Genomic DNA, 72,089 nt, shown 5'->3' on the forward strand with positions numbered 1-72,089 from the left:
AGGGTAATTACTACATTATCCCCAGTTTGGCTTATTCAAGCCCAAGGCCCAATCCGTAGGCCCAAAGTCAACTAGGAATCAAAGCCCAGCATATGGCCCAATTTTCCAAATTGGACCCAGGCCTATATGTGGTCTTATGACCCAACATAATACAATCATTAAGGCCCAACTATGGTCCATTTATGGCCCAATTTTCCAAATTGGGCCCAACCCCTTACATGGGACTTACCCTAGGCCCATTAATTTATTTTAGCCCATATAATTATTCTTGGATGGCCCATTAATAATCCAATCATTAAGGCCCAATAGAAAGGCCCAACAATAAACCCTAGTGAAGTTAGGGTTTCACATAAAATGCCGATTAGGGTTAAGTTTCATACTTAACCTATTACGGAATTATTCCTCTAAGGACTTAATCCATTAAGTCCATCATTCTTCAAAATAAGTCGTATGGTGTGATTCGGCTTAATCACACAATTCCATTCCAATGGCCCAAATGTGGATCTCGATAAGTCCAAGCCCATAATCCCAAATTAGAGTTTTCACATGAAATGATGATTAAGGTTCAGTGTTTCTTTCTTAACCAATTAAGGACTTAATCCATTAAGTCCATTATGCCTTACGCTAGTTTGCCAATGATTATTAATTATTATTTTAGATTTAATAAATAATTCTCGTGTGTGTCCTAAGCAATTTCCACAAATTAGGGTTTTATTGGCATTATGGCTTTTCCAACCCAAATATTAGTCCATTTATAAATTTTTTGGACTTTTAGGTCCATTAAGGCTTTATTGGGCCTATCAAGCCCATTTGAGTTTTATTGGGCCCATTAGGCTGACAAGACCCATTAGGGTTTCAAGCATCCCCAATCGAGTCAACTCACAAGACAAGCACACCGCCACCCGACACGGCAGCCGGTGGCGGCAGGAGGCGGCAGCCACAACCCTACGGTGGTGGTTTGAGTTTCTTTTCATTATTCCACCTTGTAATTACACTTTAAAATGCGAAATCTCAAATAAACACACACACGCACACACTATTACAATCATATATAAACAACAACATAATGGCGGTCGGCGGCGGCACATGGTGGTTATACTCGATTTTCCGGCCAAACAAACACCATACACAACACACATACATGCTTCAGATTGCGAGATGCACCCCAGCCACCCACCTGGTGGCTCACAGCGGCGACAGCAATAGCTTTTGGGATGGCAGCCACCACCTCACGGTGGTGGTGGTGGTCTCTTTTGTTTCTCAGTCAAGTAGACACGCAAACCACACGGATCTTGAAGCACAAACACGTCCCCACATCCTTTTGCTCGGACACATAAACCCAACACCCACCTGTGGTGGGTGGCGATGGCAACAACACAGAAAACAGGCGGCATACCGGTTGCCATGGTGGTTCTCCATGACCCAACTCGACAGGACTTCCCCCCACAGCACACCCATGTCGCACACGAACCTTGAACTAAACCATCACTCACCGGTGATAACACGAAATGCCATGAGTCCCTCCACCCAAGAGGCGGCCGGAGACAAGATGAATAGAAGAAGAAGAACAATAGCAACGATTTAGAACAATTACAACGGTTTCTTGGCAGTTGGCTCGCGACTCCGACCATGGCTACGAGGTAGTCGATCGGTCTTTGGCATGATTCGGGTTCGTCGGCACTCGTCAGGGGGGAAACATCTCCGGTAGCACACCATTCGGTTGACGGGAGGTGTAGCGGCGCCGGCTAAGGGGTCATAAGGACGACGGCTGTAAAGAAACGATTAGGTTTAGGGTTCAAGAATGGGTGACGGGTTTATATACCCGGTTCCCTTAGCTACTTTCCATAATACCATCTTTAGTCCCTCCATTCCCTTTTCTTTCAAAATAAACCCCCATAGTTACCATTTAAACCCTGAACTCGAAAACCCCTTTCAAATTAAGTCCCATCTTTTACCAAATAATCCCCATCTTCTAAAATCTTTACAATTAGCTCCTCGAGACCATCCTTTCATACATAATTATTTATTTTAGGACTACCATTTATTCATTAATTTATTTATTTAACTAATAAATAAACGGGTGTTACAATACCATATAAGTCATACATGTAACATATAGGGATGTTGTGGGCTCGTCCCTAGGGTCTTACTCCAGGATGCCATGGGCTCCCTACATGGTCTTACACCTAATTGCCATGGGCTCTCCCATGATCTTTTATAGGAAAGCCATGGGCTCTCCACATGGTCTTACATCCTGTTTCATGGACTCTCCACATGGTCTTACATCCTGTTTCCATGGACTCTCCACACGGTCTTTAGTAGGAACGCCATGGGCTCTCCACATGGTCTTACATCCAGGTGCCATGGGCTCTCCCATGGTCTTCCATATAAACATACAACTAGCATACTATGGAATCAACAATGCTCGTTCCCGAAACTTGGTGGTGATCTCTGCCACGGTCTCGGTGGTCTGTTGTAGGTCATGAAACTCTCTCACCGGTCGTTGTACCTCGATTAGTGGTGCAAACTCCAGATCAAATCACCGAACAAACTTGGCCCATGTCATGTCATCCACACTCGCTACTCCCACCTGTCTAGTCACCTCTCCTCACCAGTCTCGTGCTCTATTTCTCAGCATACACGAAGCAAAACCCACCTTGGCCGCCTCAGGGAAAGAACTCATGCACTAGGCATTTTCAATGTCTGCTACCCAGCGTCGGCTAACAATGGGGTCCCTAACCCCAAAGAACTCTAGTGCCCCACACTCCTTGAACTCCCGAAATGGGGGAGTTCTGGCCCGACCTGGCCCGTATTAATCTAAATGCCCTGAGCCTCTCCTCCATGATCTCTATCATGCCCTCCTTGACCGTACCAAAGATAACTGGGGTAGCATCAAGGATGCCCATCGTAACCTCAGCTGCGATGAGCTCTCACAACCTCTCGTCAATGGGCTCAATAGTGTCACCTGACCTAGACCCAGATCTTGACCCCGACCCTGATCCTCCTCCAAATCATGTAACCACCATGTTGTACTGCAATATCACATATATAATGATCAGGATATCAATAGAGGGGATCTTCCCACACTTTTCCTCCTTAGAGCTTCCAGGTCTAACCTCGGTTTGGCTACAGGTCATGTGCTTTGAGTAGTACAGGCCCAATACTACCTTCCACACCTACATATACCTTTCCCTAAAGCTATACCTGATAACTCAAATTCGTGCCGACACAAACCATATCTCATAGGCTACCGTATATCTCAAATCCTCGGTTGCCCTAAGATTTTCTGTACTCATACCAATCAATCGTAATAGGTTGCCTTATGCATGCAAATTATACATAGAAAAGGATCAAATAGACTTTTGAATAATAGATTCTACCCTAGGACCACAACTAAACAATGAATAGGAGGTAAGGCCAAATCAGTCATTATAAGGCTATAAGCTCCTAACCATATATAATTTTAAAAGCATACACATAGCAAGTTTCATATGGTTATCACAGCTCAATATCAGTATAACATGGCTAACATATTTGGGAAACACTTACTTGGCTCAATAAATTGTGCGTGTTGCACTCTCCCCTTTTCCATACTTTGAAAGTTCCAACTTTTATTTATTATTTTGAAAACAGGTCTTTACCATTTCCTCAGTTTGAGTCCTGACACGCCTGAGGGTGTGCCCGAATCCCTCATACCAAGGCTCTGATACCAGCTTGTAACGACCCAAATTTTCAAAAGAAATTTTCCATTTTTAATTACTCAAATTACATTTCCCAAAAACCACAAAATCCAGATACAATTGTGTTCAAAACCCATATCAATTATAACTTTATTTTAAAACATCAGAGTGTCCCATAAAATATCCGAGAGAGTGCATGATGCGCCATCAAGCCTTGCCCTTGTCGTTGGGCTCAGATGTACCTGAAACAAAACCACAAACTATAAGTTAATGCTTAGTGAGTTCCCAGAGCATACCACACACATAATACACATACACACATATCATATCAGCTATAAAGCCATGTATACCATATAAGTCATACATGTAACATATAGGGATTTCGTGGGCTCGTCCCCAGGGTATTACTCCAGGATGCCATGGGCTCCCTACATGGTCTTACACCTAAGTGTCATGGGCTCTCCCATGGTCTTTTATAGGAAAGCCATGGGCTCTCCACATGGTCTTACATCATCTTGCCATGGGCTCTCCACATGGTCTATAGGAATGCCATGGGAAAGACGTATTTTCAAAATAATAAAGACCTGTTGGGGAAACCCTCGGGCGTGTCAGGACTCAAACTGAGGAAATGGTAAAGACCTGTTTTCAAAATAATAAATAAAAGTTGGAACTTTTAAAGTATGGAAAAGAGGATAGTGCAACGCGCACAATTTGTCGAGCCAAGTAAGTGTTTCCCCAATATGTTAGACATGATAGCCGACCCATGGGCTCCCTACATGGTCTTACCCTAGCATGCAACCAACTATCATGTCTCGTAATATGAATTCAGATAAAGTATTACATATCATAAATGGGTCGGCCTTGGTGCCTTCAACCCATTGGTATGGTGAGGACACTCACCTCTCACGAATGCTGAACTGACAAGCTAGAATCAGATGTGTGGCACGTGTCGCTCCAACTCAACTGCCTGTAAGCATCATAAGATAGATTTCTCATAATCCTAGAATTACCCTCAAAGTAAATCGTGGTCAACCTTGGTCAAAGTCAAGGTCAACAGTCAAAGTCAACAGTCAATGCTAACTTCAACTCGTCGAGTGCATCTAGTGACTCGTTGAGTTCCTACCAAGTCTAGACAACCTGATCAGACCCTCGTCAACTCGGCGAATTCGCTTGATATTTAGAAAGGCGGGGAAACCAAATCTGACTCGTCGAGTTGCTAGGTCAACTTGTCGAGTCCCCCTCCCTGTTTGCTTATCATGAAGATTCAATGAATGCAGGGACTCCAGGGCTTAGATCCGAAACCCTAAGGTGTCCAGAGGGGTAAAGTTTCCAACTTTACCCTCTATAACCACTCCAAATTCTCTAACGTCCGTATCCAATGTTGGAAAGTTCAAGAATCTTGCCATGCATTCCCCAAACCTTAGAGATCTGGAATCCCTCCTTTCTAGAGGAGTTTCTAGTCCTTAAAAATGTTCCAAAGACGGAGGCTTTATGGACATGCATGTCCAATGCATGTCTTCAGGTCAAAATGGCCAAAAAGGGGAAATTATGCTCTAAAACTCTTGCATGGCCTCCTTGTTTGATCAAAATCTAGATCCAGCCCACCTTAGGACTATTTTGCCCTTGAGATTCATAAAGTTGCATACTTTATGAACCCCATGCATGCAATCAATGGAAATGAAATAAAATGAAGAGTAACTCAAGACCTAGCCATTTCCTAAGATAAAAATCAAATCTTGGGGGCTTACCACAGTCCACAAAGTGGTCAAGTTCAAGAATGAAGTCTTGGTTTGTTGTATCTTTGTAACATCCCAAAAATACAGGCCAAAAATTTTACTTTTAAATACGTCATTATAAAACCAACAGTGTAATAAAACATTTGTAATGTCATGTAATGTCAAAACCAAAGTAGAACTAATTAAACATGTTATCATAAAACAATATCAGAGCGTAATCCCAAAGATCTCATGTGCGGAAAATCATAGTGTGATGCGCTGCGATCAAGCCGACTCCTTTCCTTTAAACACGAAGTACCTGAAACCAAAACTGAAAACCGTAAGCACAAAGCTTAGTGAGTTCCCCCATCATACCACATACCATACAATCACATAGCATACATATTGTCGGGCAATTCTGGGGTGCCCGACCTACCCGGTACGGCCATTCTGGGGTGCCGACCTACCCGTGTCAAGCCATTCTGGGGTGCTGACCTACCCGTGTCAAGCCATTCTGGGGCGCTGACCTACCCATGTCAAGCCATTCTGGGGCGCTGACCTACCCATGTCAAGCCATTATGGGGTGCTGACCTACCCGTCGGTCCTAACAACCGACCCTCGGGGACTATTCCACCCCCTACTGCTACTATCACATATATCATAACATAAACATACTATCAGACATATCTGGGATGTTCGAACTACCCTTCGGTCCTAACAACCGAACTTGGGGGACTATTCCCCTCCTACTACCACTATCACATATAACATATCACGCCAGCATATAACATATCATCACATACCGTCAAACATATCTGGGGTGTTTGGCCTACCCTTCGGTCCTAACCACCGAACTCCACTTCTATCACATATAACATATCATGCCAGCATATAACGTATCAGGTAGTAGCAAACCTAAATGATATCACAAAGACAATCATCTAACATACAACTCCTACTGGTGGGCCGACATTGTGGCCGTAGACCCACCGCTACTGGAAGGTAACTCACCTCACATTGCTGAAGTCCCGTAGACACAATCCCACACTGCTGAAGTCCCGCATACTCGACCCCAACAGCTGGCTGACAGATTCCCGAACTGTCAACACCAAAATAACACCCAATTAATAATTGAGTCGCAACACATAACCATATTACATACTTGGTTAATTGCTACATTACCCCAGGCTTGGCTTATTTAAGTCCAAGGCCCAATCCATAGGCCCAAGTCAATTAAAAATCAAAGCCCAACACATGGCCCAATTTTCCAAATTGGGCCTAAGCCTAAACATGGTCTCATTCCAAGGCCCAACACCATATAATCATTAAGGCCCAAACTATGTCCCATCTAAGGCCCAATTTTCCAAATTGGGCCCAAGCCCTTACATGGGCCTTACCCTAAGCCCATTAAATTAGTCTAGTTCAATTGCTTGCTCTTGGATGGTCCATTATTATCTCAATCATTTAGGCCCAACATAAAGGCCCAATTATATACTCAAGTGAAATTAGGGTTTCACATAAAATGTCGATTAGGGTTAAGTTTCCTACTCAACCCATTAAGGAATTATTCCTCTAAGGACTTAATCCATTAAGGACTTAATCCATTAAGTCCAATATTACTTAGATTAATTTCTTGACGACGATTATTATTTAATATCTCCAGTTATTAAATAATTCCCATGTGTCCCGATTAATTCCTCAAATTAGGGTTTTATTAGCATTGCAGTTCTTCCGTCCCAAATGTTAGCCCATTTATCAATTTATTGGGCTTTTAGGTCCAATAGGGCTTTATTGGGCCTACTAAGCCCACTAGAATGTCCTTAAGCCCACTAAGGTTTTATTGGGTCAATTAGAGTCCATTAGACTCATTAGGGTTTTTACTAAGCCCATTTGGCTACATTGGGCCCATTAGCCTAACAAAGGCCCATTAGGGTTTCAAGCACCCCAAACGAATCACACTTGACGAGGCAAGACACACCGCCACCCGACACGGCGGCCGGTGGCGACTGGAGGCGGCAGCCACCAACCTAAGGTGGTGGTTTTCAATTCCTTTTATTATTCAAATTTCAGATTACATTTTACAAGGCTAATAATCGAAATAAACACACAAAATCACTATGATACTTGGTGTTTCAAGGCGGCAGCCACCACCTCACGGTGGTGGCGGTGGTTGTTCTTAATATTCCGGCCAAACCAGCCACTCACGATGCACACACACACGCACATTGAAGAGTGGCTCACGCACTAGCCACCCACCTGGTGGCTCTCGGCGGCGGAAATAGCGAATCTGAGATGGCAGCCACAATTAATCGACCTGTGGACGATAGTAGCCACCATGGCCGGCTGCCATGGTGGTTCTTCACAACCCTACTCGACCGACAGTCCACACACACGAACACAACGACATTTCGAGATGGAAAATGGTGACCAGAGCAACAAAATGTGCCAAACGGCGGTGACAGCGGTGCTCACGGCGGCATTTGCGATCGCTAGAGCAGCGAATCGAGCCACGCTTGCAGCGGTAACAGCGACGAAGCCACCAGTGGTGTTTAGTGACGGTGTCACAGCCCAACGGGGATCGAATCAAAAGAAAGAGAAGAAGAGAAAGAGCAGCATTCGGGAAATAGCAACAGCAGCCACAGTCTCGTCCTTCATGCTTGTTGCCGGAGTCATTCGCTCGGTGGTTAGCTATATCGACGGAGGAGGGAACGGCCGCTGGAGATGAGGGAGGTATAAGGTGGTAGAGGGTTGGCGGCTGCAATGCGTTTCCAGCGTTAGGGCAATCGGAGATGTGGGTTCATATATCTCGCTCCTAACAAACTTCCATCCATATTAACAACATTAGTCCCTCCTTTCCTCATTTCTTTCAAAATAGGGCCGATATTTACCATGTAAACCCTCATAATCATAATAATTACCCTTTGAACCCTCACCATTAAAATCCCTAACAACTTAGGTACACAATTTACCAAACAGTGCCCCAATGTCTCAATTATAACATATTCAGCCCTTCCACCTCATTTCTTTTTAAATTAATTCCCGATAATTACCACGGAGCCCATGTCTTCATAATTATTTATAAATGAGTCCCGAACTCACACTTTTAACCCCCAACTTCTAAAAATGTGCAATTAACTCCTCGAACCCAACACCCTGCATATATAATTATTTATTTTAGGCTACCATTCGTTCATTCATTTATTTATTTAACTAATAAATAAACGGGTGTTACAACTCTCCCCCACTTAAATTAGATTTCGTCCTCGAAATCATTCCTTACCATTCCTTACTTGCCCAACCACTCTAGTAGCATGGTCACCAACTTGGGCACACCCTAGCCTTCCCAAGGTAGCCATGACCAATCCTCTTAAAGCCCTAAAATCCACATGTGAACGAATTCCTCGCAATAAGATCTCATTTACCCCGTCTGAAACCTGCTGCCAAGTGATAGTCTGATTCCCTGACAGACTACTCATAATGCATCATTATTGTTGAATCTAGTCTGATCATCCCTCAACAGGCTACTCAACTTCTGATCACTCGCGGTTCCCACTATAAAACAGGGTCACAGACCCAACTATCCTTCAATAATACTTAGACTCGGCCAAAGCTCAACTAATTCTACTGCGAGTGACTTGGCATACCCCGAACAACCTGTTATTCCGTCCGAACATGCAACCACAAACACAAATACTAATACTGCCCAGACACTGAAACTGCCCGAACACTAAACTGCCTGAAGCAGTATGCTGCCACATGGTTGCTTCCCAAAAGCTACCGAGACCTCTTGGGTCTCAATTCGCTCGCCAATCATCTGAAATATCAGGTTTCTGCTCGAATGTGGAGCCAAAAGACTCCTACTTAATCGTCTCGCACGACTTCTGAATGTGATCCTTCTCTGAAACTAGTAGTGACTAATTATCATGCCACTGTGGCTCTAACAACCTCCTGATCTAACCGATCGTGTCCATGCATCGCATCCTGTCATCATCCAATCCAAGACTAAAAGTGATTGCTACCTAACCAACGGTAGCCTTACATCACAAACGCCCTTAAGCAATCCATTACTTCCCTGATCTCATAACTATAGTGGCGTTTCTACAGTCTTATCACTTGCTCAACCAGATCTAATCCATCTGGGTAATACCGAAATCCAATATGTGGATTTCCATATCCTCACTGTTGCACCCGAACTGGTGGGTACTACCATTCCTTCTGCATCCTAACAACGCACTCACACTATCTACTAACCTAGTGAATTCTGTGGCTACACCCGCAGTCTCACAACACTCTATCATTATCTGACCGCTATTGAATGCTACGGCTACCCCCGCAGTCTTACAACACTTTTCATACTATCTGACTACTAGTGAATGTTACGGCTATCCCGTAGTCTTACAACACTTTCTGTATCGGGTCGGACACGCACTCGACCTAACACATCACTGAACTAGAGTCCTAAACCGGAACTCTGACATGGTTCCGAAACCTGCTATCATGTGACCCTACTGTATCAGTACCGTCCCCATGCCCGTGATCAACACGTCACAGTAAACCATGAAATCATCTACGCCCTTTTTCAGGGTGAGAATCAGTGTCTGGCACAACCACCGTCTGGGAGTCTCGAAGGCTATCTACTGCTCAGGCGCCCAACAAAAGGTCACCGACTTCTTGGTCAGTCGGGTCAAAGGAACCTCAATCTCGGAGAAGTCCCGTATAAATCTCTGGTAATAACCCGCTATACCCAGGGAATTCCAAATCTCAGATGGAGACCTCGGAACCTCCCACTGCATCACGGCCTCAATCTTGTCCGAATCAACTAGAATATCTTTCTGGTTGACAAGGTGCCCAAGAGATTGCACCCCACGCAACCAGAACCCACATTTTGAGAACTTTATAAAAAGTCTCTCCCCCAATTAGATTCAACTAAGTCTTCATTTCACGCAAGAATTGAAGGATTTCCAACCCTTCTCACTTCGTAATATCCCCTTGATGTCAACCTGTACTTACTAGTGATAGGGATTCATCACCAATCAACCCTTAAGATCGCCCATCCTCTGAAATCTAGAGGAGTACTCTTGAAATCTGGTCCAATCTAACGCCTCAATCCATCTCCCATGATGTCAAGTGAAGACCTTAATCTTCACTCTGGCTGACGAATCCTTATTCCCACTTCCAATCTCGCAGCACCACTTAACTCTAACCGGACATAGCCCACGCGAGAGTACAATTCTCTTGGTCATGCGATGACTAACCACTTATGCATCTAATACCCGCGACTGACACTAACCTCTTCCTGTCGCCAGTTCTGTCCTAGCAACGGGAGTGCCTTAAACTCCAAATTTCATCCATAAACAATTACCGACCATACCTGAATAATGATAGAACCTCTGAACGCTGACTTCATTGGAGAACAATCACTCCAACCCTGATCGAGTATCCTCTAAATAATACTCCTGCACCGATCTTGACAAAGATCCAAAATGATAACGGTACACGTGGAACCCGCTCCGCAAGATGTATCCCTCTGTGGGTTCATCAAGGACTTTTCGGCATGCAGGATGGCATATATGATCCTTGATAGCCCAAACACTAGCAGGAAACCGACCCGAGATCTATCTTATTCAAACTCACTCATAACTCCAACGCGATACGTATCCCCAACATCCATCTAGTAGCAATAGAAGATGACTTACCCGCAACATCTGAAGGAATACTAATCACCTTCTGCTGATATGATCAACCCCGCTACCCTATAGTAGCCTACACCCTCGGAGTGACAAACTCCCTTGTGCATTGTCATGTACGTGCTGCACTAACTCAGGCCCTGCTGGCCTTTCACCCGATGATCAGAAGTCATGGGTCTCTTCTCGGGACCCTCTACTATACGCACCTGGCACAACCCTCTCTTTCCAAGGTGCTCTGAATCAATCTTGCATCCACAACTCTTGGAAATCATATCCTTCAGGGTCTGACACCCTGTCACGTGCACTAGCTTGCTTGCCAAAGGCTAAGCTGCAACAACTGGAACATCCTCTGTCCCAAAATTGGGTCACAAACTCTTCCCTGAAGCTTCTTAGATTCTCCAAGACTCTCACAGATTCGAGTATGGATCCTGTGCTTTCAGTAGTACGGGCCCAATACTACCTTCCACACCTATCCATACTTTCCTCAGCAATCCTCCCGGATCCTCCGAGTCACTTCCTCAACTGGTACACCCAAGTCTAACTGAGCCTCACTACTAACTCGCTGAAATATATCCTAGGCTTCCCTAGGTTCCCGAACTTACCCAGTCCTCAGCTGCCGCAAGATTCCCAGTAATGTCAACTAGCTACCTCATGAATATATCCACATGCAACAGAGATCAGATAATCCTTCAAGTAACAGAATCATCCCTATAACGGTTAGACTCAAACGAGAGCTGCGCAATAGGGTCAAATCTATCACTCTGAGATTATCCATCCTGTGCCACATGTGACTTAGCATATTCACTTAATAGCTAACTCACATTACTAAGAGTCCCACAAAGCACAAAGCAAGCAACATTCAGACAATGGAAAATCTAACCATCATATTCCAATCAAATCATTTTATCCTCTAATCAGGAATCTGTGCATGCAATTAAAAGGCTCATACAATCAGGCATAACCTAAACAGGTTATCCTATCACTGACTGATCAGTACTAGCATGCAATTCTACAAGCACATACAATAGGCATATAATCCTCCTAGATCCTTAGCCCTATTCTAGCATGAAATTCTCATAATCATATCATATCATACCATACCATAACATAACATGTATGGGTATCTTGGGGAAAACTTACTTGAGCTCGGCTGATTGCACGCATCACACACTATGTTCTTCTCAAAGTTCCTTTCTCTTTTCAGATTCTTTTCAAACTCCTATTTATGAAATGGTTTTACTTTTGAAAATTTCATACCAAGTCCTTAGTTTGAGTTCAGACACACCCGGGAGCGTGCCCGAATCCCTCAAACCAAGGCTCTGATACCAACTTGTAACATCCCAAAAATACAGGCCAAAAATTTTACTTTTAAATACGTCATTATAAAACCAACAGTGTAATAAAACATTTGTAATGTCATGTAATGTCAAAACCAAAGTAGAACTAATTAAACATGTTATCATAAAACAATATCAGAGCGTAATCCCAAAGATCTCATGTGCGGAAAACCATAGTGTGATGCGCTGCGATCAAGCCGACTCCTTTCCTTTAAACACGAAGTACCTGAAACCAAAATTGAAAACCGTAAGAAAAAAGCTTAGTGAGTTCCCCCATCATACCACATACCATGCAATCACATAGCATACATATTGTCGGGCAATTCTGGGGTGCCCGACCTACCCGGTACGGCCATTCTGGGGTGCCGACCTACCCGTGTCAAGCCATTCTGGGGTGCCGACCTACCCGTGTCAAGCCATTCTGGGGTGCTGACCTACCCATGTCAAGCCATTCTGGGGCGCTGACCTACCCATGTCAAGCCATTATGGGGTGCTGACCTACCCGTCGGTCCTAACAACCGACCCTCGGGGACTATTCCACCCCCTACTGCTACTATCACATATATCATAACATAAACATACTATCAGACATATCTGGGATGTCCGAACTACCCTTCGGTCCTAACAACCGAACTTGGGGGACTATTCCCCTCCTACTACCACTATCACATATAACATATCACGCCAGCATATAACATATCATCACATACCGTCAAACATATCTGGGGTGTTTGGCCTACCCTTCGGTCCTAACAACCGAACTCCACTTCTATCACATATAGCATATCATGTCAGCATATAACGTATCAGGTAGTAGCAAACCTAAATGATATCACAAAGACAATCATCTAACATACAACTCCTACTGGTGGGCCGACATTGTGGTCGTAGACCCACCGCTACTGGAAGGTAACTCACCTCACATTGCTGAAGTCCCGTAGACACAATCCCACACTGCTGAAGTCCCGCAGACTCGACCCCAACAGCTGGCTGACAGATTCCCGAACTGTCAACACCAAAATAACACCCAATTAATAATTGAGTCACAACACATAACCATATTACATACTTGGTTAATTGCTACATTACCCCAGGCTTGGCTTATTTAAGTCCAAGGCCCAATCCATAGGCCCAAGTCAATTAAAAATCAAAGCCCAACACATGGCCCAATTTTCCAAATTGGGCCTAAGCCTAAACATGGTCTCATTCCAAGGCCCAACACCATATAATCATTAAGGCCCAAACTATGTCCCATCTAAGGCCCAATTTTCCAAATTGGGCCCAAGCCCTTACATGGGCCTTACCCTAAGCCCATTAAATTAGTCTAGTTTAATTGCTTGCTCTTGGATGGTCCATTATTATCTCAATCATTTAGGCCCAACATAAAGGCACAATTATATACTCAAGTGAAATTAGGGTTTCACATAAAATGTCGATTAGGGTTAAGTTTCCTACTCAACCCATTAAGGAATTATTCCTCTAAGGACTTAATCCATTAAGGACTTAATCCATTAAGTCCAATATTACTTAGATTAATTTCTTGACGACGATTATTATTTAATATCTCCAGTTATTAAATAATTCCCATGTGTCCCGATTAATTCCTCAAATTAGGGTTTTATTAGCATTGCAGTTCTTCCGTCCCAAATGTTAGCCCATTTATCAATTTATTGGGCTTTTAGGTCCAATAGGGCTTTATTGGGCCTACTAAGCCCACTAGAATGTCCTTAAGCCCACTAAGGCTTTATTGGGTCAATTAGAGTCCATTAGACTCATTAGGGTTTTTACTAAGCCCATTTGGCTACATTGGGCCCATTAGCCTAACAAAGGCCCATTAGGGTTTCAAGCACCCCAAACGAATCACACTTGACGAGGCAAGACACACCGCCACCCGACATGGCGGCCGGTGGCGGCAGCCACCAACCTAAGGTGGTGGTTTTCAATTCCTTTTATTATTCAAATTTCAGATTACATTTTACAAGGCTAATAATCGAAATAAACACACAAAATCACTATGATACTTGGTGTTTCAAGGCGGCAGCCACCACCTCACGGTGGTGGCGGTGGTTGTTCTTAATATTCCGGCCAAACCAGCCACTCACGATGTACACACACACGCACATTGAAGAGTGGCTCACGCACTAGCCACCCACCTGGTGGCTCCCGGCGGCGGAAATAGCGAATCTGAGATGGCAGCCACAATTAATCGACCTGTGGATGATAGTAGCCACCATGGCCGGCTGCCATGGTGGTTCTTCACAACCCTACTCGACCGACAGTCCATACACACGAACACAACGACATTTCGAGATGGAAAATGGTGACCAGAGCAACAAAATGTGCCAAACGGCAGTGACAACGATGCTCACGGCGGCATTTGCGATCGCTAGAGCAGCGACTCGAGCCACGCTTGCAGCGGTAACAGCGACGAAGCCACCGGTGGTGTTTAGTGACGGTGTCACAGCCCAACGGGGATCGAATCAAAAGAAAGAGAAGAAGAGAAAGAGCAGCATTCGGGAAATAGCAACAGCAGCCACAGTCTCGTCCTTCATGCTTGTTGCCGGAGTCATTCGCTCGGTGGTTAGCTATATCGACGGAGGAGGGAACGGCCGCTGGACATGAGGGAGGTATAAGGTGGTAGAGGGTTGGCGGCTGCAATGCGTTTCCAGCGTTAGGGCAATCGGAGATGTGGGTTCATATATCCCGCTCCTAACAAACTTCCATCCATATTAACAACATTAGTCCCTCCTTTCCTCATTTCTTTCAAAATAGGGCCGATATTTACCATGTAAACCCTCATAATCATAATAATTACCCTTTGAACCCTCACCATTAAAATCCCTAACAACTTAGGTACACAATTTACCAAACAGTGCCCCAATGTCTCAATTATAACATATTCAGCCCTTCCACCTCATTTCTTTTTAAATTAATTCCCGATAATTACCACGGAGCCCATGTCTTCATAATTATTTATAAATGAGTCCCAAACTCACACTTTTAACCCCCGACTTCTAAAAATGTGCAATTAACTCCTCGAACCCAACACCCTGCATATATAATTATTTATTTTAGGCTACCATTCGTTCATTCATTTATTTATTTAACTAATAAATAAACGGGTGTTACAGTCTTCTTCTTCTTCTAACTATCTCCTTCTTCTTAAATTTCACAAGACACGCTAACTCACAAAATGAAATAGAATGGGGATTAGGGTTTAGCACAGACGTTCCTGGGGTTTGGAGGTTGATAGAAGGTTAGCCTCAAGGTCCTTAAAGAGATTATATAGGGTACAAACCTTGAAATTAGGGTTTTCTCTCTTCAGCTCCTACTCGTTGAGTCGATAATTTTGACTCTTCGAGTAGTTACTGTCCCCGCTTCCATGAAATGGCCTCTACTCGATGAGTTGGGGCGTCCAACTTGTCGAGTCCATGCACAAACCCTAAAAATTATGGAAATTATTTAATACCTGAAACAGATGTTACATTGATACTTTGGGTAAAAAGGCCATTTTCCCCCTGACCTAGCTTGGTCCAAGACTAAGGCCCAAAATCACAACCTGCAAGCCCCAAAACCAAATAACCAACCAAGGCCCAAATATAGACCAATTTTCCAAATTACGCCCAAACCCCTTACACGAGCCTTACCCTCAGGCCCAACCAATTTCCTAGTCCAAAACACTTATATTCATTTGGCCTATTGAGAACTCAAACAACTAAGCCCAAAAGGAAGCCCAACACGAAGCCCAAAACCCAAAACCCTCCTGACCGAGTACACCCCTCGTATTCAGTGGGTACGCTAAGTGTACGCACCAGAAGCTCAGTACGCTCTACGTAGAAGAAGGTTTGCCCCGCATATTGACCGTGCCCATAACCAACCTAGAAAACATCTTAATTCCTTAAACCAAGACGTCCAAAACCTCAGAATAACTAAATATAAGTGACTTAATCAATAAAGTCGGAGCCTTTAAACCTGTGCATGACTTAATGAAGCCCAACACCAAAGATGAACTCCAAGGGTTGAAATCACTCCAAAATGTCTTAAAAACTTCTTCATACCTTAAGACCTTAGTCCAAACTTCCATATTTGATTCAAAGGAACTTATTAAGTCATAAATTTTATGACTTTATGACTTAGAATGACTTAATGAAACTCAAATTAAAGCCCTAAGTCCAAAGCTTCACCAAAAGACTACCAAATCATGCATGGAACGTTTATACTCATCAAGATCCAAACTTTATGACTCCATAACCCCAACAAAGGCCAAAAAAATATAGCTCAAAGGTTCTGGAGTAACTTCTACTCATAAGAACCACCACAAAGGGACCAAAATCATAACAAAGTGTCACCTAGCTAGATCTACAAGAAAGAGTTGTCAAGGTTGAGACTTTATACCACCAGAAGTTGGATCTAGGTGAACACAGCATGGATCCAAAAGCTCAAAGTCAAGCAATGACTCTTCAAGAAGTTCCTTCTTCCTCCTCAAGCACTGAAAACACATATAAATTACTTTGAAGCTCAAAATCACTCAAATGGGGGCAAAGGGTCGATTTCTAGGGTTTAGAAGGATGGAGGTTGAAGATATTAGGGTTAGGTTATGAGATAAGGAGCTTAAATAAGGTCCAAGAACCTAAAATAGGGTTTTGGTCTGATTGGAGTACGCCCAGCATACTCCATAGAGCACCCACGACCATCCTTATCAGTACGCCCAACATATGCTGAGGTACGCCCTGAGTACTACCCTTTTCACTAGTACGTTACGCGTATACCTATGTACGCCCCACGTACCCGGCTAAACCTTAAAACCACCAAACTTCTAAAGGTCATAACTTCTTCATTATAAGTCTGTTTCTAACGAACTTTATATCCACGAAAAGGTAACAAGAAGCCCTATACTTCTATCAAATCACCTTTGCCTAAGAACTTTCCGAACAAAAACCCTAAATTCATAAAGGACCGAGTTATCAAATTATGATTATACCCTTGGACTCCGAAACAAAACTAACACCCAGATCACTTAGACTATAACACCCACATCCAAAAGGACCAAATCCTTTATTTCCCAAGGCCCTAAGCCTTATGATAACTGATGATCGGGCTACGTCTCTGAATGATGAAGCGATTCAAAACTAAGTGTTACAATAAGCTACCAAAAACAACACTTAGAAATGCAGTAGGAGCGACTTCAATTACATACAAACTAAAGGAAAAAAGATTGTGGTGGTTTCAAAATTTTACTTAGGACATAGGCGATAATTTTCACTCCAGATGGTGGAGATGGTCGTTGTAAATCGTATGAGTAAGAGATAACATATGATAAAGATGTGTGAATATAACGTGGTGTTAAATTTGAATGAAGTTTTTCTCTTTACAACAACACAAGATTTTATTAGAGTATTGATGCATAAGATCAGAGTCGTGAAGCAGTACATGAGTAGTGTAGGTGTTAGCTTCATTTACATTGTTTGTGAAATTTCGCCCAGTATTCACTGTTTTTACTTTTAGTTTGTTTTTGCCAATACTTTTCTTCCTAGTTATTACTTACATCTAGATTTTTTTTTTTTTTGTTGGTTCTATATGTACATTCTCATTGTGCTCTTTTTGATTTTCGATCTTATATTTCATTTTATTCCTCGTATATATCTCTATTTGCCTTCGTGAAACTCTACATATTATTTTTTTTCTTTATGGGTTGGTGTTTCACTAATAGGTGAATAAATAAATTACAGTTAAAAGTTTATCTCATAGACTAAGATTAAAGTTTTGAGCTACAACATAGTTATGTGGTACGTATTCTATTTCGTAATACTCCTTACAAACACAACACAAAATAAATCGTAGTGCTTAAAATCAAAATTATTAATCTAAGTAATTGTTACTGATAGGCAAAATAAACTAGGGGGTGATTACATAAATGGATAATGACTTAAAATGGTAACAAACTTTCAATTTTATTCATATTTAGTCACTTAATTTTGTTCGTATTTGTTTTACCTCTAAATTATTTGAAAGTGTTCACATTTACCTTTATGACTGGTTGTATCATCTGAATTACTTGAAAGTGTTCACATTTTACTTTTATGATCGGTTAAGGTAAAATGTTAATATTTTCAAATAATTAAGAGGTGAATCAAGCACGAAAAAAATTCAATGATTAAATATAAACAAAATTGAAAGTTTGTTGTCATTTCAAGTTATTATCCTTAATTTTATTATCCATGTCCTATGAAAAATAATTGGTTTATTGTTAATGAACCTATATGGATTTTCCTAAAGGTCAGCGTCTAAAATTTCAAATATGTAACTATTGTGAATTTCCTGTTCTTTTATATAAATAATTTGATTTATTGTCCTTTATGTTAAAAAAAATAATGATAAGATCATTGCTTTTTAATAAATAAGGTAAAAATTACGTACTAGAGATTTTCCCTAAACATATTATGGGGTTTTTGATTTATTTGAGTTTAAACCAGGTCACTAATATAGAAGAAAAAAATAATAATCTTTCACGGTTCTTTAAAAACACAAAACAAAATTGAAATGACTTTAAGTTTTACTTATCCAACTTGACAACATGCACAAACATTGTTAAGGTTTCTTTCTTTTATTCCTCTCCAAACTCGAGGAATGCAACAAATATAAATATTTTTGTCTCAAAACACATTTTTCTTGAAAAACCCAAAGGAGAATATAGTCAGCAATACCAACTCAGCATACCCTTTCATTTATTTATTTCAAGCTTTACTTTCCACCCACGGAAAAAAAAAAAAAAAAAAAGTTCAAATTTTTATGATGCATAAAACCCGTAAGTAGGCGTGCAGAAATGATGTTAGTCCAAGAAAGGAGTACCCGAAAAACGTAAAAGGATTCCACAATTCAGTTCCATTCCCATCAAACTCCCCTTCTGTTCCTAATTACTGAACAATAATCTGGACATATACGAATCAGATCTCTCTGTTTCTCTCTACTTATTTCTACCCCATTACAAGAACAACAACACCGCGTCTTGCTCTTGATCATCGTCCTCCTCCTCCGCCGCCGCCGGCCACCACCTTCAGGTTTCTTTTATACTTATCTAACTGATTTCCGGTATCTTTTTCTTTCACGTTAAGTTAAATCCATGTGGGTACTTTCTTTCGATATTTTGCGTTTCATTACTCTGTTTAGTTGACCTTGATCTATTTCTCTTCTCCAAATTGGTGTTTGTCTCTATTAACTTATTCATAAGGCGTTTACTTTTGCACTCCGGTTATTTAACTACCCAAGTTTTTCACAATTCAGCGAGGGAAGATCTTAGGATTACGATAATGGATGAAAATTTAGGAACCAAACTGAACGGCATCCGACAGATTGTTAGGCTTAAAGAAATTATCCAAAGATGGCAGCATGTGACACTTGGGGCAAGAGGAAACGATAATGATGATGATGCTGATAACAATCCTCCCATGAGTATTGGTAATCATCCAGGTGGAGGAATTAATCCAGCCATAACCATGAGGTTGAAGGGATACTCTGTTTATTCTGATTCAGACATTGAAGACGGATGCCAGAGTCCTGATCCACCAAACGATGTGCCCAGAGGGTATTTGGCTGTCTATGTAGGCCCTGAGCTTCGGAGGTTCATCATTCCCACAAGCTATCTTAGTGATCCACTCTTTAAAGTTCTTCTGCAAAAAGTTGAAGAGGAATTTGGATTTGATCATAGCGGTGGCCTCACCATCCCTTGCGAGATTGAAACCTTCAAATACCTTCTCAATTGCATGGAACATCATCAGAAGGATCATCTTGAACACAATCAAGGTAAATTTCTCGATTTTTTTATCGATTTAATTCAGTATTCAGTATTACGAACAAGATTATTATGACTGATGTTTACATCTATCTTTCTTGAATGATTTTGCAGCTAGCATTTGAGCTTCAAAAGACCAAATATCAACTGTGTAAGTAACGATTGGATGCAGCTTATTCTTGTGGTAAAAACCCAAAAAGAAGTTTCTATTGGTATGATGATTTGACATTCTTTTATCTGTATTTTTGCTCTTCTCTCTTTCAAATATTCAAATGTAAGAGAGTGGCAGTTATAGTTCATAGAAAGCTTATGTTTCTAGGTGTGTGTGTGTGTTCATTATTCTTGTCATTGGATGTGTAATAGTAATACGTTTAAATTCGTGACATATTCATTGTTCAACCTAGTTGAGTAAAAACGTCAACTACCAATGGGTATCATCCATGTTACATGTAGCTTTGTAGCACAAAAGTAATTAGGCTTAGATGTAAATTCATTTCAATTGCTTTAAGGTAAAGAATAAAAGAGTAAGAGATAGGTGTTGTATTATAGTTGTTAAAATAAGAGAATAAAATAAGGGATTAGGGATCATGTAATTGATAGGGTGCATGTGCTTAAAAGATGTATGGATCATGGATAGATCTGGTATTATATATAAAAGTAACATGATATCATGAGTGTGAAGACACAGACACCTAATACGAATTTATAAATTATATTGGTGAGAGAGGGAGGGATGTGGAAAAGATTGTGGGCATCTCAAGTGAATCATTAGTCCTTTCCTGTACTTTCTAAGGATTAAGCTAAAATTTGTTAATTTATATGGATGAGTCATTGTGTCCAAATTTCGTCGATTACTTGAACGTAAATGATTGGATGCTACATTCACTCAAAAATCTATAGTTTTGTGTGATTTATGTATTGGGTTGTGGTGACTTAGTAAAACATATCTCAGATATGGTGGATAACATATTGACTTATGTTTAAGTCTTAATACTATTCAGTTCTTGTGGTCATGGAGATTCGTATGCAATGACTTCAATGCATGAGAGATAGCGTCATGTTAGCATGGATTAGTCGGTGAACAAAAGTTGGCTCGAAAACATGTTTTAGGAAAGTTCCTATTCCAAAAAAAACCATGTGGATTATTTCAGTTAATATGGTTGATGTTGTGGTCACAAAAAAAAAAAAAAAAAAAAAAAAAAAAAAAAAAAAAAAAAACCTTGAGAGCCGTTATGAGGAAACGGTGATTTAGTTTTTTTTTCCTTTTAAAAATGAAATTTGTATGGTCTTTAAAGATCGTGAAAACCTAACCAAATCGTGTCTTAATATAAGTGTACAACATCGCTTTGTCTTGTATATAAGTTCTATGATAAGACCTTTCAGGTGTCCATTACTTTCAATTAGTTGTGTTGTTATATGAATTGAATTCTAAAATACTTTCGTGATAAAACGTTGTATGCATATGGTATAATTCTTTTCTACATCAAATAAACTACATGAAGGAGACTAAATGACATTATTATCCATGAAAACAAATTTTACAATATCTATCAAGTTTAACACGGGAGGAGTTTGAGAGGAAAAATAATAAAGGCAAACATGTAAAATGTTAGCTAAGCTATGATTTTTGCTCAACTCAAAAGCAATTATGTCCAAATGAACGATGTATAGTTTTACATTTTAATTGTTTACCCATAAAGAAATAACACCTAAATGCTTTTAATAAGTTATTTACTTGAAAAGTGGATGTTATTTACCTGAATAGTGGAAATTTTAGAAGTTATTTAAAATAAATAGATTGGATTTTTTGTACAAACTGTGTATTAGATGAGTTAAAATGTTTGATACTATTTGCTAAACATGACGTATTGGTTAAATAGATACTAAGGTGTCCGTAATACATTGAATCTTGTAAGAGTTCAATGAATTGTCATATAAGTATTTTACTATCCACTGAACTTTATTATTTTTACTCACTGTCATATAAGTGTTTTACTATCTATTGAACTTTATTATTTTTACTCCTGATGCATCAAACTCTATGAAGTTCAACAGATTATCACATTATCAATCTTTTTTTTTCTTTTTAAAATAACTTTTGATAAAATTGTTATTACATAAAATTTAAAGATACAATGATTTAATGAAGCATATATAAAAACATTTTTTACATGACAACAATCTAAAGTAATGTTATTTTGTCAAGTATGACTCTTGTAATAGACTAAATTTTTGGTTTTAATCATTTTGTAATGTAATTTCGTCAAGTGTGAGTCATATAACAGATTAATTGTTATATATTTTTTTTATCAAGATCTAATGCAATGTTCTATTTATTTTGAACTCCTATAATAACTTTGTGGCCTTTTTCTAATAAATAAAACTTGAATTACCATATGATATTTTTTTAAACCCTATATTTGACACATGCCCTTTTATTATGCTTCCTTTGTTTTGTTTTCCCGCTCAACCCATATATTTATCTCTTTTAATTTCTCTAAATGGTTTCTCTAGATATCTAGTCAATTTATGCATAAATTTATGACTAATTTACTAATTTCTAATTTTAGCCTCATATTTCAAATTGCAATTTGAGGCGAATGTAATGCATTTATTTTCAATTTGAGGAGAATGATGATGCTTCTTTTCTTTCTCTTTGTTTTTGCCACCCCCTTTTTCATTATTGTTTTTTGTCGACACCGCCTGCTTGCAAGTCTTCGTGAACCTAACCCTAAAAAAGCAGAGATGTAATTTATTGATGGGAAGGTTGTTCGATTTTTTATCTTCATCTCTATTCCGTTCACCATTTCAATATGCAAAGAAGATGCATTCGTACATGCTCTCACCTCTACTAACTTCAACGGTTATGCTTCATGTAACATCCCAAAAATACGAATAAATTTTTTGTTTTAACTTCATTCAAATCATAAAACACTAATATCAAAATAGTCAAAAGAGTATCATAGTAACATATTATCAGAGTACAAATTCCCAAAATCTCTAAATGCAGAAACCATAGGTGATGCGGTGCGATCAGGCCGGACCCTTCCTCTTCGAATTGGAAGTACCTGAAACATAAACTGAAACTGTAAGCATAAAGTTAGTGAGTTCCCCAAAATACCACGTACTAAACAAACATATTGCCAAGCATATATGGGTGTTTGCATACCCCTTTAGTCTATTTCAACCGGATACTATCAAGCGTATTTGGGTGCTTGCCTACCCCTTTGGTCTATTTCAATCGGATACTATCAAGCATATCTGGGTGCTTGCAATCCCCTTTGGTCTATTTCAACTAGATATCGGGTCTATTTCACCCCTACTACTACCATATAATATCATAACAGGAATCACAGAGTCATCAAGAAAATACAATCATAACTGAAAATTGTCACAAAGACAATCATCACACTACATCATAAACTAGTGGGTCAGCATTAGTGCCTTCAACCCGTAGATACTGCGAAGGAAGACTCGCCTCAGACTAAAGACATCAAATCGCACTCAACGGATGACTCGCGAAACCGTCTTTCTAATGCACAAGCATAAAACCCGAATTAGAAATTAGGTCACATTCTAACTCGAAGGTCCAAACCCTAATTCTTGACTTAAGGCGAAAAGGGATTCTTTACCCTTACTTCATTGGGCTTCCCTCCCTCCAAGGCTTAAATCTGTATAAAGTACAAAAAGGCATCCAAGCCCAACTATAATCTCTAATGCCCAATATGGCCCAAGAACACCTAACATGGCCTTAGGCCCAAAAATGTCCTGTTACTACTAGTGGGTCTGAAGCCCAACCTAAAAAAGTTCAAAAGCCTAACACTAATCGAGCCCAAAAATCATCTAAGCCCACAAACTGCATACGCTTGGCTTACACGACTCATACGCCCAGCGTACGCTAATGACCATCCGGAATCGGGCCATCAACCAAGTACGTGCAGCGTACTCTAGAGTACGCCCAGCATACTCTAAAGTACGCCCAACGCACTCTAAAGTACACCAGCATACTGGTCAGTTGGCCAAAAATTCTCCCATGACTTAATCCCTTAAGCCCTAATGTCCAAAACTTAGATCCAAGCTCAAAATAACGTCTTAAGCCATAAAGTCGCAAACTTTATGCTTTTGCATGCCTTTTTGGGGCTCAAACTATGAATTAAGCCTATAAACTCACTTAGTTGGTCACTAACACATGCATGGTTGAGTCTTAGCTTCCAAGATACTATTTTTATGACTCCTCACACTTCCAAGAGTCCAAAAGGACAGCTCAAATATCCTGCAATTGATCATACTCCAAGAAACCAAGGCATGGGACCAAAAGATGCCATATTCTACCCTAAACATAGATTTGAGCTTGTAATGATCAAGGTTCAAACTTTATACCTTCAATAGCCTAGAAATAGTGCACAAACTCTGGATCTACATGCTCCTTCTTCTCCTTTTCTTCTTCCTAAACCTCCTTCTTCTTCAAACCCACCAAAGAACACCAAAACACTCAAGGTAAGTTCAAAGATGCGCTCAAGAAGGCTAGGGTTCGAGATTGACACTAAAAGGGTAGTGGAGGCTGATAGGGTAAAGGACTTGGGGGACTTAAGGTATTTAAATAGGGTGCAAACCCTAAAAATTAGGTTTTTCCCTTGGCTTGATTACGCCTAGCGTACACATGGGTACGTCCAGCGTATGTTGAGGATCACCAAATGAACCGCATGCAAGGAGTACTCTGTGCGTACCAAATGTACGCCCAGCATACTCACGAGTCCCCACCACCTTTTTACTTGAATTTAAATAGAATGAATCCATTTCGTCCTACCGATCCTTTTGGTAGTTTGATTCAAAATCAAAATCCATATCGGTTATTGCTAAATCAACATCAAATGTTTGTTACTCCCGTAATTTAACCTTTAAATCGTAGATTTATATTTCTTCATCTGCTGAATAATTTGTGTCATTTTTCAGACCTAAGAAAATAAATTGGTATGCCTAAATGGTATTTATATTCTTATTTATGTCGTTATATAATTTATTTGTTGTAAGCATACATAATTGAATAATTTACTTTTATATAATGAGGATTCTTTTGTCTTCTGATACGAAAATTGAAATGGAATAATAGGTCACCTATCTTCTAGTTACATGAAACTAATCATAATTAAGATATTTAATTTTTTTCTTATTCATGGTTTTTTGATCCATGAGTCTCTGTTCACTAGGCTTGGGTGAGTTACAGTTCGAATGTTCTTATCAGGATCACCTAAGCGTAAGTTAGATAATATAAAGTAAATTTTATTTTTTTAAAATTTAGATCTATATTGATAAATTTGATATGTTTGAACAGTGTATTACTATGCTTGAATTTGGAAGGTGAAATATTGGTTGGGACAAAGCATTTGCAAGAGTTCACAAAGTTGTAAGTGTTAAATTTCAAGAAAATATCAAAATTAACTTTAGGGCAAATATCATATTAGCCCATCGAACTTATTGTGTTTGTTTTAAAAGGACACACAACTTTTTTGTACATGAAGGGAATAAACTCTCTTTTAACCTGTTTAAAAAGTCACTTAACCCACTATAATAGGTTTTAGTCTCATTGTAGCCAAATCTTTTGATCAATTAACCATTTAAAAAAGGAATATGTGACAGAATCCCACAATTTCAAAACCTCATCAAGAATTTTCCTTAATTGTTCTTGTATGTGTGGAATTTTCTATCTGAAATAGGATTAGATGCCATCAAACCCTCACTTATGTCGGTCGGAGAAGAAAACACACTAAATCAATCTACTTCACTTCTATCATTCAACACAGACATCGCCACCATTTCTAAAAAAAACACTCTACCATCGCCCTCCTCCTCACCACCTGTGTCGCTCTCTCCGCCGCCTTCGCTTTCGCCTTCCTCTTCTTCTCCTCTGTTACATCCACCAACCACCACCACAGCACCATCACTCTCCAAATCGCCCGTCCATTCAGTAAATTCATTCACCCAGTCGTCATCCTTATTTCCTCAGATGGGTTCCGATTTGGGTACCAATTTAAAACCCCAACACCCACATCCAACGACTAAGTTAAAAACAGAACCGAAGCTGAAACTGGATTGATTCCAGTTTACCCAACGTTAACTTTCCCAAATCACTACTCAATCGCCATCGGATTATATCCTGCTTATCACGGAATCATAAACAACAAATTCATTGATCCAATTTCAGGTGATACTTTCACAATTGCAAGCCATGAACCCAAATGGTGGCTAGGTGAACCCATATGGGAGACAATCACGAACTAAAGGCTCAAAGCGGCTACATATTTCTAGCCTGGATCCGAGGTAAAAAAGGGTTCTTGGGCTGGCCATTGGAGAAAAGTGTTACAAGTTTTCTCGGTAATGGAAAAAGATAAAATATCCCCTAATTTGCTTGTATATAACATCACCATTTACGTTTTTGAGAAATCTAACAATCTGGTTAACCACAAATTTGCTGTTCATGAATTACAGTTAGGATATTTCAATGGAGGTGCAGGTTATGGTCAAACAATGGTCAAGGCATAGATTTTACAGGCTTATCCGGTATTAGGTCATATAAGGATGTTTTAAAATAGGAAAACGAGAGTTAATTCCCTTAATGTACAAAAAAAAGTTGGGTGACCTTTAAATCATATGTGATTAGATACACAAAAACAACTAATGAGTCGAGAACACGAATATATATATATATATATATATATATATATATATATATATATATATATATATATATATATAATCACATGTGATTATATGTATTTAATCACATATGATATAAATAATATTCATTTTTGCATTTTCGATTCAGTAGTTGCCACCTTTTCTAGATTTAGAAGGTCCGGTGGTTGAGGTGGCAGCAGGAACTTGTTTCTTTACCCTACTAGGGTGTCTTGGAACCAATTCAGCAACATGAAGCATCAGGTATTTTTCTGCAATTCAAAATTCGTAATTAACATTAACATCTATGGTCTAAATTACCATTTTACCCTTACACTCCAAAAAAAATATTCATCAATATTGGTTAATGTCTTAATACATTAAACCAAGTTTTCTGGCTTAACCTATTAATTCATTATGTCCAGATTAAGTAAAAAGAAACAGTTATTTATAGTTGTCTAGATTAAGTGCTTAACTCATTAAGCCCATTAACTCAAAAATAAACACCCCTAAGTTTATCTTTGTTATAGACTTATAATTTTCTTATGTTTTCTTAATACTATTCATGTTAAATGAAAATTCTGAAAACAAGAGAGACTACTTTTGCTTATAATGTGGTTATTTTCTTATGATGTTAAAATTTTAGTGTTCCTATTTCCATATTTATACTGGGTGATGCACAAAATTTACATTCATTAGCCACATGATCATACAACAGAATCAAAAAACATAAACAAATTGGAATAAAAGTCAGAATTTAAGAGAAATCAATGCTTACTAGATGAGATAGCTTGGTCGTATAAACTTCCATCCGACCATTTCAGAATGAACCTCACCCTTCCTACTTGCATGAAGTCCCTTGGATATGCCTTATCAAGCTTTATAAAAATGAATGTGAATTAGAACCCTAAATTACACATTTAAGTTAACAAAAGAGTTGCTTATGCTTGACAAGTGCTACATTATGTTGATATGTTGCTGTTTTTGTTAACAAATTACTAATCTTCAGATGAACACAGATAGATAATCAACTGATCCATGTTTAGGTCTTTCATTCAAGTTGTAACTTGAAAGGATATTGATACCAAATCAACACTAACTGTATACATTATTTCTACTTGTTGGTATCATAAATAAAGCGTCAACATTCCAATCAATCATTCTTAAAACATGAAAATCTAGTCCACCTTAAAGTTGAAATTAAGCTATTCGATATCAAAAGTATAATCATAGCTTCGTGTAAAAGAAAATTCAAAGTGAAATCGAAAAAACCTCAACAGCAAAAGGAATTTTCAGGTGGCTGCAGCAATCACCGATTTCTACAGTAATAGGGTTTCCGCATGCTTTTGTTGCGCAGAGTCGTCTACCTTTGGCTATAGTATTCTTCGAGTTTATGTAAACAGGACATGGTATATTCCATTTTTTGAAATTAGGCGTCTCTCAGCCCATAATTTTCTGATAACAGCCTAATCGTAATCAGAAATTTGAATCGATCGTAGAAGGATAGATGCAGATACCGTAACAATTACTGAATACAGATTTATAGGAAAGATACGATCAATGACATACCTTTCGTTTGTTTGGCGAGGGGATCGTCTTCCAACGAAGAAATGGCAATTATGAGAGGAGAAACTAGAATATGAGGATGGGAAAGTTTGGAGATTATGGAGGAAATGAGGTCTATGAAAGTAGAAGAAAGTGGTTTCCGGTGAAGGGATGAGTGAAGCGGAGGGAGGTGCAGACAAGAAAATCGGAGAAGAGTGTAGGTGGTCCGGTGGTTATGAGAATCCGACGGTAGTTCGGTGGAGGTCATGTGATTCGGCGGAAGTCTGGTGGTCTCAATGGTGGTCTGATGTGAAGAGAAAGACTAGAGAAACAGACGGGGTGGGTATGGTATAGAAAACATAAATGAATGGTTTAAATTTGTTCTCAATTTTTCTCATTCTAAAAAATGTTCTCATTTGAATATATATATATATATATATATATATATATATATATATATATATATATATATATATATATATATATATATATATATATATATATATAACTTCCCCAAAAAAATATTTTAATCATTTATCAGAAGTTAACCTATAAAATAAAGGAAAAAAATTTAGAAAGTTGTGGGTTCTATTCTATATATATATATATATATATATATATATATATATATATATATATATATATATATATATATATATATATATATATATATATATATATATATATATATATATATAGAGAGAGAGAGAGAGAGAGGGTTAGGATCAAATTTGAATCATAAGTATTGTGTGAATGTATGACCAAATTATGACCATTAGATTAAAAAGAATGTAGAGTTATGATCTTAGGTACATGTTTTTAACACGGGCTAGCGTTTACTTTATAATTACATGAAAATAATTATAAGAGCATTTATAATATTTTATTATGAGAGAGAAATAAAAATTACCTATATTTTAGGCAACAAAGTTAAATTAATTAATAAAAATCAAAATTGAAAAGTTAACTTTTTTTATTTTTAAATTTTACGGGTGTAAATTTATATTTTTATGATTCTCATTTTTAAAGAATAAATTTATACTGGCATAATGCTAATTAATAAGCAAAAAATTAATTGTTTTCTATTTTTAAATATTTTATAAGGCTAAATTTTACACTTTATTCAACAACAATTTAAGAAATTACTAGTATTCAGTAATTTCGTTTCATAACATCTATTCTTATTAAATCCTTTTTTCCACCATCAAAATTAATAAAGAATTTCATAAACAAAAATGTTGAGTAGTTGTATATACGTGACAAAAAAAAATGGCTTATTTGTTTGTATTATTTAAGAATACACTAATTAAGTTATCAATAGTTTTATTATTTAAGAATAAAAAGGCTAGTTTCTGTTAATAAATAATTATGGATGCATATTTGGTTATCAGTGACCATAAACGTAACTGAAAAAAGGTTTTTGATTTATATTTTTTGAGAATACGACGAATGCTTTATAAGTAGTAGTCACATTCTTTAAGAATGGAATAGTTGAAAGTGAGTTTCTAATTTGCGTTCTTAAAGAATTTACTTATGAATTCTACAAAAAAATTTAAAGAATTTTAAATGTACTGACTAAGTATAAATAGTTGAAAATGAGAATACGGTGATTAGGTTTTTAATTTGAATTCTTTAAGAATGACTAGAATTACATGTAAGCATGTTCTTCAAGAATAAAATGGTTAGAATGTGAGTTTTTAATCTCTATTCTTAAAGAATTGAGTTTTAATATGTATTCTTTAAAAATAAAACGGTTACATGTTTGCGCATTGTTTTATCTTCTTTCAACATAGTGTAAACACAATTATTTAGACAAAATCTTGGTTGAGTTTTATTCAGTACATGATTGAATATATATATATATATATATATATATATATATATATATATATATATATATATATATATATATATATATATACTAAGGAGGACCTGGACAAACTCAAAATCATTACAATAAAAGAAAAAGAGATGGATATGATATTCTGGTTTTTGATTTTAAAAAAGGACGATGATCTCTTGGTAACTGTGATTAAATAAAACATGCGGATGATCTCCCAGTGACGATGCTCAGAATGGTGTTGGATGATGTCAATGTGAGAAGATAGATGAATGTCGACGACGTTAACTAGTGGTGATATAGATCTGTTGTTTGTTGATGGCGAGGGTTGTGGCCGGCTGCGATGGTGTATGTTTGGAGAAGATGATGACTGCTACTTCTTTGAACGTATAGGGTAAAATGGATGGCGATAATTAATTACACGAATTTAAATTTATAAATAATTAATTTAATTAATAAAATTTATATGTTATCCTTATTAAATGTAATTATATAGTATATGCAAGTCCATGTAAATAAGATGTACCCTAAAATCACAACATTTCATTCTTTTAATCTAATGGTTAAAATTTGGTCATATATTTACACAATAATTATGGATTATATATGAACCTAACTCTCTCTCTCTCTCTCTCTCTCTCTCTCTCTATATATATATATATATATATATATATATATATATATATATATATATATATATATAGGGTTAGGTTCAAATGAGAACACTATTTAATGTGAGAACGTGATAACACTATTTTATGTTACTATTCTACTATGAATTTAATATGTATATTATTGTAGTAATTATAATATGAATATATTTAATTTTATATTGCTATTCTACTATAAAATTTATATATATATATATATATATATATATATATATATATATATATATATATATATATATATATGTAGTAATTTAGTAAATTCTAATGTGAATGTTAAATATGTGATTGTTCATATATTCGGTGATGAATAATGTCATAAAGTTGTACATACAAAATTTTAATGTGAATATTAATGTGTGATTGTTCGAATATTTGTTGATGAATAATGTCATATCGTTGTATATACCAAATTCATAGTAGAATACTAACATAAAGTAGTGTTTTCACGTTCTCACACTAAATAGTGTTCTCATTTGAACTTAACCCTATATATATATATATATATATATATATATATATATATATATATATATATATATATATATATATATATATATATATATATATATATGATTATTGTTTAAAATTGTGCCTTGATTATTAAGTTTATAAGAATCTTTAAGATTTTGCTCAGAGTTATTAATAGATTCTTGGATTTGCTGTATTTTTAAAAGAATATTTCTATTAGGAATACAATTCATCAAGATTTTGCTAGACATAATTAAATGATTTAACCATGAATTTGATTAATTTGATTATTAAAAACGAGTACTATTTTAACAAAAATTTCAAATCTTGTAGAATTAATAGTTAGAATAACTCGAAATGAAATTATCATAAAAATAACACAACGATAGAATATTTTAAATAATACCTTCTTGAATTAGGCTTGAATTACAATCAGTACATACTTCTGGAGAAAGAATTATTTGAAAATCTAAAGACTTTGAACATCTACTAGTAGAAAGAGAGACTCTTGGAGATTTTTTAGATATGGAATGAACATTTTTTAGAGAATGAATTTTTTCTTGTGTCTTCAACTAAAGGATAGCCTCTCTTTATAATGTTGGCAAAAATTTCCCAATTCATTTTAACTGTTTATTCTATCTTTTTTGAGTTTTTCTTTAAACCTAAGATCAGCACAAACTGCTAATCCCTCTTTATTAATATAGTTTATTAAATCTCCATAAGTTAGATTTTGATAAGGAATGGTATTATTAAAATTTTCTCTTAATTTTTGTCGAACTCTTTCCGCAAAGAGTTTTGGAAGGCCAGCAATAAAACGTTCTTTCCAATAAGACTCTTTACAATTAAGTGATAATAATATTCAAAATAAAATAACCGGATTAAAATTAAAATTTGAAAAAAATGTTTGTTCTAATATTCCTAATACTTTTTGGAATAGAAAGCAACATATTGTAAAACTACCATATATAAAAAATTTTAATGAAAAGGATATTCCTTCAAAATCTAGAGCCATTCACATGAATAATGAATTAGAAAGTCATTGTAAAAATGAAATTCAAGATTTAATAAATAAAAAACTCATAAGACCTTCTAAGTCACCATGGTCTTGTTCAGCATTTTATGTTATGAATGCTGCAGAATTAGAAAGAGGATCACCAAGATTAGTTATCAATTATAAACCTTTAAACAAAGTTTTAGAATGGATTCGTTATCCTATTCCTAATAAACGAAATTTGCTAAAAAGGCTTTATGATTCAAAAATATTTTCAAAGTTTGATATGAAATCAGGATTTTGGCAAATACAACTTCATGAGGAAGATAAATACAAAACTGGTTTTAATGTTTCCTTTGGGCATTTTGAATGGAATGTAATGCCTTTTGGATTAAAAAATGCTCCTTCTGAATTCCAAAATATTATGAATGATATCATAACTCCTATAAGTAGTTTTGCTATTGCCTATATCGACGATGTCCTAATTTTTTCAAAATCAATTGATCAACATTTTAAACATTTAAATCAATTTCATGATTTAATTTATCAAAATGGTTTAGCTGTCTCTGCAACAAAAATGCATTTATTTAAAAATGAAATTCGTTTTTTAGGACATGATATTGTCAAAAACACTATTAGACCTATAACAAGAAGCTTGCAATTTTCTACTAAATTTCCTGATGAAATTAAAGATAAAAAACAACTTCAAAGATTTTTAGGATGCTTAAATTACATCCATGATTTTTTCAAAGATTTAGGGATCATATGTAAACCGCTTTATAATCGATTAAAAAACAATTCTGAACCATGGACTCAAAAACATAGGTATGAAATTTGAACTTTCTTCCTAATGGGTTTATTTTTTATTTTTGTAATTTCGTTTTTGTTAATACCTTTGGTCTTTGGACTTGGTCTCTTAGATTTTCAATTTTGCTAATCATAGAAAGATGGGCTTCTTTCTGTATCATCATTCATTTTAAACTAACGTATTGAAAGCTCATAGCCCAAACCAAAGTTTTAAACGTGTGTCCATGACGATTGACCAGTAATTCAAATTTGGATTGACTCTGACGTTAAAATGAAGAATTTCTAAAACATATTGCATTCAAGTTTATTTGATCTGTCAATATTTCAAATTTTATAGATATTTTATATCAAATATAATAATAATAATAATAATAATAATAATAATAATAAAATTCACGCAACAATTTAGAAGATTGTAAACATTTGCATTTAAACGATTCCACATATATCAACATAATCTTTTTAGCTAAACTGCCTAAACAGATACAGTTCTATGTATTTAACCCTTGATCAAGAACATTAGTTCAAATCCATTATTTTTCAGTTTAAAATAAAATGGAATTATGCAACATGACATGTCCACCACATTCCTTCCCCTTGCCCACACTTGAAAGTTGAAACATTCCTCCTAGTATTGTGTTGATTGTTGACACACGAGAATGGGCCTCACATCACATGACATATGTCTTTGTTTTCTTATTTTTGGAAAATACCTCCAAACCATACGAAATTACAAATTTGCATTCATTCTAATTTGGTAAAGGATGTGTACTTTAATATGACATTTTATTTAAACTCAAACATATATGTACGTTCGTATAATGACAGTTGAAGTTAGTATATGATATGAACAACTTACTACTCGAAAGTTCCATGGACCAATCAGAGGTTTAAATAAACCATTGTGAAAACAACCTAACTTTCAATATAGTGACTTTTGTCATCATCGGTAATACATGAAAATAAATAAATAAAATCTTGAAAAACCGAGTGTTATGGCAAACTTCCCAAATCCATTATTCAGATTCAATGCTTTTTGTTTTTATTTACCTTTCGTTTGCGATTCTTACGATTTTGATCATTTGTCTAACATTTTAAAAAATGATTATCAATAATGTTTTGTTGATGATGATATTTGAACTTTTGGTTGTAAAGAGAACCATCTCTATAAACATATTTACTTATAGCTTTGAACCCATTGTTAACTGGGTCAAGAAACCGTGGGTCGTAGCATTGCCTTTCTTCGTTAGATCTTCAATTTTCTTGAATGGGAATCCGATAAAAGAGTTCCAGCTTCATAGGGGTCTTAGACAGAGTGACCTTTTGTCATCGTTTTTGTTCAACTTAGCTATGGAGGGGTTGCATTGTTTTGTTCTTTACATTCATCATGTTTCCAAAACTACCCTTAGGACAATTTTATAATCACATATAGGTTTCCGTTTAAATAAATGATAGAGCGAGAGCAGCTGAAAACGCGTTTCTTTATACGTATCTTCCATTATATAATTATAGTTTCTTCCATGCTTGCTTTTATATTTTTTCAAATAAATAAATATATTCTAAAATATGGTGTTAAGTGTTAAAAGGGGTCTCCTTCTGCTGTTTGGTACATAGACCTTGATTAATTAAACAAAAGCATCCAACCAACCTCCAATCATTTCCCCACCCTTCTTTTACCAATTAATTGTCTTTATTTTTTCTTTAGCACTTTATTTTTTATCCAATTTTGGTGAGACCTGTCCCATTCAATATTAACGACGTCGTACGAAAGCATGCTAGATAGTAGATACATTCTTTCTTGTAAAATGATAGTGACAGACGTTGAGGTTTTGATAAAATAGGAAAAAAAGAACATCGGAGCTATTGGATAGTTTAAACTCATAATTTTATTAATCTTAACCAATTGGTTAAATAATTTTTCTCTAACTATTTGCATCTTTCAATGATTTTTTTTTCTAATATAATTAATCTATAATCATCTCTTTAAAATGTCTGTAAAACATTTTTTTTTAATTATTCATTTTTAAACATACATTAAATGTCATAAACAAACAAAAATATAAATACAATATGTCAGGTCTTTATTTCAGTTATAAAAAAATTGAAAATGTTATATAATCAATATAAAATAATATTCTATAAATAAATTGTCATTAAATACTCAATAAAAATAATTAATTAGTAAATAAATAAAAATATTTAAAACTAAAATATAATTAATAGTGAAAAATGAAGGGTTAGATGTATTAAACATAAAAAGTATATTGAATTATTAACCATATATATATATATATATATATATATATATATATATATATATATATATATATATATATATATATATATATATATATATATAACAGTCAATAAAAATAAACAAATAAGTTTAAATGATCAATAAAATTATGAGAAAACACAAGTATTTTTGCCTTTGGGCATGTTTGAAAAGTTATTTGTGAAACTGTTAGTAAAAAACTAATAAGAATTTATCAATATACTGCATGTTTATAAATAATAACAAATGTTAGATTTATTGTTATTTATGTTAAACTGGAATTAACTTGCTAAAAATCTTTAGCATTTGGAAATTTTGGAAAAAGATTTTGCGATAGTGGATACCACAGATGAAACGTTATAACCGATTAAGAATTTGTGGATTGCTTTGCTTGTTGTCGAAAAACAAAATAAATAGTCGGACATGAATTCAAGTACAAATTGCCAAGAATCAACAAAGAAGATAAAATAAAAAATATAAAATTAAAGCATCGATTTATCAGCAAGCGTAAAAATCCACAAGCTCATGCAAAGCGTCGGGTTGAGGATCTGCATTCTCGATCATCCACAACAGATGCTCAAACAACACAACCTCGCACTCAATCGTCACATTGGTATCCCCATCGCCTGAACCTGAACGTTCCACAAGCTCTTGGAACAACGGGTGTTGGGCCACATCGGAGCTTATAAGGTAGCGCCGCCGTGATTTGCCTACATAGACAGCATGAGAATTCGAATGGCTCAAATTCTCCTGCAGGTAGTCATCCTCATCGGAATTGGACTTCGTCAGACCAGCTGGCTTCCCGTTCCCAAATGAATGCCACTTTTTTAGCACCGATTTGATCTTGGTTAACTTTCCACCTTTCGCCATTGATTTTCTATCTATCTGAAACCCAGCTAAAACAGAGGGTTTTGGGAGTGGAGATATATAATGAGAGAGAAATAGAGGATTGAAGTTGGTTTCTTATATAGTATATACACAGCCAGCCTGTCGCTGAAATGGGATGGGGCATGGATGTGGATGTGCGTCTTTGTCTCTCTGTAAATAAATATATATATATATATATATATATATATATATATATATATATATATATATATATATATATATATATATATATATATATAAAATCGGTGTTGTTGAAACAAATTGGAGGCGTTTGGGGCCATTCTTCATTGTCTCATAAAATATTGCAAATTTGTTATGATTCGTATTTGATTGAGACCTTCCAAGAACATGATATTATAATAACCTATATAAATTATTAAAGGGGCTGAATGGACGAATTAGATGAGTAATTGTTAAGTGTAGGTCAAAACAAATTGGGATTAATTATCAATTATCAAAGTTTTATAACCAATAAACATATATTAAATAAACGGTTTAGGCAATCATTAACATCTAAATACACTTTAAGACAACTTTAGTTTGGTTGGTAGTGATGGACTTTGTCTATTAGATTAGATGATACATCTGTTTTGATATCTAATAAAAATCTATCAAGACCATTTTGGTTTTTGTCAAAATAACACAACTTGCTATAGGTTTATTAACCAGCTTAACAACATGTTCTCAAACAAAAAATATAGAGATGGAATGGGAAATTTTGTATTCGACTACTTGTATTTCATACTGTCATCATGTGTTGTTTATGACACAAAGATACAAACTGAAAACAGAAAAACACAAACAAAGCTTGTGGCTAAATTCAATCTTTGACATCATTAACACCTTCTGTAGAAATCTGAAACCTAGCTTCAGCTTCAGCTAAACACGGGGAACTAATCACTTTGCAAATCCGTTCTTCCCCCCTTCCTTTCCTCAAAGCCAACCTGTCACTCCATCAATAGCAACAAAACAAACTTTGTTAACTTCCATTAATCACAACATGTTAATTATCAATTATCACATACCTTGTTGTAGAGGCATGAGCCATGATATTACCACCAATTGGTTTAATTTGAGGCCCTGCAAACATGGCTGAACCATCTACTTGGGCCACAACTTGATTAGTGATCACTACAGCTACACCAAACTAATAAACAAATAGGTTAGCATCCAGACATAATTTATATTTTGATAAAAAAAATATATATATTATTACCTCATCTGCCAACTTCTGAAGGCTCCTCAAGAACTTTGCAAGATGCATCTGTCTGGCTGATAGTTCACCTCTACCAGAGAAATCAGTTCTATAAAGAGCAGTTGCACTATCCACTATCATAAGGGCAAACCTTCAAACACAAATATATTTATAAACTCTTCTTTTTTAAATATTATAATCTTACAAGAATACAAGACAGATTTGTTGATGAAAAAAAAAACCTGGTTTCGACCATCATTGAAGCAGCTTCAAGCAAGAGTCTTGATTGATGATCCGTGTTGTATGCTCTTGCATATGCTACATTCTCCAATACATCATTACCATTCAACCCAAACCTGCAACATGCAGCATGATAAGATAGATGTAAAGAAACCAAAGGGATGTTTCTTTTTGACTTAATGGGTTAAGCACTTGATACAGACATACATCATTACCCATTCATCCACTTTACCCATTAAGGACTTAAAAAGGGTTAAAAAAGATAATGGAAACACAATGATAGTGAGGGAAGTTTGCACAACCTGTCAGCTATCTGTAAGAGTCTTTGTGGCCTGAATGTACCTTCAGCATCAATGTACATTGCTTTCCCCTCACCACCACCTTGATCTAATGGAAGCTGAAAGTTCAAAAGTAAAACTGTAAAAGTTAGCATGTTTACTGAAAAAGAAATTTAAAAAAAAAAATACATTCATACTTGGCAAGTTACACATAAAGTGTGACAAAGCTGAGTCTTTCCAGACCGAAATTCACCATATAGCTCGGTAATAGATCCAGTCTCAATTCCTCCTGTTCGAGAAAGATAATGCAATGTTTAGAGGCATAGCTTCATAGTAAGAAAAAAAAGACTTTCTAAACAATGTTGCTTCTTTTGATAAATTACAAGTTTGAATGGTATATACCATCTAAAATCTTGTCAAGCTCTCTTGACCCTGAAGATATTTGGATTATTTCAAGCCTTTGTTGATGGAGTTGGCCTGCACTAGTGAAACCCAAAGGGACCAATTTGGAAGCTGTAGAAATGCATAATGAAAGAATTTTTTAAGCTTCAAGATTGTAGGAATCTAAAGATTGAAAGGAGAGGAAAAGGGAAAGTACACCACAAGAACAAAATGAGCATCATGACATACCTGCCTCGATGATTTTGTCAACTTTAGCTTCACTGATTCCTTTGATTTGCAGAAGCTCCTTCCGAGGAGAGTATGCTACAGATTCAACTGTACATAAACCAGCGTCTTTCAGCTTCTTTACATCAATGGCAGCGATTCCAGATGCCTTTAGGGTTTAATTGAAGTTTAAAGTTAGCTTCTAAGGACTAAAATACTATCAAAATCGGTTGTTAGCCAAAATTAGTAAAACCCCCGAAATGTTATTGTGGGTTTTGATCTTTATCGGATCCCCAGGAATGGGAATTGGCCAATTTAGCTAAATCTTGAAAAAAAAAAAAACATCAAGAAACACAAGATATAATCAAATTCCTAGCATCAGAAGAATCATATGTGAAAAGAAAAGAGAAAAGATAAAAACCCTATTTCTAGATAAAACAAAAACAGTTGTATACAGGATAAAAAGGGATCGGAACAAACTCAAATACCCATTTAGTAATTTCAATGAGCAAACGCTTATTTTTCGAAGAGTGTTTTAGGGGGAAACACGCCACTAAAAAAGTTGAAAGAAACCCACTACAAGAACCCTAGTTTGAGTAAATCTTGAAAAACCCGTCAAGAAACACAAGATATAATCAAAGCCCTAGCATCAGAAGAATCATATTTCAAAAGATAAGAGAAAAGGATAAAAACCCTGTTTCGATATAAAACAGAAGACAGTCTTTTACAGGATAAAAAATGGATCGGAATAAATTCGAATAACCATTTAGTAATTCCGATAAGTAAACCCTTCTTTTTCGCAGAGTACTTTGGGGAAACACACCACTAAAGAAGTTGAAAGCAACCCACTACAAGAACCCTATTTTGATCAAGAATAAGTTACGAAACTACAGATCGGATTAAATGGATGATGACATGCCTGAAGTTGTTCGACTGGGAAAGGGCCATGCTGCATTTCTTCTGATTGTTCGTCCTGCTGTTGTTCTTGGTCTTCTTGGTGAGCCATCTTCTGGTTTCTCTGCCTCTGCTCCATGACTAAGACCAATTTGGGATCAGACGAAGAACTGTACTTCCCAGATGAGTGAAACGGTGCCGAAGCTAAAGGGCAAGGAAGAATTGCATTTGAAAGGATCAGCAGGCGCCAAATTAATGCGTACGCTGAAAGGAACGAAAATATGGAGCGGGTTTTTGCAAAGCCCGGAATACATTTTTTTTTTCTTTTTTAGTAAATAACAGTTTTTGTCCCTGTGGTATTAACAAATCTGTATTTTTAGTCCAACTTTTGAATTTTGACATGGAATGTCCCTATGATTTCTAAGGCACATGTGGTCAAAGACATTTTTCCCTCTAGCTAAACTTTATAAAAGTTACATATTATAGGGACCATTCATATAAACAATTAGTTGAAATTTCTTATTGACCCTAAACATAGCAGCCTTTCGAATCATCCTCTCCATTCTCCATACCAACCTCTGCCTCTCTCACTAACCACCACATTTATCTTCTCCGTCTTCTCTCCTTCTCTAACTATTGCCAACCCCACCCTTCCAAAATTCATATCTTTTGCAACATCACCACCATCATCCTCAACGACAGTAGTGGCGCACAACATAGTTTTTTCCTCCTTACCATGTGACATCCTTATTTTTCACGATCAGAAAAAAAAAACGTTTTTATTTATTCTTATTTTAAAACAGAGCTTATTTATAATTGCAGAATTTGTCACATAAAAAGTATTTTCGAAGACATATTTTCCATTGATTTATTAAAACTTGGGATGTCATAATTTATACAAGAAACATAATCATAAACGTAATCATTACCGGCCTTACAATATCCATGGCTTGTATTTCCTCAAATCTCTCATTGGATCCAAACATCATATACATTCGTAACTCTACCTATGATGCGAAGAAACTGAGTGGGTCGGGTTGGAAAACATGTTGAGTACATAGGGTTTTCAACCCATAATACTATATTTTTTACAATTATATAATTCTCATCAAACAATCTACCTTACCCATTCACATTATTCTCACTCCCCTATCCTCAACTGATGATCTCAATGGATCTATTCTAACAGATCTCTAAGTGAACACTATTGGCTCGGGAATTCCTTAGCAATATATACTAATAAGATAACCATGAGGTAAACAGAATACCCACATGAATAATTTATTCATACCTACAAGTCGTAGTCATATTCGTATATGGTTCCTTCACATCTACAGGTCGGGGAACTGCTCGTGTGTAATTTAGTAATACTTACAAGTTGTGTGCATGTTTGCATATGTTTCATTAATGCCTACAGTTCGTAGACTTCTCCAGAAATCACTTCATTAACATATAGAGGTTGTAAACATGCCCACATATGATCGATTAACACCTACATGCTGTAAACCTACCCGTGTACATCTTATAAACATATACAGGTTACAGGTATGTCCATGTTTGACTTATAAACAGCTACAAGTTGTATACATGCTGATGTGTTGACCTGACTTGTCTAGAATATTTTATGGTCATCATCAATACCTTACCAGATGACTAAATTTCTAGTCTGGTAGTACTATAAAAATCTCGGCCTCTTAACATTATTTCCATCTCTCTTTACCTTTCACTACCCCATATATTAGAAGTATAAAAATACATATATGGTTAAATAAAAATTAGTTCATATAATTTCATTTAACATAAAAGGTTTCAATCAGAAATAATTTCATTAACATATAGAGGTTGTAAACATGCCCACATATGATCGATTAACACCTACATGTTGTAAACCTGCCCATGTATAGCTTATAAACATATACAGGTTACAGGTATGTCCATGTTTGACTTATAAACAACTACAAGTTGTGTACCTGCTGATGTGTTAACCTAACTTGTCTAGAATATTTTATGGTCATCATCAATACCTTACTAGTTGACTAAATTTCTAGTCTGATAATACTATAAAAGTCTCGGCCTCTTAACATTATTTCCATCTTTCTTTACCTTTCACTACCCCATATATTAGAAGTATAAAAATACATATATGGTTAAATAAAAACCAGTTCATATAATTTCATCTAACATAAAAGGTTTCAATCACAGATAATGGGAACATACAACACTTTAACTATCTAAAACATTTCATATCTATGTGTAAGATGAAAGTAATTATGTACTCACTTGATAAAAGTGGATCCTTCAGAAAATGGGCATAAATTCGCCTCAGTACAATAGTTTTCATCTGATTTGACCTAAGTACGAATATCACTAAGTCTTAGTCTTATATTATTGGTGACTAATGATAGTCTAGATTCCTCGCTACTCATAATGTCTACATCAAGGTCTACCAAGTAAAGAATAATCAGGTAGGATCATATCGGAGGTAGGGTCTGTTTGGTATACAAAGTATATTGTTTGTAAATATCACTTTAAACACCTCACTAAATACATCTTAGACATCATCCCCATAAGTAGGTCAATCAGTATAATGACTTGGAATCACTAATAAATCTTATTTATAGGTTCAAAATAAAGACTATGACTATAAATGTAAGTTACGCCAAAAGTAATATTGAGTGTAGTTTAACTAACACAAATTTCCTAGATAAAAGTTTGGAAATTGTACCGGCAAAACTTCTACTCGAGGGCTTCTACTTGTCGGCTCTCAGGGGTTCCATAGTTTTGCTAAAAACTTAAAACTAGAGAAATCTTGGGCTAAAATGGAAAGAAACTCGAGGGAGAAAGTTGGATTTGGTGTGGAAATCAAATGAATTTCGACTACTATTTATAAAAGGAAAAAGCAGTGCGTACATATTGATTGGGCACACCATGCTTACTGTTGGAAAGCGTGACAAGGCAGATTCCTGGCCTGCAACGTGGCAAGGTTTGGATGGTATGTCAGACGCGCGTCACGCCTCCTGTCATTGCGCGTGGGTGCGCATGAATTTTTATAAAATTTTAAAAATTCATATCTTCTTCATACGAGCTCCATTTTCAACGTTCTTTATATTCACGTGTAGCTATCGAAAAGATCTACAACTTTCATTTAGACTCTCCATTCGCTAATTTTCATTTTAATTTTTATTTATTATTTTAGAAGGCTTAAACTTTTAATATTCGTTTAAAATTCGTACATTTTTTCATACGACATACAATCTCGATTGTCTTTATACTGACAAACTCCTATTTACGAGATCTTCGACTCTCTTTTAGATTGTTTTGGCTAAAAATCGACCGATTCAAATTTCGATTTCTATGCTAACGCAACTGCATTGAAACTTCAAAAAATCATAACGTCCTCATATGAAATCAAATTTTATATGTTCTCTATACGTATGCTCTCAGTTTTATGATTACTATGACTTTTGTTTAGATTGCTTATGCTAATAAGCAACCTATCTAAAATTCACTTTTTACGACGTGCATAGTCGTGTCGGTTTAATTGCGAAACTTCGAAGAAGCATAACTTCTTCATATAAAGTCGGATTTCAGAGTTATTTATATATATGGAATCCTTGTCACATATACTATAAATTTGGTTAAGATTATTTATCCTAAATAATCTTCTATCAATAGTCATTTTATTGCTTATCTGTCTAGCCTAAATATGCAGGCGTTACAATTATCTCCACATTATGATGATTATATCCCATAATCATTAGTAAAATAGAGCTTGTATAATGACTCTACACATTTCCATTGTAGGTGATAATCGTAACCCTTATGTCCTTTCAAATAAGTTTCTAATTCATGGAATTCTTAACTGTTGGCAATACTCAATCCTACACTTGCTCTTTCATCTAAATTTGATCTTCATTGGAGACTCCTACTCCTTTTAGAGTAGGCTTTAACCTAAGATAAAGTCTTTACTTAGACTACCATAATAGACTTATGGATCATTCTCTATTGACCCTTCATCGTATGATGTAATGGTTAGACTTAGGTTTCTTTGAGTCAGACTCTGTCATGGAGGATACATTCCTTCATATTCTAATGTGATATAATCACATTATAGATTGTATCAACTCTAGCTACCGGTTTCTTAGTCTTTATTGACGAATGCGATACTTATATCGATCGCTTCGATTATCTTTTCCTTCAGTCTATTAACTAAAGTTGGACACTACATCGAACATAGTTCTTTGAATCAAGTAATTTATTTTTCCGATTTATGATATTCGGACTTGATTTAATATAACCACTAGGTTCGGAATAACATTTATTTTCCTTAGTCAGTACTGAAACAAAGGTATCGATGAAAAAGAGCTAAATGAATTCAGTTACTAGTGCCTTAGTAACATTATAACTTTCCCTGATCTAAGTGCGAGTCATGTGCTTCCAGTAGTATAGGCATCTACTACCTTTCACACATACTCACATTCGTCCTGAGAATTGTCTCATAGTCATTCAAGTCACCACACAATAAAATCATATAGCAACTTAACACATCGGATAATGTAACATAAATAAGGATTATATTACTTCTCGAAATGATTACGGTGTTATTCAAGTTCACCCCACACTATGCCTCTTATATTAGGCTACACAACATGATATTATCTATATGGTTACTTTATATCTTGAACTTCGGATAGATAGCTCCTTATGTGATCATCAGACTCCCAAGCTTGACCCGACCAGTTTCTTATATTATAGGTAGTGGCACAAGAGCACAGATGTGGTGAACATATGAGAGATTTATGGATTATAGGCCAGTAGAATAATAGATGTTTGTAAGGCCTATCCTATTTTCACTTATGCTTATGTATTGTATTAATGATGAAATCCTAACGTTTTTATTATAATAAAATACATTTATTCATAAATGCTTTGATAATATCTTTATCATATTTTGTGAACAAATTCTGCAATATTATTCTTCAAAAGGATACTCTGATTTTAAATAAAGTATAAACAAATTGATCTTTTCTAGCCTTGAAATTAGGGATGTCACAGATAAGCTCTATCGTCTAGAGTACCACATGTCAAGTGCATAAATTGCACCTTTTCATATGTCTATATCATGTTTATTCATAGCATTACATTGCATTCTAGTATAAATTTTCATGCATTGTGCTTTTTCGTGACATTTTCGAGGATTAATCTACTTTTCACCATTTTTGTGAATGTTTCAGGGGCATTTGAGGATTTGGGCATTCTTAGGATGTTCGAGGGAGGATCTATGCAAAATTTAAATTAAAATATTAAGTGTTTATTCAAATAACAACTACAAAAATCTTAGGTATGACCATTAATCTTAAAACATTTATCAGAGTATCGTCAAATGTTATCATGTGCACAAATCTCCCACTGATGCGATACAATTGAGCCGTACCCCTCCTTTAATATAAGAAAATCTGAAAACATTTAAACCACAAATCGTAAGCACAAAGCTTAGTGAGTTCCCTAAAATACCACACATAACACAACACAAATAAACATGTATATGTTATCAGCAACCCTGGAGACTACCCGAAGTCTTAGTGGGTAAACAAATTCACTGTGGGTTATCAATAACCTTGGAGACTACTTGAAGTCTCAGCACATACAATATCACATATCAAAGTAACAACAATAAGACGCAATGGGTCAACACATATATACTACCACACATGCAAGCATACAAGAGTCACAAGGATAATAAGCATCCTGCATACACGATTTAGTGGGCCGACATTGGTGTCTTCGACCCACGAGCACAGTGAGAATACTCACCTGAATCAAAGAAATCTGAAACACTACGATACGATCCTTTTTTTGCACTGCTTGCACCCGCCAATTCGCTAACACTAGAACCAAATAAACTCTTAATTAATAGCCCAAAATCCTCAAGTTTGACCTAAGGTCAAAGTTGGTCAAAAATTCAATGGTCAATGGACATCAAAGTCAAAGAGTAAAGAAATCAAACTTCAGACTGAGTATGCCCAACATACTCAGCTTGTACGCATGGCGTACTCACCATCTAGAAATAGGACTCTATATATGAGTACACGCAGCGTACTCAAAGGTACGCCCAACCTACTTGGTCAGATGAAACTTTTCCATTAAGTGCTTATTCTATGAAGTCCTTTCATCCAACACTCAAATCTAGATCCATAACATCATTCTAAATCATAAAGTTCCTACCTTTATGATTGTCCATGCCTAGAAAAGGTCCAAAAGCTAAAATCCTAACTTATTAATCCATTAAGACATCATAACCCTTGCATTGAAGGGATAGAAGGACCAAGATCACATTTTTATGGTTCCTTATAGCTCCATAATGGATAAAGTTTCCAACTTTAGCCATTAGAATGGTACAAACCACCAATATCTAGTCTTTAAGTCTCAAAGGGACCAAAAGTGCATATTTTTCAACTTAAGTCATTAAGTCCAAGTCTCCAAACTTTAGATCTAAACCAATATGATGGTTAGATGGAAAAAGTTTCCAACTTTATCCATTACACGATCAAAGACTTTCAAGATCTAAACTTTATGCACTAAAGCAACCAAAAGCTCATAACACCCAAAACTAGTTACATCTAACAAATGCATCATCAAGATTCAAGATTTATACCTCCAAAAGAAAGATCAAGGTGAACAAGGTCTAGATCTACAAGCTCCAACACAACCAACACTTTTCTATTGAGTTTTTTCTTCTCCACGATGCACCAAGCATCCTCCAAAGCACTCAAAACACCTTCTTTATCTCACAAGGCTCAAACCAGGGTTAGGGTTTCATGGGAGGACGTTTGAGAGGTGGTGGCTAAGAATAAAAAGGGATTGGGGAATTCAGTGAGATTAAATAGAGCTCAAAACCCTCAAATTGGGGTTTGGGGTCTAAGAGTGTACTCCTGGTATGCCAAGCGTGCTAGGTTGATCCCCCACGATCCTCTTTGTCTAGTACGCCCAACGCATGCGGCTTAACCCAAAACTATCCTAACTTCAAACAGTCATATCTTCTTCGTTCTAACTCTGATTTCGATGATCTCTATATCCAAAAAAAGGTATTGAAGATCCCCGTAATATTATCTAGATATCTTAGACTTAAAACTTCTCAAACAAAAATCCATTTTTCATGCAAGACCCCGACCCATGATTTTCCATTTTTTTCTTTCGGCCTAAAACACAATTCAAAGGTTAAGATTTCACAACCATCATTACCTACTTCTACAAGTACTAATCTTTTCCTCTGTAAGCCCCAAAGCCTTTACAAAATCAACTTCTTAACCATACCCCTGAATCACTGAATGATCCTGAACAGGGTGTTACACTTCTCAATTTATGTCAAAATGATCTTCCTCCACAACATCATCTTTATTTAACTCAGCATCTGTTAACTAATAGTCACGTTAAATGTAACATAGACGTTACTGTCTTGGCTGAGACCCGGTCTTGGCCTTATAGAGCCAAATTCGGAGCGAAAACTCATTTCTCGTCACAAGGGAAGAACATCCCATGTTATCCCCTCATTCACCCACAACAAATGAGAAAGCTACAAATAGATCGGGTGACGCCCATAATTGACGTCACCTGACAATTAGTTAGGGTGAATAGCTCTCCCAGTAAGAGGAGGCCATGTATCACGCTCACAAGATACGGTCCCCACGATCCATTAGTAACAGGTATAAAAGGATCTCTTCCTCCTCAAGGAAGGGGTCCATCTTCTTTCTCACGAAGATTACCCTAAGATTTCTCTCTCACTCGAGACTAACTTGATAATCGGAGTGACGTCCCAGGAGAAAACCTGTTTGTCCTCTAATGTTTCTTTTGTGATTGTGTTCTCAGGAAAACACCCAAAGCAGTTATACCATCAAGTGTCCAAACGATCTGCGAACATGTCCCAACATTTGGCGCCATCCAAACGTATCCTCAGAGTGATACAACCAATAGATGACGATGGTTCCTCGCACAAGGGGGATCTAGATCCAATAGCATTTAAGATGGCAGTAGAAGCTCTGTTCAGAACGCACGAACCACTCCAGGTGCCAATGACACAAATCCCACCAATTACGATAAAAACAGCAGAACTAGGGCTCTAGAGCAATTTACGACAATCGTCATCGGATGTCTCATCACCTCAGATGGTGATACACCCCAATCTATTGCAGATGAATCTGTATGACGACACTGAGGTATTCACTATCTCTAACTCTCGTAAGAGAAACATACCTCACCACGTAGAAAACGAGATCGAGGCTCTCTCGAGAAACCTACTCAACATTAGTTTCTCGAGTAGTGATCCCAGACCATCAAATTAGGATCCACAAGACCCACTCCTCGTATCAGGATTCATTCATAACATAAAGGTCCACCAAATATACATTGACAATGATAGTTGCTCTAATATACTATATGAGCACTGTTTCTGGTAGCTACCTGGCATGTGGAAGGAGGGGCTTTGACCCTTAACCAGTGGACCATTAAAGGATTCACCAGGGATAGCTTGTGGCCACTAGGAATTATTCAACTGCCCTTAACGTTGGTTAGCCACGAAGAAAGGGACCGAATCACAAGGACAATCGAATTCCATGTGATCTGATACCCAACAGAACACAACATTCTACTTGGACGATCAACAAGCGCTTTACTACATCCTGTACCATCGACAATACATGGCATCATGAAATTCAGTTCGCATCAGGGATTGGCGAAGATCCTCACCACAAACACCAAAGAAAAGCATTACCACAAAATCATAGTCGCCCCAGAACTTGTGTGGGCGCCAAAGAAGTCCACGGAGGGATGTTCTAGAGAGCAACGCCAGATAAACATGGAGTATCCAGAGCAACTCGTGTGAATTAGTGCTCACTTAAAAGACGAAACCAAAGCACGACCGATGACGCTATTGATGCAATACTCCACAGTCTTCGCCTGGAAGCCAACGGATTTGACATGCGTAAATCGTCAGATCATAGAACACAATATTAAAATAGTGTTTGGGAGCAACCATAAAGCAAAAGAAATGAGGACAGGCGGCAGACCACAATAGGGCTATTAATGCAGAAGTGGTCGATTTGATGAGTACTGGCATACTCAGGGAAGTAATGTTCCCAACATGGATATCAAACCCGGTCATGGTAAAGAAAGCCAACGGTGCATGGCGAATGTGCGTCGATTATTCAGATCTCAATAACGCCTGCCCAAAAGATTGTTAACCTCTCCCGGAGATCGATCAGAAAGTCCAATCACTTGAAGGCTTCCGATTCAAATGTTTCCTTGATGCATAGAAGGGCTATCATCAGGTGTAGATGAAGCAAGAGGATGAAGCAAAAACAATTTCCCATACAGAAAATGGTACCTTCTACTATCATAAAATACCATTTGGGATAAAAAAAATGCGGGTGCTACTTACCAGAGGCTGATGGACAAGGTATTCCCCAACCAAATTGGATGAAATGTCGATTTCTACGTTGACGATATTGTAATTAAAATTTGTAATGAAGAAATGTTACTCCATGACATGGAAGAAACCTTCAAAATGCTAGTCGAAGCACAAATGAAGTTAAATCCGGCAAAGTGTACTTTTGGAGTTGAGGAATGGAAATTCCTTGGCTATCAGGTGACCAGGGAAGGGATTCTAACCAATCCCACCAAAATACAAGAGTTCCTCAAGTCGAGAACCCCACACAACCTTAAGGGAGTGCAAGAGATTAACGACTCTTGGAAGGTTCATTGCCAAATCCGCAGAGAAGGTGCTTCCTCTATACCAAACACGCAAGGGATGCATGGACAAAAAAACAATTCAAATGGACAGAGGAAGCAGATGCGGCCTTGCAAAAAATTGAAAGACGCACTGCAACAACTCCCGACTCTCACCTACCCACTTCCAGGGGAGACTCTATAGATGTACTTTGCAGCGTTTGAAGAGGATAACTCCTCCGTGTTAGCGGTGCAAAGGGAAGGGAAACAAATCCTCATTCACTTTGTCAACATGGCCCTGCAAGGGCAGAAGTAAAGTATCCGGCCTTGGAAAAACTAGTCCTCACCTTGGTCTACGCAGTCAGACGTTTACAGAGATATTTCCAAGCCCACAAGGTGGAGGTTCTGACCAGTTACCCAATAAAACAAGTGTTGCTAAGGCCGGAAAATTTCGGACGCCTAACTAAGTGGGCCATAGATTCGGGTGAACACGACATCCAATACCACCTCAGAACCAGCATCAAAGCCCAGGTGCTTGCTGACTTTCTGGTTGAAATCCCAGATACCATCAAGGGAGTACCGAAGATAATCTCTGTCAACCCATTAAAGTCTAAGGCCGACAAGGAACTTTAGAAGTTGTATACCGATGGTGCAACAAGCAAAGAAGGCTCAGGCATATGCCTAATCCTCCAAAGCCCCAAAGGTGAAGAGATCACCTATGCACTATGGTTCGACTTCCAAGTATCTAAAACTGAAGCAGAGTACAAGGCGCTCCTGGAAGGACTAAGGCTGGCCAAGGAGGTTGGCGCAAAACAACTAGCAGCTATTAGTGACTCGTTGCTTGTCAAAAACCAAATATATGGAGTATACGAGGCAAAGGATCCTAGGATGCAGAAATATCTAAACGTAGTCCATAATTTAGCCAGCACGTTCAAAAGTTTTTCAATAAAGCAAAAATCCCTGAGGGAAAACTGCAAGGGCGGACACCCTCAACAAACTGGCATCCACCTCGTATGATTTTCTCACAAAAAAAGTGTTGGTCGAAGTATTCCTGGAAAAGAGTATTGATAATCAAAAAGTCAATACCATATCAACTCCCCCAGAATGGACAAAACCATTTGTTGATTACTTGTGCCATGAAGCGCTTCCGGACGATCCATAGGAGGCAATAAAAATCAAAGTCAGGGCACCGCATTTTTCGATACTGGACAATCTGTTGTACCGAAGGGGATATCTAAGCCCATGGCTCAGATGCATTTCTAAGACAGAGGGGCGGGCTTTTGTCGAAGAAAGCCACTTCGGGGACACATCAGCACATGAAGGCGCTCGTGCACTTATATGCAATATACATCGTCTAGGAGTATATTGGTCGGACATATACAACGACACTACAACCTTAACTAAGAAATGCAACGAATGTCAAGCATTCGCCCCTTTCCAAAATCAACTAGCCATGTCATTGACAAGCATCACTAGACCTGCCTTTTCCACCAATGGGGGATCGATATAGTGGGACCATTTCCACCAGAGCTGGGAGGCGTAAAGTTTTTACTAGTAGTTGTGGACTATTTCATCAAGTGGATAGAGCCGGAACCACTAGCCACTGTCACTGGCAAGAGGAGGATAAAGTTCATGACAAAGAACATATTGGACCGCTTTGGAACCCCTAGGATCCTTATAAGTGATAACGACACTCAGTTTGAAGGAAGTCTCTTCAAGGAATGGTGTGAAGACAAGAAAACCCACCGTCGATTCACATATGTAGCGCATCCTCAGGCTAACGGACAAACAAAGATATCCAAGAAAACCATCTCTTGAGTCTTGGCTGCCACATTCTCTTCAAACTTTGGGTCAGCCTTCACGGTGGATAACTGTTCGAAGACAATCCTTTTACCCTGTTCCACACCAAGAACGACACAATCTTATTTCACAAGAACCAAGCCTTGGAGGAATTGTGGACTTTCAATCAACCTATCCACAACCCGGCTGATCCCATCACTAAGGACCCAAGAAATATCCCTTTCCAGCGCTCCCCTTGCGACGTTCTCATTCACCATATCAACCTCCAGTTTTGTTGTCCGCTTGATCAGAGCAGTGTTTTCCAACATCAGGACCCCCACATGAGCATTTAGGCCCTCCACCTCTTTCACCAACTCCGCCGCTTGATCCACCAAGCTTGCCCTCTCACGACACACTGCCTCCTGCCCAGCCTCCAAGATGCTCTTATTGGCTTCTAACTTTGCCACTTGGGCCTTCAGTTCTTCACATTCAATGATCCCTTTGTACAAATCGAATTGGGGGACTTCATCTTGGAGATACGTTCGGCTCCCATGACTAAATAAAATGACACTTGAACGAAAGCGTAACGCAAGCCATCAGCCATATGCTCATTAGAAAAGATACTTAGGGCCTCAGTCGTGGCAGGAGTAAATGCATGCTGACGCCACTCAAGAGCGATGTCATGATTAGAGATAAGATCCTGAGCAGTTAGTCTCCAAGCTAGTATATAAGCATTCGGATGAGAACCCATCAACAAGTGGTGGTTGCAGTTTTACCATAAGAGGTAGAGACAAGACCGTGAGGAGGCGAAGACCCAAACTTTTTCCCAACTCCTTCTATTGAGGGAACAAGACTGATTGTTTTGGTGTTTTCCTCTCCCGTATGACAGGGCGATTCAATCGCACAGGTTTGTGCTCCTTCCGACGGTTTCGAAGGATCTTCATTAGGAGCACGGTTGGAATCCTTATAACCCCCTATACGAGACTCAAATTACGCTTCTTACACAGAGGGGAACTTGTGCTAGCCGCCTCAGTTCGACCACCAAAAGAGGCTTCCAAGAGTGCGAAATGCCTCTTAACCCGAAGAAGACTCCTTGAGGACCTGGATGGTGTAAAATCCTTCTAAGAAGCACCAGTAATGACAACATCCTGTAGGTCCAGATCCTCACCAACACTGGTAACATTGTCAGAACCGGTAGTCGCTATGAGTCCTTAGCCAAAAAAGGAGGTGGAAGAGCCTCCACCAGGTCAACATCGCGAACCTGAAGCTCGCCATCAGGAAGACCCCGAAGAGCTTTCTCCAGAGAAACAATATCCTCCACACTTGGTAAAAACAAGAAACAATGCTGATTAATCCAAAGCACCGCTTTCAATATGACTTGCCAATCTTTTCAAAAAAAAAAGGTAGGGGGAAGAGTAGAGAAGTAAAAGATATACCCTCTTTATCAACAAAGAATTTAGGCATCTTCCCACGAGCCCTCCAAGCAGCACTCATCCCACCAGCGGCTAAGAAACAATCAAGCCAATATTTATCGGTGATGGTGATATTCTCCAGGGCATCAGCCAGTTCCTTGTCAGCGCCAAACAACACGGGAACACGGTCGACGTACACTTTAGTCCTCATGTAACTGAGTACCACGAGATCGTTGTTCACCCATAAGAACTTCTCTTGCAAGTTCTTCTTAGACTTCTTACCATGGATAAGAGTAGGGAAACGAATACCTGCCTCGAACAGAGCGATCAGATTCCTGATTTTTCCCTATGGAAGGCTATACAATGATGCATTGGATAGGGGAATTTGCACACCGTTTTCGAGAAAGAACCTGAATCGGAACTCGGAAGACTCCCATTCCTCAGTGGTAAGATCTCTTCCTAAAACACGAGTAGTAGCCATGGAAAATACGAAGGAAAGCTTGAAAGGGTTTTCTTAAAAACAAGAGGGCAAAGAGAAACAGGCATAAGTCAATGAGGAAACACCATGAGGAACTGGGATTTTCATTCCATCAATAAGGCAACAAACCATCCTCATGATGAAACTGCCGAAAAACGGTGATTTCGCCCTGCTAACTGCACAAGCTGCTAATAGCAACCCACCACGTGTTTGTAAGTAGACTAGAACAACTTTGCTACATCACGAGCGCAAGAGTCTACTGGCCTAAGGGACTTCTTAACATTACCTAACGGACACGTTAAATGTAACAGAAACGTAACTGCCTTGGCTGAGACCTAGTCTTGGTCTCAGAGAGCCAAAGTCGGAGCGACAACTCATTTCTCATCACAAGGGAAGAACATCCCATGCGATCTCCTCATTCACCCACAACCAATGAGAAAGTTACAAATAGCCCGGGTAACGCCCAAAACTGACGTCACCTGGTGCTTACTTAGCGTGAATAGCTCTCCCCATAAGAGGAGGCCACGTATCACGTTCACGAGAGATGATCCCCATGATCCGTTAGTTACAGGTATAAAAAGGATCTCTTGTGCCTCAAGGAAGGGATCCATCTTCTTTCTCATGAAGATTACCCTAAGATTTCTCTCTCACTCGAGACTAACTTGATCGTCGGAGCGACGTCCTGGGAGAACACCCGATCTTTCTCTAACGATTCTTCTGTGATTGTGTTCTCAAGAAAACTCCCAAAGCAGTTATACCATCAAGCGTCCAAATGATCTTCTAACACGTCACAATATCATCATCTTCAATATGTTCAATTTCATGGATTGCGAAGTCATCACCTTCATCACCAACCTCATCGAGACACATGATAAATACGTCAGTGCATCTGCAAGTTTGTTTCTTCCTAAAATCCTTGTCGATTTCAACATCAATAGTGTCAAAATCTCAAACGTCTTCCATTTACAGGTCTTAGAAAAATCGAACTCTTGTCGTCTGTGTTTCATTTTCCTTTAGAGGTAAACCCTAGTTTCTATAAAAAGTAATTTTTTATTAGGTCCTTTTCTTAACATTTCAATGTATTAAATAAGGTGGGTGTTGAGTTACCTGCCATTATAAGATTTGTTACCGGTTGTAAGAGTGGTTACCGACTAAAAATGGTCAATTGCTTTATCTTATATCCCATGCTTTTTCATTAACATTTTTAGTTTAGGTTTTTTTCATAAATAGGGCCAAATTAATTGGACTTTATTGGAGATATCCCAATAAAGAAACAAAGTGATGAACATATTAATTCATATGAATTTATCCTTGATATGCATTTCAATTCATAGTAAAAGCATTTGATATAAAATCATGGCACTTTTGACATTAATACAAGTTAAAAGTTACATATGTACTTATTTTGGCTTAATATTTTAAGTAACTTATACTTTTATTATTATCTCTATCTTTCTCACGCATCTTCCTTCAATCCTACTCAATTAGTCCATAACTATTGTTTAGTAACAAAATTAAATCCATGGATCTATATTGATTTCTAGTCATTTAATAGCAACTATCTTGCATATTATCTTTATCATAAGGCATGTGTTATGATGCTTCTAATATGAAAAATGCTACGTGAAAAAATAAAAAATTAATGTAACCTAATCATTATAAATTGGGCATTTAAATAAAATAACCATATTTTTTATTTTTTGAAAGATAACCAATTTCTTCGGAATGCCCTTATTTTGGAGTATTGTTCATATTCTAAAGTATTTTTTTTGTTTCAAAGATTTTTTTGTGGATTCCAAATGCTACGTTCGAAATGTTTAATGTCACAATTTTCAATAAAATTTCTTAACTTTTGGGATTCCAAAATTCAAAATATCGTTCCAAAATCAGTCAAATAAATTGTTTTTTTTTTTTTTTTTTTGCCCGGAACGCCTATTCCAGACCAAGTGTTTATTTTTTCTAAGAATAATTTTTATTTTTGTAATATCTAGTTTTGAGATGTTTATAATTTCAGGATAGCCAGTCATAAATGGATCAAACAAAGGTCTTGGGCTTCAAGAGATAGAATTTAGAACCTATCAGATGTTGATAATGTCGGTGAAGTGATTAAAGTCCTCGAATTGTGCTTTGAAGCAAAAGGGTAAAATGGAAAAAGTAATATTTCGGGCTTCTTGCATGGATTATGGTTTTAGTTTGACATGTATTAAGTCAAAAATAATAGATATGGTTGTGGGGCTTGTCACTACCTTCACGTGCATATAAAGATCACTAAAAACAGGGTTGAAATGACGAAGTTATGATTGTTTGAAGCTGAAATGGAATTGGGTGAAAACTTGTCCCAACGACATGGTGAGTTACCACGAGGTGGTATGTAGGTTTCCACAAGGTGGCCGTTGTGCAACTCAAACCCATGAATTTTTAGGGTTATCTATGTATCAAAGGGGCGGTTCCATGTTTTAGGGTATTTTCTATCCTTCACCATAGCTAAAGCCACTTGAGAGAAACCATAACTCTCATTTCACCACTTTAAGCCTCCCTTCCCCCCTTTCACCCATTTGTGAGATTTTGGTGTTGTGTTTTATTCCTTGGAGAAGAAGAATGTGTTCTTGGTGCATAGACCCAACAAGGAAGTTCCTTCACCACCTTGGAGCACATATTATATGTTGGATTAGGTGTCTAAGCCCATAACTATAATTGGTATGAACTTGACCCGATAGTAGCATGATCCATTTGGGTTGCCTTCACCACAACAATTTGATAGAATGAATTATGGAGAAATAGGTTAATTGTGATTTATTAATATATTATAAAATAATATATTAATTTGTAAATCATATCATTTAATTACTGTTGATCATAAGTTAATTTGGTGATCAAAAGAGACTGATTAAATTATGGGGACTGATATTGCAATTATATGATAGTTACAAGTTGGGCTTATGGATCCCTAGGAAGGGGTGGACGAAATTCTATGTGTAGCCCACATAGATTTCGTCTAAGGCGGCCTTTTGGAAGGATCTACTGGATTGCTTAAGGGTTAAGCAAAGAATTAGGGTTCCAGTCAAAAACCCTAGCAACTCAGCTATATAAGGAACCCCTTGGCTCCTTGAAATCAAAAAATGCTTCCAAGAAAAGAACCCTAGCCGATTTTTAGAGCCACTCAACCTCTCTCATATTCTTCCAATTGCTACTTGGTGTTTGTGACTCACTAGAGGTGCAATAATTGAGGCATTATGCTCTAGAAGGTCAAGATCTACAAGCTACAAGGAAAAGGTATTAATCTAACTTTGTTTTATGTTATAAATCTCCAAAATTGTATGCTAGATAGGGTTCATGCTTTGGATGACTAGAATTGCATGTATAACTTGAGAAAAACCTAGATCCAAAGCATTAGGGTTGCATGCACACCATATGAATGTTCTAGTGCTCAAAACCCATCAGTGGTATCAGAGCCTGGGGTGTTTTTCTGTTATATTTGATGCCATGGTCAATTGTTCAAAGCTGAAAGTAGTCGAAATCTGGACTCTGCCAGATGAACTTGACGAGTCCATTGTAGGACTCGACGAGTTGACTTGTCTGTGTAACGACCTGATTTTTTAAGGGAAAATTTTCATTTTTGATTATCCAAACACATTTTCATAACTTACAAAATCCTATATATAATTGTTTTCAAACTCATATCAATTATAGATTTTATTTAAAATATCAGAATGTCCCATAAAACTCCTGGGTGAGAGTGCACGTCGCGCCATCAAGCCTTGCCCTTGCCCTTAGGATCCTATGTACCTTAAACAAATCCACAACCTATAAGCTAATGCTTAGTGAGTTCCCCATAGCATACCTCACACATAATCCACATAACACATACCATATTAGCTATAAAAGCTACATATACCACATAAGCCATGCATACATAAACCTGTAAGGATATCGTTGGCTCCCCTCCAGGGTCTTACACCTTCGTGCCATGGGCTCCCCTCAGGGTCTTTCATGAAATAATATACATGATAAACTTAACATATCATATCATAGAAGTGTCTATCATAATACATACACATACATAAACCTGTAAGGATGTCACGGGCTCCCCCAGGGTCTTATACCATCGTGCCATGGGCTACCCCACATTGTCTTTACTTGGGAATGTCATGGGTACCCCACATGGTATTATATCCAACTGCCATGGGCTCCCCCGGGGTCTTCCATGCAATAACATACAATCACTAGCATACTACTTACTACAAAGCTAACTATCATACCACATATCTCTACAAACACTAGTGTGCCACATAACATAAAATAGGTCGAACTTGGTGCCTTAGACCCATTGGTATGGTGAGAAGACTCGCCTCTCTTGAATGCCGACTGACAAGCTAGAACCAGATATGTCCCACGTGTTTCTCTCACTCAACTGCATGTAAGCATCATTAGATAGAATTGTCATAATCCTAGAATTACCCTCAAGGTCAACCCTACTCAACCTTGGTCAAAGTCAACATCAACAGTCAAGGTTAACAGTCTATGTTGACCTAAACCCGTCGAGTGCATCTAGCGACTCGTCAAGTTCCTACGGAGTCTAGTCAGCCTGATCAAACCCTATCCAACTCGTCGAGTTGTTTCATCAACTCGACAAGTTCACTTGATATTCAGAAGGCGGGGAAACCCAATCTGACTCGTCGATTTGCTAGGGCAACTCGTTGAGTCCCCCTTCCTGTTTGCTTGTTGTGATGATACACCAAATCCAGGGACTCCAGGGCTTAGATCTGAAGCCCCAAGGTGTCTAGAAAGATAAAATTTCCAACTTTACCTTCTAGAATCATTCCAAATACTCTAAGTCCCTTATCAAAGGTTGGAAAGCTCCAAAGCTTTGTCATATGGTCCAAAAATCTAGAGGATCTGAAATCCCTCATTTCCAGAAAAGTTCCTAGTCCTCAAAACGTTCCAAAGATGGAGGCTTTATGGACATGCATGTCCAATGCATGTTCCTAATGGCAAAAAATAGGGAAATATGCCGTAAAAACCCTTGCATGGTGTCATTGCTCGACCAAAGGCCAGATCTAGCCCACATTGGGACCATTTTACCCTAGAGATTCATAAAGCTGCAAACTTTATGAACTCCATGCATGCAATCAACAAGAAGGGTAGGAGATGAAGAGTAAAATCAAGATCTAGCCATATTCTATGATAAAAATCGAGTCTTGAATACTTACAGCAGTCCACAAGATGGTCAAGCTCAAGGATGGGTGCTTGGTTTGCTGGATCTTCTCACTATCATCTTCTTCTTAAGCTAAAAAGTCACTCTAGTTCACAAAATGGAAGAGAATAGGGATTAGGGTTAACACAAATGTTCTTAGGGTTTAGAGGTTGATGGGAGGTCATCCTTAAGGCTCTTAAGAGGATTATATAGGGTGCAAACTCTAAATTAGGATTTTATCATTACAAAGCCTACTCGTCGAGTAGGATGTAGATCCCGCGTCCTTGAAATGCCCTCTACTTGACGAGTTGGACTCCCAACTCGCCGAGTCCACACAGAAAATCGATTTGGTAATGATTATCCTCATCTAATTAAAAGATAATGGTCACATTTTAAGATAATTACAAGATTTTGTGATAAATTAATTATTTATAATTTTTGATTTGTATTTATCTTACCAAATTAATTGGATTAGGTCAAATTTTGAAAAGGATAAAATTATATGAATAATTTAATTGTTTTAAATTTGTTCTAGAAAGTTTTGAAAAAGTTTTATAACTTGCCCTCAAGTTTTGAAATTTAAAATTTGATTAAAAAGTTTTAATTTTGAAATATTAAATTCTAAAACTCAAGTATTTTAAAATTTTAAAATACAACTCTTATACTATTATAATATTAAAAGCTTAGTACTTATATATATATATATATATATATATATATATATATATATATATATATATATATATATAAGATGAGTCAGTCTTACCGTTAGTAGGTCTTATTCACGAAACTGGTTTATATGGGGTGTTTAAGGAAGCGGCCTATAAAATGACCGTCATTGGGTATCCACTCTTACCCACCGCACTCTTGACTAGTGGAGGCTCGTTAGCCGAACGGGTAGATAGGACATGAATTCCTCATTAATAAGTATAATGAAAGTTATAAAGTAACTAAATGTTTTCTTAAATTCCCAATCTTAGTTACTTTAGGAAAAATTGTGAAATTGATGTTATTCCATGAAATTGCACTTTGCACCTTGTCAAAGTCGTTAGTGGAGCGTGTGTGGCTAACCGGCACACTAACTTGGACTAATAAGGGTTACGAAGGGTAGCTCGAGAATTATCATAGATCAATGGAGCGTGTGTGGCTAACCGGCACATTGATTAAGTGGTAAATGACTCAAGAATACCAAGCGAATTTGCATGGTTATTCACACCTTGTTTATGATCCTCGGTATCCCAGTCACAAACTTGAAGGGCATAATCAAGATTAAACATGCCATTGAAAAGTTCAATGAATCTCAAAAGAATCCAGGAATTTCAATTCATTTAAAACCTAAGTGTTCATTTCTCTTTTCATGGTGGAAATTGGTAAATCGTCATTTACCTACCTTCATATAATTTATAATTGGATTATGACATCCCTCTTCCAAATTGTGAATTATAGTGTTGGGTAATAGCCTTAATATTTCATTTGGGTGTCATATTAAGGATTGCTTATCTAATCTAAACTTTGTTCCTTTTCTTTTCAGATGTCTGGCTCAAACATCGCTTCAAGCTCGAACCCCTCAAGCTCTTTTTCTATTATGAACATTTGTGGGAGGGTCACCTTCGATGGGTCCAATTTCAATGATTGGATCCGCAACATCTGCATGGCCCTCTAATACGAGGAGAAAGAATAAGTCTTCAACGAAAAGCTCAAAGAGATAGACGAAACCAATGCTTCTGCTAAACAAATTGTTGAGTATAGGTCTCACAAAAAGAACGCAACAAAGGTGTCGTGTATAATGGTAGCCATTCTGAATCCTGAGCTGCAACGGTTCTACAAGGACTAGACGTATGAGATTTTCCAAGATTTGATGGAAAGTACCAACAAAGCGCGTATCAAGAAAGGTTCGAGATCATTGCCTCGTTGATAATGACCAAGATGAAATATGGAGAGTCCATCACAAGCCACATGCAAAGAATGCAAAAGTATGTGGATCGTTTTCTCAAGTTGAACGTCAACTTTGACGAAGATTTGGCAATTGATATCATTCTCCACTCTTTGCCTCCTTGTTATGATCAATTCAAGATGACTTATCATATGAACAAAGAGGAAGTCAAATTGAGCAAGCTTCAAGGGTTGTTAAGAACTGTTGAAAGTGGGTTTAAAGGAAAAGGTGTCGCAACCACTCCTACTGCTGCTGCCCCAGTCTTGACTATTGGACAAGGGAAGGGGAAGAAGAGGAAAGCTCCCTCTAAGAATCACAATGGAAAGTCTCATGATGGATCCTCTTCAAATGGGTCCAACAGAAAATGTGGTTCTGTTTCTCCCTCATCTGATCCAAAAGATGCAGAGTGTTTCTACTGTCACGACAAAGGGTATTAGAAACGAAGTTGCCTGAAGTATTTGCAAGATATCAAGGATGGGAAGATAAAGCCCACCTTTGAAGGTATTTATACTATTCAATCTAATAACTCATCACATGCTAGTTCTTGGGTGCTTGATATAGGATGTGGTTTTCACATTTGTTCTGATTTGCAGTGACTAAAAAGAAGTAGGGATATAGAGCATGTGAAGTTAAACTTGATCTTGGGGAATAGGAGAGCATCGCCTGTCACCAAGATTGAAGTTTATTCTTTAGTGCTTGGTAGTGGGTTAGGATTAGATTTGAACAATTGTTGCAACTCGTCAAAAATGACGAGGAATATTATTTCCTTTCATGATTTTGTATAGAAAAGGTTTTAGATTTTCATTCAATAATGAAATTGGTTCTAAAAATGCTTTCTATAATGGTATTTTTTATTTTGAAGCATTTATATATGAAACTGTGATGGTTGTAAACAACTTAGGAAATAATGTGTTGCATATTGATTTGTCCAATCATTTGGACAAGGCATGCTTGTGGCATTGTCATCTTGGACATGTCAACAAGAAGCGCATAGCCCAACTCCAAAAGGATGAAGTCTTGGAGTCGTTTGACCTAAAGTCGGATGACACGTGTGAATCTTGTATGCTTGGAAAGATGACTAAATCACCTTTCACTGGTACTTGTGAAAGAAGTGAGGGTTGTTGGATCTCATACACACCGATGTGTGTGGGCCCTTCAGATCCATCACAAGGGATGCTAACCGCTTCTATGTTACGTTCACCGATGATTATAGCAGATATGGGTATATCTACTTAATCAAGCACAAGTTGGAAACCTTGGAAATGTTCAAAGAGTTCAAACAAGAAGTGGAGAATCAAATGGTCAGGAAGATAAAGATGCTCTGATCCGATAGGGGTGGTGAGTATCTTAGTATCGAGTTCCACGACTATCTTAAGGAATGCAAAATTGTTTCACAATTGACGCCGCCTAGGACATCGCGGCTCAATGGTGTAGCTGAGAGGCGCAATTGAACCTTATTGGACATGGTTCGTTCCATGATGAGTTGAGCTTCGATACCTATCTCATTTTGGGGGTATGCCTTAGATACTACCGCCTATATCATTAATCTAGTCCCAAGTAAGAAGGTTGCCAAAACACCTCACAAGATGTGGACAGGGAAGATTCCCTCGTTGGCACATATCAAGGTTTGTGGTTGCGAGGCTTTCGTAAGACGAGAGACTCACAAAAATCTCGAACCTCGTAGTGAGCAGTGTATTTTCATCTATTATCCACATAAGTTTTTTGGATATCTCTTGTGACATCCCCATTTTCACGGCCAGAAAAGACCGATTTTGTTTACGCTTTATAAAAATCAGAGTTCTTCTTTTAATAAAAATGTTGCGGAATTCATTCCCAGAAAAACACGATAAATACGTTATTAAAACATTTTTGAAGAAACGTATTTTATTCATTTTAAAACGTTTGGGATGTCATCGTCAGTACACGAACATAAGCATAAACAGAACTTACATTTATTTACACTAGTGATCTACATCTCTTTAATCTCTCAGTGTAATGTGACTTCGTATCAACACCTGTGATATAAATAAACTAAGTGGGTCTAGTTGGGAAACCTGGTGAGTACATAGGGTTTTCAACCCACAATAATATAATTATTATGTTTAAACAATCAAACAATCAACCCAATTACCCATCCCCATTATCTTCTTTAGTCTTAAGGATCTACCCTAAGAATCAGCTATTCCTCGTTTATTTATTCCTAAGGATCATCCTAAGGAATCGACACGAAGTCCATCATTACCAAGGCTTATAAAATATATCTGGTGAAACACGTAGTCCAAAACATCTGGTAAACACTTAGTTCAAAAGTAACTAGTGAACACACTTAGTTCAAAATACCTAGTGAACACGCTCAGTTCAAAGATACGTAGTGAACACACTCAGTTCACAATACCTAATGAGCACCTAGTTCAAAAACTCCTATAGGTTACGAGCTTACTAGCATTCCATCGGACCGTCTAGTATCGCCCATGGTCATCATCTATACTCCACTGGATGACTGGATCACTGACAACATTTATGTCTCCCATCGTGTTATCACAAAACAACTATTTCATCTACCCATGTTTTACCCAACACATTTTGTAGATATAAAATACATATACAATTTAAATCATTTAAAACATGTATAAAAAATCTTTCACCCAGCATAGACAGCAAGTATTCAGACAATATGCACACACAGCACGTAATTTATATTAAAATACTTCATATCTATGTGTAAGATGAAAGGGACCATGCCCTCACCTGATAGGCGGTGACTCAACACTCGGACATTGCTTCGATACTCTCAAAACAACTTTCCTTCGATAAAACATAGTATCAACACCACTAGGGTTTAGTCTACCGATATCCGCGACAAATTAATAGTCTGACTATTATTATTATTATATAAGCGTTAAATAACACTCAATATAACTCATAATAATAGCCTAAATAATTATTTGAAGGACCTAATAACATTCCTATAATTATTTGAAAGCTATATTAAAAATTGCGTAAGCGTAGCACACTTACAACGAATTTTATCAAAAACCGGAACTTAATTGGAGCAGCGTTTTAAAACCGAAAGGCTCTTTTTCTTGGAACTCCGGGAGCCTCGGGGCTTCCCTCGGGAGCTAAGGGGTTTTCCTAGGGTTTAGGGGTGGTTTGGGGAGCTAGAGAGAGAAAGAAACTAGAGAGAGAGTGGGATTTGGTGCAAGAAAGCCGGCTGCCTTCGCAGCATATTTATAGGCGCCCCTCCTCGGAACGCTGGGCGTACTCCTTGGAGTACGTTGGGCGTAATGGACGCGTGTCGCAGCTTCGGTGGTGCATCGTGGACAGCTTCAGATCGCACAAGTCAGCAGACCGTTGGGCGTACGAGCCTTGGTACGCGAGGCGTACTCAAACGCTGGGCGTCTTCGGATTACGCGGGGTGTATTCGAGGACAGGTGTCACTCATCCGAAGCGAGGCGTAGGCAACAAGGGACGGCTGAGATTTAGCCACGTCAGCAACTTCGCACCAGATTCGTGATTTTCTACTCCGACTTCTAAAAATCATAACTTTCTCATACGAGCTCCGTTTTTTATGTTCTTTATATCCACGCGAAGGTGGGAACGTACTCTACGTCTTTCGTTTAGACTCCGTTGGCTAATTTTGACTTTATTTTGAAATTTATATTATTAACAGGCCGGGACAGGATTGGTCCGTTAAATACTCATAACTTCTTCATCCGACATCCATTTTTGCCCATCTTTTTCTCATACGCTACTATTAATGAGATCTTCGATTCTCGTTTAGGTTGTGTCGGCTAAAAACCACTCGATCTAATATTCAAATTTCGGGTTGTACACTGCTAATCTGAAACTTCGAAATTGGGCGTTCTTTTTATCGATGTTCTTACTTTAACGTATTCTACGACTTTCATTTATATTGCTAAGGCTAAAAATCGCTTTATCGTAAATTCACTATTTACGCTTCCCGGTACCGTGCCGGTTCTGTCGCGAAACTTCAACGGGTCATAACTTCTTCGTTATAACTCGGATTTCGGCGTTCTTTATATGTACGGAAATCTTGTGAAATATTCTACAACTTGGTTAAGATTATTTATTCTAAATAACCTTTTGTCGAAAAGTCATTTTCGACACTTATTGCCTTATAATTGACTAGCCCGGATCTACGGGCGTTACATATCTTTTATAGACCGAGAGAGAGAGAACTCATATCACAAGAGGACAGTAGGAGACAAATTGACCTTGAAGAGCTTCAAGAGTCAAGCGATGAAGGAACCTCTAACACTAGCACTCAACTTGAGGAAGAGATTCTTGTTGAACCAGATGACGACTCCTTACCTCTAAGATGTTCCACTAGTGTTAGTTTTCCACCTATGTTGTATGGTTTCCATATAACAGTTAAAGGTGATACATTTATCAACGATAGTACACTGATAAATTTGGATGAACCTAACAACTACAAGGAAGCCATGGCAGGCTCGGAGTCTACAAAATGGAAAGAGGCTAGGGCCAACGAGATTTAGTCCATGTATGACAATCAAATTTGGAACTTGGTTGACAATGTATCGGGTTAGAAGATGAACGTGTGCAAGTGGATCTTCAAGAAGAAGACCGAAATGGTTGGGAAAGTGCATACGTTCAAGGCACGGTTGGTTGCGAAGGGCTTTACTCAAACCCTGAGGGTTGACTATGATGAGACCTTCTCACCAGTGGCCAAGATCAAATCTATTAGGGTTATGTTGACTATCGATGCATTTCATGATTATGAAATTTTACTGATGGATATCAAAACCGCTTTCCTTGATGAGAAGCTAGATGAAGGTGTTTACATGTGTCAGACAGAAGGTTTTGTGAATGCCAAATACCCCGATAGATTCTGCAAGCTTGAGAAATCCATTTATGGATTGAAACAAGTGTCTCGCAGATGGAAACTTTGTTTCGATGAGAAAGTCAAAGAGTTTGGATTTTCGAGGAGCGAGGATGAGTCCTTTGTGTATGTCAAGGCTAGTGAAAGTATATTTAGCTTTCTAGTTTTGTATGTTGATGACATATTGCTCATAGGAAATGACATACCGACCTTGCAGGAGGTTACGTCCTAGCTTGGGAAGTGTTTCGCTATGAATGATATAGGAGAAGCTACTTATATTCTAGGGATAAGGATATTGAGAAACAGAAGTAGAAGACTAATAGGACTTAGTCAAAGTACTTACTTGGAGAAGATGCTGAAATGTTTTAGCATGGAGAATTCCAAGAAAAGGGAACTACCAATCCAAATCAATACCAAACTGAGTAAGACTCATATTCCGAGTACCGATGCCGAGATAGCGAAATTGAGTCGAGTGCCATATGCTTCCACAGTTGGATCGATCATGTATGCTATGACTTGTACTCGCCCTGATGTGGCTTTTGCATTGAGCATTGTTAGCTGATATCAAGGGAACCGGGGTAGAGCTCATTGGACCACAGTGAAGAACATTTTAAGTACCTGCAAAGGACTAAGGACTGGGTCCTTACCCTTGGTGGGAGTGATGACTTGAGAGTGACAGGGTACAGTGATGCCAACTTTCAAACCGACAGAGATAACTTCCGCTCTCAGTTAGGTTGGGTATTTACCCTGAATGGAGGAGCAATCACTTGGAAAAGTTCCAAGCAGGAGACTGTGGCTGATTCAATGTGCGAATTAGAGTATACAGTAGCGAGCGAAGCGTCGAAGGAGGAAATATAGTAGAAGAACTTCATTGGAGACCTTGGAGTTGCACCAGCCATAAAGGAGCCTATGGAGATTTTCTGTGATAACGAAGGAGCGATTGCCTTAACCAAGGAACCGAGGGATCATGGTAGATCCATAAATATCAACAGAAAATATCACTTCATCAGGCATCGGGTAGAAGAGGGACTCCTCGTAGTCAAGAGGGTATCATCAGAGGAAAACCCAGCAGACCCCCTCAAAAAGGGTCCGAGCAGGGTTAAGCACTTACCACATGTAAGAAGCATTGGTCTGAAGGACGATATTAGTTTTAGTGATTAGATAGATGTTTACAATCTTGTAATAGATAAAATGTAATTGACATTTGATGATTAAATAAAGGAGTTTTATTTATGAGTAAAGTTACTATCTTGTGTCAATTGTTTACTATTGTTTCACTTTTGCATGTTTTACTTCCAGAATAATTATATTGTTCAAATTATCCACAATTGATCATACTTTAGGAGTAAGATATGAGGTTAGACTGTCATGAATTGGTTTGTAGATTGTCTAAGTGTTTAGACATAACAAAAGTTTGTTGCAACGTTTGTGAGTACTTCTGAAATAAGATTTGAGTATTAGATTAAACCCACACTCATTTGAATCACTTCATGGAATTTATCACGGGTGATTGTGAGACGATAATATTGTATAATCTTTAAACCAATATATATGAATTGTTGTTTACAAGTTGGTCGTGCATTGATAATGCGTAAACGCATCAATAATTTGATGTTACAAAACGTGTTGGTGTGTACAATTTGATGAGTAAATAGTACGAACAGATAAGTCAAAGTTTATCTGTTCCTTTTATCCTAAGAGGGTAAAAGCAATATCTTGGTCCCCTCGATGATTTTGTGTTGACTTATGTGTCGGGCCCGATCAGGACTCAGTTAATGTGTTCAATTAAGTTCTATGTCAAACAAATCAGAAGTTGGGAAACAAACTGTTGGACATTGAGAATGATTATGTTCCATGTCATTGTCCACACGATATCTTGCAGAACGGAGGATTATATGATCCCTTATCTAAAGGATGTGTCATTGACTAGGTTAGAGTTCGAATCGACTTTTGAGAGCTACGATTGCTAATCAGATTTTGAAGTCGTACTTGCAATTATAGTTATTAGACTTATCCAAGTGGATGACTGCTGGATTCGGTGTCTAAGCCCATAACTATAATTGGTATGTACTTGACCCGATAGTAGCATGGTCCTTTTGGGTTGCCTTCACCATAGCAATTTGATAGGATGAATTATGAAGAAAGAGGTTAATTGTGATTTTTTAATATATTATAAGAATAATATATTAATTGAGAAATCATATTATTTAATTACTGTTGATCAAAATTAATTTGGTGATCAAAAGAGACTGATTAAATTACGGGGACTGATATTGCAATTATATGATAGTTGCAAGTTAGGCTTATGGATTCCTTGGAAGGGGTGGACGAAATTCTATGTGTAGCCCACATAGATTTCATACAAGGGGGCCTTCTGGAAGGATCTAATGGATTGCTTAAGGGTTAAGCAAAGAATTAGGGTTCCAATAAAAAACCCAAGCAGCTCAGCTATATAAGGAACCCCTTGGCTCCTTGAAATCAAAAAATGCTTCTAAGAAAAGAACCCTAACTGATTTTTAGAGCCTCTCAACGTCTCTCATATTCTTCCAACTGTTACTTGGTGTTTGTGACTCACTAGAGGTGCAACAATTGAGGCACTAAGATCTTGAAGGTCAAGATCTACAAGCTACAAGGAAAAGGTATTCATCTAACTTTGTTTTATGTTATAAATCTCCAAAATTGTATGCTAGATAGGGTTCATCCTTTGGATGATTAGAATTGCATGTATAACGTGAGAAAAACCTAGATCTAAAGCATTAGGGTTGCATGTACACCATAAGAATGTTGTAGTGCTCAAAACCCATCATTATAAACCATTGTAAGTCCTCAAGTTCCGAACTTTATGTGTCATGTTTCTATATCTAGGATTTTATGCTTTGTTCTACATGTTTTGAGTAGTTTGAGTGATTTGATTCCATAAAATTGACAACTTTATGGATCCTTGGGGCCCCGTTGAGGTTTGGTGTGCTAGATCTAGAATCTGGTTAAGTTTCGGTTCCATACATGAGATTTTGACCTCGGTTTCACCTTTTCTGACCTAACCAAGTTCAAAGAATACATTGTACATGCATGTCCATAAAGTAATGGTTTTTATGAAGCTTATGTACATATGGAATTATTTTGGAAGAGATGAGTGTGTGGCTTAATGAATTAATGGCTTAATCCATTAAACGGTTTCTGGATAGTTCCCACAACGCGACAACCTGATTACCACGTCATGGCGAGTGGATTCTTCATGACTGTTTTTACGAGTGATTTCCACGTCGTGGTATGTGCATGACCACAACATGGTGATCAACTGTGTTGACTTTTGGCTGTTGACTTTGATCGTTAATTGTCACAACTAGAAATTTTGTCTCTTGTAATCACTAAACTCAAGTAAAGGTTGAATCAAAAACTTAAAAGCATGTGTGATGCTTATTTAATGACATCAAAAACTTCAATCAAATACATCATGCAAGTGCTACAAATAGTCAACAACCAATTGGAAACCCTAGAAGTCCTCGTTTAAGTCCATTTTGGACTAGGACTTCCTTATTGGACCCAAATGGACCAATAAGCTTCCAATTTGACTATCATGGGCTCTAATTGGACCCATATTAATTTATTTTAACATTTTGGGCCATATTGGGCCTAGAATGAAATAAATTAAAAGTTTTGAATCATGATTAACTTAAACTAGCCCAACCAAGTGTGAAGATCATATTATATTTCGTTTAGATCAAAACTCATCCAACATAACTTCTATATGGGCTTGAGGGCTTTAAAGCCCAAATCTCTCCTTTTCCATCCAAATTCTCGGCCCAAGGCCCAAATCTAAGAAGAGAAGAGGAAGGGTTGACTAATGCATGCCACCTTTTTATTATATGGTGGTTATCCATGCATTACCCTCCAAATCTCCATGCCATCTCATTTCTCCATGCAACTCTATCTCTCTCCTTCCCTCTTCTTGTTCGGCCGTGAGTAACACACACACACACCTCACAAACTCTCTCTAGATTACTCAAAAATTCCTCTTTCCTCTCCACACAAAAATCTCGAAAAATTAGGAGGCTTTCAAGAGGATATTTCCACAAAATCTTCATCTAAGGTAAGGTTTTGCTTGGATCTATGACTTATATTCTTTGTTTTATCAAAAACCTCTTCCTAATCCATGCAAAAATCGTGATCTTGCATCCTAGAAAACTCCATAAACTCGAAAGCTTCATCAAGGGTGTTAGGGTCAAAAATCACCAAGCTTTCTTCCATCCTTTCTTCAAAAACCGAATCAACATCCAAAGGTGAGCTTCATACCCCCTTGTTTTCGTTTTTCTATAAGTTTTTGTGGGGGAGAATACAAGCAAAGGTGTAGATCTATCATTATGTGTATGCTTTGTATGATTTCTATGCTTATATGTATGTTTTGTATGATTATGATGCTAGATCTAGTTATGAATCACTAAAAACCGAGATATATTTTATGTTAGATGATACTAGCATAAAGTATACTACTACATCCAAAGTATACCAAGAAAAATAGCCAAATGGCTTGACAACACTTACTTTGGGCTAAAAACTCTTTTTTTTTGACATAAAATGTTAAAAATATAAAGTTGAAGGGCCTAAAATGAAATATTTCGAAATCTGATGGGTGAGATGAGTCAAAACAGTTTCCATAATGTGTTTTATGAAAATATACTCTTTGGAGGATTAAAAACATAAATTTCAAGCTTAATGGGCTAAAAATGACAATTTCGGCCCAATAGGGCCCATTATGCGAAATTTTCTGTTTTGGAGGGCCAAAACTGTGTTTTTCTGTAAAACAGTGGACTACTAGTGTTACAAGTACTTTTCAAAGGTTTAAAATGCTTTTCAAATTTAAAAAGGACCAAAGTTGCAAAAATTTTCCAATTGGGGCCAAAATTGTAAAAACTGCGAAAAAGGAGGGTTATAACCGAGAAAACTGCAATTTCAGGGACTTAAACTGTTTTCAACGAAAAATATGCTGAAAAATATTAATTTCAATAATTTTTGGTGTTAAAATGTCAAGAAAAATAGTTTAAGGGCTAAACCGAAAATTAATTTACCTAAAGGGGTGAAAGAGTAAATTTACAAAATAAAGAGGGGTTGTAAACAGAAAATTTTCAATGATAATTCAATACACTCGTTGTGAACAAAGACTGACACTACGACTCTCGATGAATTACAATACACAATGTCACTAACAATCGTTATCAAACGAATTGATTTGGTCTCGAATCAATAACAAATCCAAAACTACTAACACTACAACGCTCAATACACATATGGAACTCTCGGAACTCTATACTCTCGTGGAATTACTCAATACGTTGACGTACACTCCTTAGGCCCAAAAGTTGCAAATCATGCTTGTTGAGCCTAGCTAGCCCGATGACATGATCTTTAGGCCCAAAGGATACTTGCTTACATGTAGTTGGGTCTAATACGACTTAACCGCGTGTAAAAGGACTTTCAATGGCAAACGTGCTGCTGGTCCCCAAGGGTCCTTTGGTGCTGCTAGTAAAGTCGGAAACTCACGATTGCGGGATGGGCTTCGGGCCCTTCGCAATTGCAATGGTCTTGAACGACGTAGGGAAATACCGAGGGTTTCGCACCTTCACTTTTTCTCCTCGGTCGTGGGACTACACAAGTCCGGGAGGATTGAGTTGTGTGAATAAGTGCGAGTGACGCCTAAGGGATCGCTAGTATGGTTGACAACTGGACGTTTTCATTAACGTACGTTACAACAATTCACCACCCTCTGTATACTCAATGCCTCCAGAGCTCAACGAACACCTCTAACGTAACGAAATAACAACACATAAACTAGTAAAGCAAAGTGATAGGAAAACGTCGGGTTTTCCTAGGGTTTTTCAACTGGTACACTTACGAACTACATGCCGAATTTCACAACTCTTACGCTTACATCTATAGAATTCAAACAAGCATACTCACGGATCTTCACATATTTTTACGCTATACTATTTTTAGAAAATATCGGATTTTCTGGTGGTTTTCAAGACATTACAAACATTGGATTTTAAACATTACTTATGAACTCACCAACATTTCATATGTTGACGTTTTCTAAAATTCTTGTATTCTCAGGTAACAGATAAGTGAAGAAAGGACTGTACTCTATGATTGTTTTGCGGTTGTTTAAGTATCAATGAACAATGTATTTTGGGGAATGTAATATTTTGAAATAATGTAGCGGATGTAAACGCTACCAGTTGTATTATTCCAATGCTTGGTGATGTATGATGTTATGTTTCATGTATATTCGTTGTGATGGTATTCAATTGAGTCACAACAGCCCCCGGACGTTTCCGCCGTCTGGTTCGGGGGTGTGACATTAATCTTTGACTTTTTTGATTAGTTTGACTTTTGGTTAAACTATTATATAATTGGGTGTTAGCTAAGGACTAGTTGTGGTTTGGTTTTAGGTAGCTTGCGTTAGTTGTTCTGTTGCTGATGAGTTTTGCTGTTGAGCCTCTGCTGGTTAGCTTAGGTGAGTTTTCTCACTATATACTTCGTACTACAGTATGTATCATTGTGTGTAGGATGTCGGTATGTTGTAGTGAGTCATGCTTTGTTTGCTGGCTATTGTTTATTTTTTTTTGCATATGTCGACATATTGTGGTTGAGTTGAGGCAGTCATGCTTTGTATTGTAGGCCAAGATACCCAGGCGGTCCAAGTGTACTGTAAGCCTTGCAAGGTGGTCCACTTAGGTAGTAGGTCCAAAGGAACGGTTAAGCTATATTGTAGGCCTTGTGAGGCGGTTCTGTTAGATTGTGGGTTCAGGAGAGTGGTCCAGGAAGACTGAAGGCTCATGTGCGCAAGCATTGTGTGTGTATTGTTGTGTGAAGTATTTTAGAAATCTCACTAAGATTTGACTTATAGTTGTGGATTAAATGTCTTTCAGATATTTATCGGATGACGAATGCAAAACTGTACACACGCACATTAACCGTTTTATAAATCAAGATTCCATAATTTTTTCCTTATAACTCTGATTTTAATTTATGATTTATGAACAAATGGTTTGACTTAAAAATAAATTCATCAAAACGGATGTTTATTCTCCTTTAAAAATAAAAAAAAATATATTCTGAAATTTGAGAAGTTACAAT

General features: G+C 37.4%; 3 protein-coding genes across 3 annotated transcripts; 1 reads left to right on the forward strand and 2 right to left on the reverse strand.

The window, feature by feature from the left end:
• Nucleotides 1–19,176: 19,176 nt before the first annotated feature.
• LOC145013342 (protein SMALL AUXIN UP-REGULATED RNA 54-like) lies at nucleotides 19,177–20,607 on the forward strand. The gene is made up of 3 exons (XM_078972139.1): nucleotides 19,177–19,477; nucleotides 19,701–20,219; nucleotides 20,323–20,607. Exons 2-3 carry the CDS (start codon nucleotides 19,727–19,729, stop codon nucleotides 20,331–20,333), a joined length of 504 nt encoding a protein of 167 aa, XP_078828265.1. The 5' UTR covers nucleotides 19,177–19,477; nucleotides 19,701–19,726; the 3' UTR covers nucleotides 20,334–20,607.
• A 15,256-nt stretch (nucleotides 20,608–35,863) lies between these two features.
• Nucleotides 35,864–36,425, reverse strand: LOC145012234 (auxin-responsive protein SAUR78-like). Its single transcript, XM_078971026.1, has one exon. It carries the CDS (start codon nucleotides 36,345–36,347, stop codon nucleotides 35,976–35,978), a length of 372 nt encoding a protein of 123 aa, XP_078827152.1. The 5' UTR covers nucleotides 36,348–36,425; the 3' UTR covers nucleotides 35,864–35,975.
• Nucleotides 36,426–37,063: 638 nt separating this feature from the next.
• On the reverse strand, nucleotides 37,064–39,836 carry RAD51 (RAS associated with diabetes protein 51). The gene is made up of 9 exons (XM_078969864.1): nucleotides 39,604–39,836; nucleotides 38,709–38,853; nucleotides 38,481–38,591; nucleotides 38,276–38,367; nucleotides 38,103–38,197; nucleotides 37,803–37,916; nucleotides 37,582–37,711; nucleotides 37,391–37,512; nucleotides 37,064–37,309 (listed from the first exon to the last, which is right to left on the reverse strand). The coding sequence occupies exons 1-9, from the start codon at nucleotides 39,715–39,717 to the stop codon at nucleotides 37,186–37,188; spliced, it is 1,047 nt and encodes a 348-aa protein (XP_078825990.1). The 5' UTR covers nucleotides 39,718–39,836; the 3' UTR covers nucleotides 37,064–37,185.
• Nucleotides 39,837–72,089: the final 32,253 nt, after the last annotated feature.

This window comes from Lactuca saligna, chromosome 8 (assembly GCF_052625555.1).
Source record: "Lactuca saligna cultivar CGN05327 chromosome 8, ASM5262555v1, whole genome shotgun sequence".
NCBI classification, from domain to species: Eukaryota; Viridiplantae; Streptophyta; class Magnoliopsida; order Asterales; family Asteraceae; genus Lactuca; species Lactuca saligna.

Coding starts and splice junctions, on each gene's coding strand:
- LOC145013342 (XM_078972139.1), top strand. CDS start 19,727: ATGGATGAAAATTTAGGAACCAAACTGAACGGCATCCGACAGATTGTT.
- LOC145012234 (XM_078971026.1), bottom strand. CDS start 36,347: ATGGCGAAAGGTGGAAAGTTAACCAAGATCAAATCGGTGCTAAAAAAG.
- RAD51 (XM_078969864.1), bottom strand. CDS start 39,717: ATGGAGCAGAGGCAGAGAAACCAGAAGATGGCTCACCAAGAAGACCAA. Junction 38,198..38,275: donor CTTTATGTGTAACTTGCCAA/GTATGAATGTAT, acceptor TTGAACTTTCAG/CTTCCATTAGATCAAGGTGG. Junction 37,712..37,802: donor TCAATGATGGTCGAAACCAG/GTTTTTTTTTTC, acceptor TTGTGTTTGAAG/GTTTGCCCTTATGATAGTGG.